This window comes from Tachyglossus aculeatus, chromosome 21 (genome assembly GCF_015852505.1).
Source record: "Tachyglossus aculeatus isolate mTacAcu1 chromosome 21, mTacAcu1.pri, whole genome shotgun sequence".
In the NCBI taxonomy this organism is placed as follows: Eukaryota; Metazoa; Chordata; class Mammalia; order Monotremata; family Tachyglossidae; genus Tachyglossus; species Tachyglossus aculeatus.
The window spans coordinates 26,807,587-26,879,138 of NC_052086.1; the positions used below are offsets into that span (position 1 = coordinate 26,807,587).

At 48.3% G+C, this 71,552-nt stretch overlaps 1 protein-coding gene and 1 non-coding gene across 2 annotated transcripts; both read left to right on the forward strand.

Moving 5' to 3' along the window:
• Positions 1 to 5,939: 5,939 nt before the first annotated feature.
• Positions 5,940 to 37,328, forward strand: RFLNA (refilin A). Its single transcript, XM_038763360.1, has 3 exons — positions 5,940 to 6,257; positions 33,753 to 33,862; positions 35,757 to 37,328. Exons 1-3 carry the CDS (start codon positions 6,045 to 6,047, stop codon positions 36,088 to 36,090), a joined length of 657 nt encoding a protein of 218 aa, XP_038619288.1. The 5' UTR covers positions 5,940 to 6,044; the 3' UTR covers positions 36,091 to 37,328.
• A 20,745-nt stretch (positions 37,329 to 58,073) lies between these two features.
• LOC119943049 lies at positions 58,074 to 58,211 on the forward strand. The gene has a single exon (XR_005455534.1). It is a non-coding gene; the product is annotated as a small nucleolar RNA SNORA7 (small nucleolar RNA).
• The last annotated feature ends 13,341 nt before the right edge of the window (positions 58,212 to 71,552 follow it).

Genomic DNA, 71,552 nt, shown 5'->3' on the forward strand with positions numbered 1-71,552 from the left:
TGCAGGGAGGGGCCTGAAAATACTCTTTAATAATGCTTTCAATTAGGGATTCCTGCACATATTTTCTAACTCAGCACCTAACCCACCTGGTCCGGGCCACTCCCACCCAGTGGCTCTGAGCTGACCCTTTGGCATAAGCAGTTTTTGGGCTTGCCTGAAGTCCTGTAGGCAGCCTGGACTAGACATCAATGAAATGCCTTTTTTCTCCCCCTTTCCCGCCCTTTCAAGAGCTCCTGCTGTCTCCTTCCATCTCCCTCCTTCTGATGTGGAAACCTCCGAAGTCACCCAAGCTGGAAGTCAGAGGGAGGGCCTCAGAGTCCAAGGCCCAGGCTCAACACGTTCATGGATACGAACCCGTGAGGTGGCTTATGGGCTTGGGCTGATTTATGGAAACGGTGGCCTTTCCACCCCTCTTTGACATTTGCCGATTCTCTGGGGACAGAAGAATGAAAGCCCTTACAGTATTTGGCTTTCAATCAAGGCTTTGCCAGTGCAGCTGAGTGGATCAGAGGTAACCGGTCATTGGGGTTATTTGTGGGGGTGGCTTGCTGACTGTTTGACATTTGTAACTCGGAGCTATTTTTCTGCCCTGCTGGGCACATACAAATCATTTAAGCTAATCTGCGCCGGCCAGCCTGTCTCCCTCACAGATGTGGGTGGGCAGAGCCAGCTCTATCTCCCTCGGACCGGAACTGGAAGAAACCTCAACCTCATCGATCCGCTCCTGGAGAGATAGTGCCGGCAGAAGGAGTATTACTCATTTGACCATGAAAAAGAGCCATTAGTTCTTGTCATGGATTTTTCTCCATGGGAGTGAAGCCGCTCACAAAATTAAACCAGGCCTGACTCCCTTTGGGTTGACAAGGCTGTGTTGCTCAGTTATCAGCAGGGTCAGATCCCTGGCCTGGGCAGGGTTTAGGATGGTGTATATATGTATATTTCTCTTTCTTTTTCTTTCTCTCTCTCATTTCAAAATGATTGTCCTGATAAGCAGCTGCAATTCCCCAGGTAATTTGGGGGAAGGATATCTGTCCCTGGCCTGAATAATGCAGATAGAAGTTGAAGAAAAAGAAGGCTCTTTCCTTCTGGAATGATCCAGATTCTTCCTGAAATCTCCACCTGTGACTGGCAGGCCAGACTTGGACTCCAGCCTGGTGGCTCAAGAGTCAAGAATGGCTTCCCTTCATGTGTGGCCTAGTGATGATGTGGTGATGTGCTAAGCACTGGTCTAGATCTAATAATAATTATGGTATTGGTTAAGCGCTTACTATGTGCAAGCACTGTTCTAAGCGCTGTACTATGTGGGGCTTACAGTCTTAATCCCCATTTTACAGATAAGGTAATTGAGGTACAGGGAAGTGAAACGACTTGCCCAGGATCACACAGCAGACAAGCAGCAGAGCCGGGATTAGATCCCATATCCGCTGATTCCCAAGCCCTTGCTCTTGCCACTAGGCCATACAGTCTCTGTCCCACAGGGGTCTCACAGTCCAAGGGGGAAGGAGAACAGGAATTTAATCCCCATTTTACAGATGAAGAAACTGAGGCATAGATAAATTAAGTGACTCACCCAAGGTCTCACAGCAGACAAGTGGCAAACAAGTGAGAAGCAGCATGGGCTAGTGGATAGAGTACTAGATTTGGAGTCAGGAGATCTGGTTTCTCATCCCAGATCTGCCACTTTTTATTTTTTAAATGGTATTTGTGAAGCACTTATTATGTGCCAGTCACTGGTCTAAGTGCTAGGGTAGACACAAGGGTAATCAGGTCAGACACAATCCATGTCCCATTTGGGGTGCCCAGTCTTAATTTCCAATTTACAGATCAGGTAACTGAGGTCCAGAGAAGTTAAGTGATTAGTCCAAGGTTACACAGCAGACAAGTGGCAGAGCCAGGATTGGCACCTAGATCCTCATGACTTCCAAGCCTGTGCTCTATCCATTAGGCCATGATGCTTCTCACTTGTCTGCCACTTGCCTGCTGTGAGATCGAGGGCAAATCACTTAATTTATCTTTCCTCATCTGTAAAATGGGGATTACAGTCCCGTTCTCCTTCCCCCTTGGACTATGAAACACCTGTGGGACAGGGGCTGCATCTGACTGGGGAGAAGCAGCGTGGTTCAGTGGAAAGAGCACGGGCTTTGGAGTCGGAGGTCATGGGTTTAAATCCCGGCTCCGCCACTTGTCAGCTGTGTGACTTTGGGCAAGTCGCTTCACTTCTCTGGGCCTCAGTTACCTCATCTGTTAAATGGGGATTAAGACTGTGAGCCCCCAGTGGGACAACGTGATCATCTTGTAACTTCCCCAGTGCTTAGAACAGTGCTTTGCACATAGTAAGCACTTAATAAATGCTATTATTATTATTATTGTATTGTATCTAGCCCAGTGCTTAGCACATCATCACCATCAACAACAGCATTTATCGAGTGCTTACTATGTGCAGAGCACTTGGGGCGACGGTTTTTTTGGAGCACGTGACTCTCTCCCCCTCGTCCCCCTCTCCATCCCCCCATCTTACCTCCTTCCCTTCCCCACAGCACCTGTATATATGTGTATATGTTTGTACATATTTAGTACTCATTTATTTTACTTGTACATATCTATTCTATTTATTTTATTTTGTTAGTATGTTTGGTTTTGTTCTCTGCCACCCCTTTTTAGACTGTGAGCCCACTGTTGGGTAGGGACTGTCTCTGTATGTTGCCGATTTGTACTTCCCAAGCGCTTAGTACAGTGCTCTGCACATAGTAAGCGCTCAATAAATACGATTGATGATGATGATGATGATGATGATGTACTGAGTGCTTGGAAGAACTTAACAAATGCCGCAGTTATGATTATTCATTGGTGGGGTGGAGGAGATGGAGGAGATAACTTTTGATATGGGTCAGGCGGCCTAGGAGCTGGTGACTCAAGACGGGTTCTTTATCTGGGGGGAGGGGAGGGGCGGGGAGCACGAGGGGAGATGGGGAGGAAAATGAAAACAATCAATCAATCAGTCGTATTTATTGAGCGCTTACTGTGTGCAGAGCACTGTACTAAACGCTTGAGAAGTACAACTTGGCAACAGATAGAGATGGAGACGCCGTCTCCCCTCATCCCACCTCCAGGACATAGTGGGTGGGACTTGTTTTCGGCAGAGCAATTTGACATCCTCTGCTTTCAGAGCGAAGCCTGCTCCATTGGAAGCAGCATGGCTTAGTGACAAGACCACGGGCCTGAGAGTCAGAGGGCGTGGATTCTAATCTCAGATCCGCCACGTGTCTACTGTGTGACCTTGGGCAAGCCACTGAACTTCTCTGTGCCTCAGTTCCCTCATCTGTCAAACGGGGATTAAGACTGTGAGCCCCACGTGGGACAACCTGATTACCTTGTATCTAGAAGCAGCGTGGCTCAGTGGAAAGAGCACGGGCTTTGGAGTCAGAGGTCATGGGTTCAAATCCCGGCTCTGCCAATTGTTGGCAGTGTGACTTTGGGCAAGGCACTTAACTTCTCTGTGCCTCAGTTATGTCATCTGTAAAATGGGGATTAAGAAAGACTGAGAGCCGCCTGTGGGACAACCTGATCACCTTGTAACCTCCCCAGCGTTTAGAGCAGTGCTTTGCACATAGTAAGTGCTTAATAAATGCCATTATTATTATTATTATTATTACCTCAGGGTTTAGAACAGTGCTTGGCACATAGTGAGCGCTTAACAAGTACCAAATAATTAGAGAAGCAGCTTGACATAGTGAATAGAGACTGGGCCTGGGAGTTAGAAGGTCATGGGTTCTAATCCTGGCTCCACCACTTGTCTGCTGTGTGACTTTGTGCCATTCACTTCACTCCTCTGGGCCTCAGTTCCCTCATCTGGAAAATGGGGATGAAGACTGTGAGCCCCACGTGAGACAGAGACTATGTCCAACCTGATTACCTTGCATCTACCCAGAGTTTAGAACATTGCTTAACACATAGTAAATGCTTAACAAATACTATTATCATTATTATGAGAAGCAGTATGGCACAGTGGATAGAGCGTGGGCCTGGGAGTTAGGAGGTCATGGGTTCTAATCCCAGTTTGGCCACTTATCTTCTGTGTGACCTTAGATAAATCACTTCACTTCTGTGTGCCTCAGTTACCTCATCTGGAAAATGGGGATTGAGACTATGAGCCCTATGTGGGACAGGGCCTTGTCCAACCCAATTTGCTTGTATTCACCCCAGCATTTAGTACAGTGCCTGGCACATAGTAAGTGCTTAACAATTACCATAATTATTATTATGATTCTTATCAGTTCCCCTGTTGATAAAGGATTCTGAAGGTCCTTGGGTGTCTGACAGCCTAGAGTAGGCCAGCAGCTCCTGCCCAGTGGAGGAAGGGGCGAGGGGGCTTGAGGGGCTTTGGGGGCTTGGCTGGACAGGATCGGACCAGGGGTGGGGGGGTGGTCCCTTGTCCCGGGCCAGGTGCCGGCTGGCTCCACAGCTCACCCTCATTCATTCATTCAATCGTATTTACTGAGTGCTTACTGTGTGCAGAATACTGTGATAATAATACTAATGTTGCTATTTGTTAAGCACTTACTATGTGCCGAGCACTGTTCTAAGAGCTGGGGTAGATACAGGGTAATCAGGTTGTCCCACGTAGAGCTCACAGTCTTAATCCCTATTTTACAGATGAGGTAACTGAGGCACTGAGAAGTTAAGTGACTTGCTCAAAGTCACACAGCTGACAAGTGGCAGAGCCTAAGCACTTGGTAAGTACAAATCGGCAACATATAGAGAAGCAGTGTGGCTTAGTGGAAAGCCTGGTTTGGGAGTCAGAGGTCATGGGTTGTAATCCCGACTCCGCCGCTTGTCAGCTGTGTGATCTTGGGTAAGTCTCTTCTCTGTGCATCAGTTTCCTCATCTGTAAAACGGGGATGAAGACTGTGAGCCCCACGTGGGACAGCTTGATTACCTTGTATCTACCCCAGCGCTTAGAACAGTGCCTGGCACTTTGTAAGCACTTAACAAATAGGAGCATTATTATTATTAGAGATGGTCCCTACCCAACAACGGGCCCCCCCCCCCGCCCTCCTGCTCTGTCCAGAAAGGACACCCGATCTGAAGCCCTGGCCCAGCCAACAGACAGGCAGAGGTAGGGGGGACCAAGCCTAGAAAGAAGGGGGAAAGAAGAAAGGCGCAGGAAGGCGGAAGAGACCCATCTCCTACCGCACCCCACAGTCTGGCCCTCCAGCCTTGGAGGAGGGGGACGAGGGAGGAGGAAAAAGAAAAGGAGAGGGAGGAGGAGGAGGAAAAAGAAGAGGGGGAAGAGGGAGGAAGAAAATGGGGGGGAGGAGGACTGGGGGAGGAGGAGGGGGAGGAGAGGGGGGAGGAGGAAAAAGAGGAGGCATATGAACTTGTACTTCCCAAGCGCTTAGTACAGTGCTCTGCACATAGTAAGCACTCAATAAATACGATTGAATGAAGCGAGGGGAACGAGGGAAAAGAGGAGGGGGACGAGGGAGGAGGAAAAAGAAAAGGAGAGGGAGTAGGAGGAGGGGGAGGAGGAAAAAGAGGAGGGGGAAGAGGAGGGGAAGAGGGAGGAGGAAAATGAGGAGGGGAGGAGGAAAATGAGGAGGGGGAAGAGGGAGGAGGAAAAAGAGGAGGAGGGGAAGGTGGTAGGAGGAGGGAAGAGAAAAGAGGAGGGAACCCCCCCGTGGTTTGCAGCCTTGTCTCTCCCGCCCCCCTGTCCAGCTGGCGTGGGCGCTCGGGCCCCGGTCGGAGGCAGGGGCGGGGAAATTGGGAGGAGGCGGAGGGCAGGATCTGCACCCTGGACCCTGGACCCGGAAGGGGCTCGGGCCGGTCCGGGGGCTAGCGCGGAGCTCCCTCCCCGCAGCGAGGCCTGGCGGGGGGCTCCCAGCCCGGGGAGCCCCCTCTCCTCTGGCAGCCCGGCTCCCCGCCCCCCCCCTCTTCTCCGCTCGCCCCGCAGGCTCGCCCAGGGCGCCGAGCCTCCGCCTCCGGGACGCCCTCCAGGCCCGCAGCGGGCAGAGAAGGGGGGGCGGCCCTTGCCCTCGGCCCCAGACATGGTGGGTCATCTGCATTTGCAGGGGATGGAGGAGAGCCTGAAGGAGAGGAGCCGGGAGGGCTTGCTGGACAGCCCGGACTCCGGCCTGCCCCCCAGCCCCAGTCCCCCTTTCTACGGCCTGTCCCCGGACGGCCGGGCGGCGGGGGGCAGCGCCATCCCCAACGACCCCTCGGCCGTCGCCCCCCGTGGGGAAGCCCAGGAGGGCAGAGAGGTAAGAGACTGCCAGGCGTGGGACCCGAGAGTGCGACGGGGTTGGGCCGGGTAATATAATAATAATAATGATCTTTGCTAAGCGCTTACTAGGTGCCAAGCACTGGGTACCCCTTCTTCCCGGGCAGAGCCGCCCCTGCCCCAGGCTGGCCAGGGATGCAGCCCCGATCGTGGCTCAGCCGAAAGTCAGAGTCGTGGATTCTAATCCCAGCCTAGTCCCTTAATAATAATAATGATGATGATGGTATTTGTTAAGCGCTTACTAGGTGCCAAGCACTGGGTACCCCTTCTTCCCGGGCAGAGTCGCCCCTACCCCAGGCTGGCCAGGGATGGAGCCCCCATCGTGGCTCAGCGGAAAATCAGAAATCGAGGGTTCTAATCCCAGCCTAGTCCCTTAATAATAATGATGATGATGATGATGGTATTTGTTAAGCGCTTACTAGGTGCCAAGCACTGGGTACCCCTTCTTCCCGGGCAGAGCCGCCCCTGCCCCAGGCTGGCCAGGGATGGAGCCCTGATCGTGGCTCAGCCGAAAGTCAGAAGTCGTGGGTACTAATCCCAGCCTAGTCCCTTAATAATAATAATGATGATGATGATGGTATTTCTTAAGCGCTCACTAGGTGCCAAGCACTGGGTACCCCTTCTTCCCGGGCAGAGCCGCCCCTGCCCCAGGCTGGCCAGGGATGGAGCCCCCATCGTGGCTCAGCGGAAAGAGCCCGGGCTTGGGGGTCAGAAGTCATCCCTTAATAATAATGATGATGGTATTTGTTAAGCGCTTACTATGTGCCAAGCACTGTTCTAAGCGCTGGGGTAGATACAAGGCAATCAGGTTGTCCGGGCTCACAGTCTTCATCCCCATTTTACAGATGAGGGAACTGAGGCCCAGAGAAGTGAAGTGACTTGCCCCAGGTCACACAGGGGACAAGTCGTGGAGTCGGGATTAGAACCCATGACCTCTGACTCCCAAGCCCGGGCTCTTTCCACTCTGTGCCTCAGTGACCTCATCTGTAAAATGGGGATGAAGACTGTGAGCCCCACGTGGGACAATCTAATTACCTTGTGTCTCCACCAGCGCTTAGAACAGTGTTTGGCAACATAGTAAGTGCTTAACAAATACCATCATTCTTCTTCTTATTATTATTATGCCCGTCAGAGTGAGTATCCACCCGGGGCTTGGGGACCAGAGCAGCGGCGCCTCCGACAACCCCCTCCTCCTCCTGCCTCACCTGAGGCTGGCTAAACCCCAGGCCAGCCGAGCGTCATCATCATCACAATAACGATGGCATTCGTTAAGCGCTTACTATGTTCCAGGCACTGTATGAAGCGCTGGGTGGATACAAGCAGATCGGGTTGGACACAATCCCTGTCCCACCTGGGGCTCACAGTCTCAATCCCCATTTTACAGATGAGGGAACTGAGGCACAGAGAAGTGAAGTGACTTGCTCAAGGTCACGCAAGACCCAGGTCCATGTTGGCACCGCGGCCCGGGGACTGGCAGCGGATGGGCTCCTGGAGGGGGGTGGCAGCCCAGTCCTAGGGGCCAAAGAGGGGGCCGGAGCCAGTGGCCTTGGATGTGGGGGGGGGGGACTGGTGGTCGGGTCAGCTGCCTGAGCCCCGGGAGTGACCTCTACCTGCTGCTGACCGGTTGGAAGGGTCTCACCCGCCAAGCTAACTCTCTTCCTCCCTTCAAAGCCCTACTGAAAGCTCACCTCCTCCAAGAGGCCTTCCCAAACCGAGCCGCCTTTTTCCTTTCCTCCTCCCCATCCCCCCGCCCTACCTCCTTCCCCTCCCCACAGCTCCTGTATATACGCTTGTACAGATTTATTACTCTATTTTACTTGTACATATTTACTATTCTATTTATTTTGTGAATGATGTGCATCTAGCTTTAATTCTATTTGTTCTGACGACTTGACACCTGTCCCCATGTTTTGTTTTGTTGTCTGTCTCCCCCTTCTAGACTGTGAGCCCGTTGTTGGGAAGGGACCGTCTCTGTTGCCAACTTGTACTTCCCAAGTGCTTAGTACAGGGCTCTGCACACAGCAAGTGCTCAATAAATACGATTGAATGAATGAATGAAAAGAGTGTATTGCCCCCCCGCGAAAAGGTCAGGGCCAGTCCAAAACGCAGACTTTTGCAGAGAGGTTGACCTGGAGATGGGATGATGCCGTAGGAATCGTTCACGGCTCCAGGTGAGGAAAGTGCCTCTCCCCGCTGGGGAGATCAGTTGAGCTTTGCCGGTAGCTCTATCAGCTAGACGGCACAGGTGGAGGTGGGGGTTCTCCTATGATAATGGCATTTAAGCACTCACTATGTGCAAAGCACTATTCTGAGTGCTGGGGAGGATACAAGGTGATCAGATTGTCCCACGTAGGGCTCGCAGTCTTCATCCCCATTTTACAGGTGAGGGAACTGAGGCCCAGAGAAGTGAAGTGACTTGCCCAAAGTCACACAGCTGACAATTGGCAGAGCGGGGATTTGAACCTATGACCTCCGACTCCAAAGCCCGTGCTCTTTCCACCGAGCCACGCAGCTTCTCATGACACATCTTACTCTTCAGGGCTGGGTTGCTCTACCTGAACTTTCAGGGAAGTTAAATGCAGATAAAAGAGCAAAAGGGGTTCCATCTACCGATAATCTTGAGGTGCAGTTTGCTGGTAAAGGGGGTATTTTCTGTTTTCTGGGCTGGTGAACATTCTTGACATTCAACTTGGGGAAAAAAACGTTTACTGTTCTTTTACCAAAAGGAAAAAAAAAAAAAAACCCAACCCTGCAAGCAAAGCACTTTCACAAGGTCCTGTGGAATGCATGCTTAGCCAATTACAGGTGTTCTCAACTGTGCCCTAATTACCTTTGAGGCATGATTGCTTATAGCTACGTGCAGGACCCTTATCTGGAGGGAAGGTAAATGATAATGGCATATGAATTTCACTTATGCCAGCCATAACCCATTTTTACCCCTAGCCTGAGGGAAGCAGCATGGCTCAGTAGAAAGAGCATGGGCTTTGGAGTCAGAGGTCATGGGTTCAAATCCCAGCTCCTCCACTTATCAGCTGTGTGACTTCAGGCAAGTCACTTAACTTCTCTAGGCTTTAGTTCCCTCACCTGTAAAATGGGGATTAAGACTGTGAGCCCCCTGTGGAACAGCCTGATCACCTTGTAACTTCCCCAGCGCTTAGAACAGTGCTTGGCACATAGTAAGTGCTAAATAAAATGCCATTAATTAATTTCAGGGAAAGTGCACCATGGCGCGCGCGCTCTCTCTCTCTCTCTCTCTCTCTCTCTCTCTCTCTCTCTCTCTCTCTCTCTCTCTCTCTCTTTTTCCAGTGTTTTCACTGAGTGTAATCTTTTACACTCTTGATGTGCCAAACTTTCCTGCAAGAGAAGTGGTGTCCCAGGCTTGTCAAAGTCATCTGGAGGGTGTCTGAGTGTCTAAACAAGTAGTGAGTAAATGTCAGAGCCTTGCGCAACTGAAAAACCTAATAGATGGGAAGAGGCATGAGGGATTTAAAAGACCCACCCAGGTTGGGAAAAGCTTTTTTTTGCGGGGGAGGGTGTCTCTGGAGGGAAAGGCACTTTGAGGGTCTTTCCTTCTCAGTAAAGAGGGCTTGACCTTTACTGGGATCCTGCCACAGCAAAACTTGCAATTTTCTAACCTTAAAATTGCTATCCCTGTTAGAAGAGGGGCTGATGAAGTGAAATGTATAGTTACAAAGGCCATTTTTTCACTCTACAGGCTTGCTTACTTATTCTTCCTAACTCTAGAAGCAATTTCTCAAACTGCCCTTCTATGGCTAAGTTGTACCTCTTCCAATAGAGGGGGCGATTATCTTTAATGGAGGAGAAAAACAAAACCTACCTCTGACTCTGTGTGTGTTCAGGTGCTGCCGTTAACAAAAATAAAAAGAGGAAGGAATCACTTAAACTGTTCATTAACCTTCATGCCTCTCTTCTCCTGCGAACCCAGCCTACCTAGGCACTACCAAACTATGCGCCCTTATCTCACCAAATAGCTTTCAGTGGTCTGATCACTGGCAGCATTCAGAAATGCCTGCCGGGCGGCCCTTCGGCTGGCAGACACTGGAAGAGTGGCCTCAATGTGTGCTGGAGCTGAGCTCTATTAAAAGGTCTCACTTGGCTTTAATAGGGAAAGCTTGGTTTCTAAGACAATGGTCCATTGATTATGGGGTCACCATTCAAGAAACTGCAAAAGGCATCAAAGGGCCAACAGCTGGAATAGACCCAATTCCACTTGCTTTGGCTGTCTTTCCTATGCTCTCCTTGGAGTTGAGGGAAGCATTCAGGCTGCCACCCTGGATCTGAACATATTGAGAGGCCAAGTGGAAAGAGCACAGGAGTGGGACTCAGGAGACCCGAGTTCGAATCCTAGATATGGCAGTAACCTGCTGTGTGACTGGAAAAGTCACTGAACTCCTGGGCCTGTTTCTTCACCTGTTAAATGGAGATGAAATGGACTGGGAGCCTCCCTGGGGCAGGGACTAGGTCTGATTTGATAACCCCAGATCTACCCCAAGATTTAGCACAGTGTAAGCACTTAATAAAAGCCATTCTTGCTATTGATATTCCACAGGGGATTCTCTAGTTCCTGTCCCACTGGTGTCCCTTAAGAGTCATGGCTGCTGGGCTTTGGAATGAGGTCCTTGTCTTCTTCTCCTTGGGTCTTTTCAACTGGATTAGGTTTTTGATGGCATAAACGAACCAAAAGCAACCCAAAGAAAGAAACTTTTCTGCTAAAGCCAACTGAGGACTTTATAAAGGAATTTTGATAGGTGGGTCAAAAAAAAAGGAGTAGCCTTCCCTCTTCAAAAGTCCTCTTTCTTCTCTGTCTTTCTGGCCCAAACTGTTGCTGCTTTAGGATGGTGGGGGGGGGGGGGGCACATGTTCAATGTAAAGGACCCAAGCCAGTCCCAAAGAAGTGGCTCCCATTAGGGCGGGGAAAGAAAGGGGTGGTTGAGGGTAGACCAACAATCTATCCTACTCAAAGAGATCCTGGGAGGCCAGGGCCCCCCGACTTGGAAGGAGGGGCCAATCTCTGAGGGACCCCAATATACCCGCCCTAGGTATCTGTGTATCTATGCAGATACATACATATATGCATACATATACGGCCCAGGAGTCAGAAGGACCTGGCTTCTAATCCCGGCACTGCCACTTGTCTGCTGTGTGACCCTGGGCAAGTCACTTAACTTGGCCTCAGTTACCTCATCTCTAAAATGGGGATGAGGAGCTTGAGCCCCAAATGGACTGTCCAACCTGATTAACTCGTATCTATCCCAAAGCTTAAAACAGTGTTTGGCACATAGTAAGAGCTTAGCAAGTACCATCACCATTATTATTAGATACGTAGATGCATACTTTTTCCCCTAGAGGAAAGAGCCTGAGAGCTGCAGGGACTGGCTATTTTCTGTCCCTTACTGACAGTCCAGGACTCTCTTGTCCCCTAAGCACTTGGATACTAAACCCTACCCCTCCTTCATAGCAGCTATGTACATATCTTTTAACTCTGTTGTTTCAGCAGTATCAGTCAATCAGAGGTATTTGAGTGCTTACTACCCACAAGAAGCTAACAGTCAACAGAGTGGAAGGGGGAGGAGAAGGGGGAACAGACATTCAAATGATAGTAAGGATGTGTACAAAAGTGTTGCGGGGCATATAAGTTGGAGTGAATATCAAGTGCTTAAAGGATACAGATCCAAATACATATGCTATGGCAGAAGAAAGAGTGGGGGAAATGAATGGTTTTAGTCAGGGAAGGCCTTGGGAGGAGATGCAATTTTATTAAGGCTTATTTGTCCTTATTTTTTAGTATTCTGCCTTCGCTCTCAAACTGTAAACTCTTTGAGGGCAGGGTTAGTGTTTACTAATTCTATTGTGCTCTCCAGACACAGGATAAGAGCTCAAAGAATACTACTTATCAATTGCTCCAGCTGTACCATGTCACTTAACCTTTCTGTGCTTGTTTCCTCCTCTGTAAAATAAACATAATAATACTTCCCTCTCCCTACCTCATAGGGGTATTATGAGGACAAAAAGACAGAATTAAGGCATAAAAGTGCTTTACAAAAGTACTTTTGCCACAGACTAAAATTTCAAGATGGCTGTCAAGGGCTGTCAGTTGATCTATGCCATGATATCTTAGTGTGTAGTCAATCGATAAGTGGCATTTAATGAATGCTTACTTTGTGCAGAGCACTACTAAGTGCTTGGGAGAGTACAATACAACAATATTAGTAGACACGTTCCCTGCCCATAACGACCATACAGTGTGTATTCGACGTTTCCTATTGTGCTCTAGTTGTTAGGGTTACTTTAACCAATTGGCTGCTGACCTTGGTGGCTGTAGACTACGCTTGGTTCAGGGAGCATTTTAGGAGGTCGGCCGAGGCCTATCTGGGGGTCAGCTGGCAGCTAATATGCTCTAGACTGTAAGCTCACTGTGGGCAGGAAATGTGTCTGTTGTTCTCTGAAGTGCTTAGTATAGTGTTCTGCACACAGTAAGTACTCAATAAATATGATTGACTAACTGACTAGAGGCTTAGGATGAAAGCAGAATTATGTACCGCACCAGGCATGCCCTTTGTGCTGTGGTGAAAATGCCTTCCAAGCAGGAAGGCAGTTCAAAAAGGGTTTACCTGGAGGCCCCAGCGCCAGAATTATCGCTTTCCCCATTGTAGGACTGAGACAGTGCAATCTCTGTTCCACCGAAAGCCAACCCTGGCTGGGCCATGGACACTCTACCCAGTCCACTTTCAGATGCCCTACATCTCCCTCAGAGGAAAACAATGGGATTTCGTGCATGGAGATTTATGTGAACCACTGGGCCTCAATTTGTTTTTTGTGGGGCCCATCCGGGCCCATTTAGTGAGTCCGGCCAGAGACGAACGATCCCGACCGTCCCACAGGAGGTGGCATTGGTGGCTCCCGGACACATCGGTGCTTCTTCCCCTCAGCTGCACGAGGTTGGTTTGAAGACCATTTGCTTGCTGCCTGGATGAATGGATGAATGGATACATTGCACTTCCTATATCCCCCTTAGGAATTCCAAATGGGAGCATCCTCAGGTGGGGCAGGAAAGGTCTTTTACTGTCCGGCAGGTAGGCAGACCAGCAGGCAGGCCCATCCCGTGTATAAGAAACCCAAAGATCCCAGAGCCTCTTAGTCATGTATGGCCAGAGTGAAGAAGAGGTGGGCTAGCTATGGCTTTGGGTTGGAGCTAGGAGGGTCTTCATAGCTGGGGTGGTAAAAATCAGGCTTTCCTTTCTAATTCCAGTGGCACTTGTCTTTGGATCTAAATCTCACTAGCTTTGGGCAGTGCAACGCCTATCTGTCTCACTTCCATCTGTCTTGGAATTTAGTTCTTGTCTCACTTTAGTCTGCAAAAATAAATCTAACTTTCCAGGTGCTTCTATGCCTGAGAGTGTTAAAAATGCTGTCAGAGAAGAGGGACTTAACCCTTTAGGTGCATTTTCTTTAATCCTTTAATGGGTCCGACTGATCCTTCACAGCAGCGAACGTCTCCCCAACCTTCATTTCTCTGGTTCACTTTTTGGAATAAGTGAGCATTTGTACAGCTTGGCACAAGTGTTTCTAAGGGAATGGCATTATTGTCCTTATCCTCTTGATTGGGAGACTTCCACATCATCCTGAAGCTTTAATTAATGCTACCTTGCAGATAGGCTTGAAAATATATATGTTGGCCTGTAAGATTTTACTAGGATTTTTATTTTCTCGTTAGTGTCTTAAAAATCATGCAAAATCATGCAAAAGAAGTAGATTTTAGTAGACTGAAGGTACATAATACGCTCTTTGGCAAGGACCATATTTATCAGGTGAATTGTATTTTGTTCTCCATAGCGCTTAGTGCAGTGCTCACACACACTTAGGGCTCAATAAATACCACTGATTGATACTGGCACTGTAAATTCTTCCCAGGAAGAAACTGCCTTCTACTTCTAGTCTATGTTCCCAAAGTGACTAGTACAGGGTTCTGCGCACAGAGGGCACTCAATAGTGGTAATGTGGGTGGGTTTTCAATTTTTTTTATGGTATTTAAGTGCTTACTAAGTGCCAGACACCATATTAAATGCTGGGGTATATACAGGGTAATAAGTTTGGAGGGTTTACCTGTAGGGGTCCCACATGGGGCTCACATTCTTAATCCCCATTTTACTCATCTGTAACTGAGGCACAGAGAAGTTAAATGACTTGCCCACGGTCACTCAGCAGGCAAGTGGCAGAACTGGGATTAGAACTCAGTTCCTTCTGACTGCCAGGTCTGTGCTTTATCTACAAGGCGATGCTGCTTCTCATTAAAAGCTTTCACTTCTCCACAGCCAGTCATCCTAACTGGTGGGCCCGTAGTTCAGTTTGCATGACTGCGTGACTGGGGCTTGGCTTCCCAGCCCCACTGGGGAAGAACATCATCCGGTGTCTAGCTGGGATGAAGCAGATGATTTACCCCAGATCCGTGAGAGCTCACCACTTCTAGTGTATTCTGGAGTTCCCTTGGCCATTGGAAGATGGTGTTACCAATAGATGAGCTTCAGTTATTGCAGTAATTGTGGTATTGTTTTGGTCCTCCTTTATTTCAGTTCTTGGCACGTAGTAAATACATAACAAATACCATCACTTACTGTGTGCCAATCAATCAACAGTATTTATTGAGCACTTACTGTATGCAGAACACTGTTAAGCACTTGGGAGAGAACAATAGGGGAGGTAAGCAGGATCTCTGCTTTTGGTGACCATATAATCTAGTGGAGGCGGCAGACACTAAAATGAATTACAGGTAAGAGAAGATACAGTAAATAATATGTAAAATTAGTGCTGGGGGGGCGTGGGGGCTGGGGGAGGTGGGGAGTGGGTTGGGGTGAGTACCAAGGTGTATAGCTGCCACAGAAGGGAGGGGATATAAGGTGGGGAAATCTGACAGCCATAAAAGGAGACTTCAATCAATGGTATTTATTGTGCACTTACTGTGTGCAGAGCACTGTGCTAAGCACTTTGGGAGAGTTCAGTATAATAGAGTTGGTAGACACATTCTCTGCTCATAAGGAGCTGACAGTCTAGAGGAAGAGGCAGACATTAATAGAGATAAATAAACAATGACATATGGACGTAAAGTGCTGTGGGGTTGAGGGTGAGGTGAATAAAAGATGCAAATCCTAGTGCAAGAATTGTTGTATTGTACTCTCCCAAGTGTTTAGTACAGTGCTCTGCACACAGTAAGTGCTCAGTAAATACACATGAATGAAAGACACATATCAATCTGTGGGGTCTGCTGCTGCTGTCTCTAGGAATTCAGCTTGAAGCCACTGCATGGCAGGTGGTTGTTCCATATGAATGTGTTTTGATGCCTTCTGTGTGTTCCTTCAGTTCCCACAGCTTAGTTTTGCAGTTGCTGAAGTGTAAGCTCCCTGTGGAGCTTACAGGTATGTCTACTTTTATTCTCTCTGTGCTTAATACAGTGCTTTGCAGATAGTAGATGCTCAATAAATACCAGCAATCATTAGTACTAATGGTATTTATTGTGTTCTCACTGGGCGCGGTGCATTTCAGTTCACCAAATTCTAGCTGCTTTGCAGCCTTGTAGCCCTGAATCCTAAAACTCCTGTTCAGCAGATGGGACTTCAAGGTGGCTATAAACTGCCTAAGTTCCTTAGTAGGTAACTATGCCAGTCCTCTTCGGCCCTGCTGCTTCTGCCAAAGGGGGTGGCCTGCTGAAGCAGCTTTGGAGAGGGGCAGTGGCAGGTCAGGCCTGGATTTCCCATAGTGGCTGCCCCACCACCCATCTTCCAAGCTCAGCCCTTCTGCCAGGGCAGACCTAGGTGGGAGCCAGAGACTGCCAAAGGTGTCTGGTTCCAGAGACGTCCATTGTGCCAAGCTAAGATAAGGACTTGGGTTCCCCAACAGATGGGTGGAGCCCTCCCCTTCACACCGCCCAGCATAGCCCTCCTGCTCTGTATTCAAGAACATAGCTGGGTCTTCCCCACTCTGCATTCGTGGAGACCCCCCGTCCAGCCCAAGCTCTTAGAGCGGGCCCACGGTGGCTCCGGTGCTGGGGAATCGGAGCTGTGCTTCTGGCTTCTCATGCTTTATGTTCTGAAGCACAGCCAGGGCCCGGGAGGAGCTCTCCAAATAGTCGCCGTGTATTTTTATTTCCAGCCAGCGAGTATTTATACTCGGTCCGGCTGTTCCCCAGGCCAGCGGCATGAATCACAGGGTGAGGCGGGTGTGGTCTCGTGGCCTAGTGCTGGGGCCAAGGTCTCCACGCTCAGTTCCCAGCTCCCCTTCAGGGCCTGGACCAAGTCATGGGCTGCTTTGCTCTGTCTTCTTGGATCTGTACCTCAGCCCTTCCTTGACAACGGCAGTCACCTGCCACTGAGTGATGGGGTGCCCCTCTCTCTACCCCAGTGCCTGACATGAAGTGACTGGGCCCTGTACCCCTTTGAGAGCTCTGGTCACTTTAGGGGGTTAAGAACCAGGTAGACCAGTTTACCCACGTGGAAATTATATATCTGTACATTTTTTAACTTCACTGTTGTCCCACTCCATCCCTGCTTAAGGCCTCTGTGTGAGACAAGCTGTATTCTACCAGGGCTTTCCCCCACCTCACCTCTGAGCCACTGTTGAGACCTCTTCTCCCCTGTCTGGTCCCCTCCCGCTCTGCTCCTTCCTCTTTCAAGATGCCATGCCAGTCTCTTGGCCCCTCTAGGCTAACCCAACTTACTTCAGGATCTCCAGTTGCTCCAGAAACACATCCTCAATGATAAAAATAACAGCTGTGGTATTTGTTAGGTACTCACTAGTACTGAGCACTGAAATGAGCCCTAGAGTAGATATGAAATAGACCAGACTCTCTTCCAAATGGAGAATACAGGCTAAGTGGGGGAGGTATTCAACCCCTATTTTAGAAATGAGGAAATGGGGGTACAGAGCAGTTAAAGTGACTTTCCCAAAGTCACAAGGCAGGCAGGTGAGGGAACTGAAAACAGAATCCAGGTCTCCCGATTCCAAGGCCAGGCTGCTTCCACTACACCGCACTGCTCCCCTCTCACACCCCACCCCCAGCTGTTCAGAGAGACATGCAGGCATTGATTGTGTATTGGACACTGGGTTTGTTGGCTTTGTTTACAGACGTCTGTGTATCCGACCTTCCTCTCCCATTAGACCATGAGCTCCATGAGGGAGCTTTCTTGTCACTTTTTTATGGTATCTGTTAAGTGCTTACTATGTGCCAAGCACTGGGGTAATATACAAATTAATCAGGATGGACACAGTTCTTATCCCAAATAGGGCTCACAGTCTAAGTAGGAGGGAATAGGATTTAATCCCTGTTTTACAGGTGAGGAGATTGAGGCCCAGGGAAGTGAAGTGACTTGCCCAAGGTCACACAGCAGACAAGGGAGGGACAGAAAGCTGGGGAATTGGGACTACAGACAGTGACAGAGTGCTGGCTGGCCCTCCCTAGGGGGCTTCAAAGGAGGAACTTCCATGCTTAAATTGTTGCTCATGCCTCCCCTTTCCCCCACTGTAAGAGTGTCATGACCCTGCTGAGGCTGCATGATGTGTTGGTGGGGTGGAGGGATGAAAAAGTGCCGTTTCCTCCCCTTCCTCCTGTCTGACAGGGCCCCAGACAGCCTCCAGCCCCATCCTTCCTGGAGCAGGGTGTCGCTAAGCTGGACGGAAAGTGGTGGGGTGTGAGGGAATGCCAGGGATCTGGGCTCAGGCATAATAATAATAATAATTGTGGTATTTGTTAAGTGCTTACTATGTGCCAGGCACTGTTTTAAGCGCTGAGGTAGATACAGGTAGTCAGATTGTCCCATGTGGGGCTCACAGTCTTAATCCCAATTTTACAGATGAAGTAACTAAGGCCTAGAGAAAAATGAAGCGACTTGCTCAAGGTCATATAGCACACAAATGGCGGAGCCCAGGATTAGAACCCATGACCTTCTGACTCCCAGGACCATGCTCTATCCACTCCCATCCCCTCCCTGCTCAGTTCCCACACACCCTTAGGGGCCTCTGGTGTCCAAGGCCCATTGGCCAGGAGGGCCAGAGTCTGGCCCCAGGGACAGTTCTGGGTTTGTTGTCCAGTGACCTGTAGGTACTTGGGGTTGCCGAGGGATGGCCTGTTGCTTCTGAACCACAGCTGGGGTTGAAGAAGTGGAAGGAACTAGGGCTTTCTCAGCCAGGCAAAGTCAGCCTAATGGTGCTGGCTTGCATTTCATCGGCCTGTCCCACGGCAGCCTGTTAGAGTCCTCCCCGCTCAGCCTGAGCGGAGGAATTTCCGGTCCTTTCCCGTGCTGCTTGGCAGTGACCACCTGCTCCAGGGCCTGCCTGCACTCAAGCTTACTATGACTCTGAGAGGGGGGAAAGCAGGAATATTCAGGATGCTTTTGCTGAGTGTCCCGATCTCCAGGATTCCCCTCTTGGCTTGCATCCCGTCTGGTTGAGCTGAACGATCCCATCGGGGCTTGTGTGCCCTCCCTTTTCAAAGTTTAAGTGGGGAGAAGGGATTGGAGACAGACACAAGAGGAGTGTTGAAACATTAAAACATAACACAAACAGATAAAATAAGCTCCAAGTCTCAGTTGTGATGGAGTCCGATTGCATGCAGGAGCAAGCCAGGACCAGTAACCCTTAGTGATGGGAGGGAAGACGGGGCTAACATGGTGCTTTTCTCAGAGGCTATGGAAGTGTCCAAGAGCATGTGGAATAATAATAATAATAATAATGGCATTAAGCGTTTACTACGTGCAAAGCACTGTTCTAAGAGCTGGGATCAGCTTTTATGCCCGGTCTGGGGTGTACAGAGCAGGCTGGGAGTGGGGAGTGGCAGGAGGGAAGGCAGTGGTTCCAGTGTTTTTCTCAGTGCCGATGGAAGAAACCAAGAGCATAAGGGAGCAGCTTTTATTCCCAGTACCAAGAAATATGCCAGGAGGGCGTACCTTCAGTGGCAGGAGTGAAGGCGATGGTTACACCAACAGAGCCATGTAATAACCTCTTGGGAGAGTACAATAGAGTTGGTAGACATAAATCTGAGGGCACTTAGGTCTGTTGAGCGCTAAATTGTAATAACAAAGCAAAAATGAAGCTGAGGACTAAGTTAACTGCCGGGCCAGAGCCCCCGGAGGGGACAGACAGTAGAGTCAGTCTGCCCATTGGAAATTAAGGCCTTATTTGGCTTAATTTGGGGTTTGGCTCTTCAGTGTGGGCCTTGGAAGAGCTGCACAAGAGAGAATTCATGCTGTGTTTGAGTCTCATTAAGTACTTAGGCTTAGCCTGGTTTCCTCTAGTACAGCAAAGCCAGCCAGGGTCACCCACCTTCTGAACCCCCCTACATGGAAGTGCAAGCATTGCATATTTCCTACTGTCTCGTGGGCATTGGAGGTTCCCATATAAGGACCAGGCAGCAAGTAGGGGAAATCCCCTGCCTTTGTTTTTGGCTTTTATTTGTTGGTTCTTCCCTCCTTCATATCCTATCCTTGGCTTAGCCCGGGAAAGGGGCTCCTTTGGGGAAGTCCTGGCTAGTGTAGAGTGGAGTCTGGGATAACTGGATTGTCATCTCTGGGTTAACTGTGATTCCCCAGAGGGCTCTCAGTGGGGTGGGAGGTGGAGAGGGGAGCCTGGCTATAGGAGGGAAGAAAGCCTTCTCTGGTTCTAGACGAAAGAAGACAGCAAACAGGATAGTCAGTCAGTGGTATTTACCTAGCTCTTACTGTATGAAGAGTTTGGGACAGTAAAACACAACAGAGTTGATAGGCACATTCCCTGTCCACAAGGACCTTGCAGTCTAGAGGGTAAACCACCCATGTATTCCTGGGTCTTTTTCTTTCTTTTTCTTTTCTTTCTTTCAATTGTATTTATTGAGCGCTTACTGTGTGCAGAGCACTGTACTAAGTGCTAAACTTTTCTAAACTTAACTAAACTTACTAAACTTTTCTTCTTTCACCTCCATGTCCTTCCACCACCCTAGCCCAGGAGAAAAGGACACCTTGGGTGGTGTAATTCCCATCCTCTCCATGCTTCCTGCCAACAGGAAATAGGCTTTTTTTCTTTCCCTTCCCCCCTGTTCCACCCCACTTTCAGTCTCTGTAAACTGTCACTTCTATGCCCAACCCCTTCCTACTGCAAAGTATGAGTTTGAAACTTTTTCTCCCCCCTCCCTTCACTATCTACAATTTCCACTTCCAGATTATGCTCCACTTTGGGTCGGGAAGCTGCGTAATAAGGATTCCTCCATAGGCTGTAAGCTATTGTTGGCATGGAATGTGTCTACTAACTCTGTTATATTGTACTCTCCCAAGCGCTTACAACATTGCTCTGCACACAGTAAGTGCTCAATAAATAACATTCATTCATTCATTCAATCATATTTATTGAGTGCTTACTGTGTGCAGAGCACTGTACTAAGCGCTTGGGAAGTACAAGTTGGCAACATATAGAGACGGTCCCTACCCAACAGCGGGCTCACAGTCTAGAAGGGGGAGACAGACAACAAAACAAAACATATTAACAAAATAAAATAAATACAATAGTAAATATGTACATGTAAAATAGAGTAATAAATATGTACAAACATATATACAGGTGCTGTGGGGAGGGGAAGGAGGTAAGGCGGGGGGGTTGATTGATTGATTGCTTGATTGTATGATGATGCAAATAATCACCATCCAGAAGGCTGTCGGCTCTGGCAGCACATCAATCAATCATTCAAACGTACTGAGCGCCTACTGGTATGGAGTGCTGTACAAAGTGCTTGGGAACATATGCTAGAGGTGGTAAGCCTGGCCCCCGCCTTCAAAGAGCTGACACCCTGGCAGTTGGGCTGGCTGGGAATAGCACTACTGTCCCTGTACTGGGTGACACGGGAGTGGATGCCCCTGGTCTCGGCAAACTCTCTGCTTCCCAGAGCGGTGGCCACTGGGGTGGTTGTACAATTGGGCAGTTGCCAAGGTCAAGCCTTCCAAATCTTCCCAGAGACATAAATGAGTGTCCAGTGGCCCTTTTACAGCCATCAGAATAACTGCCCTGGCCTGCTTGTGCCATGCTGAGGGTGCAAAGGACAGCTGTATTTTTGTTGTTAATTATTTTGCTGTATTGTTTTCGCAAGAAAGGGGTAAAAGCTCACCCTTCCCTGTCCCTTCTGAGATCACTCACTAGTCTGGCCTGGGAAGAGGGGATGACTCAGATTTTCGGCTCTGTGGCCCTCTGGCAAGATGAGTTGCTGGGGGCACCAATCAATCAATCATATTTATTGAGCGCTTACTGTGTGCAGAGCACTTTACTAAAGTGAAAGAGTGTGCCATCGCCACTATTGTAAAAGCAGCTGGAACCCAGAGCATGCCATCACCACCCAACGTGCCCTTGAGCAAGACTTGCCCCAACTGGGGGCCAGAAGAGGGCACAGTGTGTTTTTGTGGACTGACTGTGCATGAGATTCTCTAACCAATGACCTTCATGGGCACAATCTCACCATCAGCAGCTTTGTCCTTGAATCAGAAGAGCATGCTACCTGGAGGGGCTGGGGGAGATTGCATTTACCTGGCTGGGCTTTGTCTCATCCACCGAATGTTGCTCATTAGGGCTGTCTGATCTCATAGAGGTTGCCAGTCCAGGGCCCGTGGCATACAATCTCCTGGACTCTGGCCGACCACAACTATGGGCTGGGTTTCTCAGCCTCTAAACTGTGACTCCAGGAGTGAAGGTCTTGAGTTCATGTGGGAGATCATCCCTCCCTAGGCTTAAGGAGGAGAAGGGAGGTACATATCATCATCATCATCATCATCATCATCATCAATCGTATTTATTGAGCGCTTACTATGTGCAGAGCACTGTACTAAGCGCTTAGGAAGTACAAATTGGCAACATATAGAGACAGTCCCTACCCATCAGTGGGCTCACAGTCTAAAAGGGGGAGACAGAGAACAAAACCAAACATATTAACAAAATAAAATAAATAGAATAGATATGTACAAGTAAAATAAATAAATAAATAAATAGAGTAATAAATATGTACAAAACCAGCCTGTACACCCCACCTGGAAGCATTAACCCACTGTTGCCTGGCTGGATCAGGGACCTCAAAATAAAAGGCTGGGAGTGCAGCCAGTAGGCCCAAGAGGTAGGGTGGCATATAATAGTAATGATGGTATTTCTTAAGCACTTACTATGTTCCAAGCACTGTTCTAAGCGCTGGGGTAGATACAAGGTCATCAGGTCATCCCAAGCGGGGCTCACAGTCTTAATCCCCATTTTCCAGAAGAGGTAACTGAGGCACAGAGAAGTTAAGTGACTTGCCCAAGGTCACACAGCTGACAAGTGGCAGAGTTGGGATTAGAACCCATAACCTCTGACTCCCAAGCCCGTGCTCTTTCGTCTAAGCCACGCGGCTTCTCATCATCTTCATCAGTGATATTTATTGAACACTAATTATGGTATTTGTTAAACACTTTTTATGTGTTATGCACTGTGCTAGGTGTTGGGGCTGTCACAATGCAATCAGAGCAGTCACATTTCCTGTCACAGGTGGGACTCACTGCCCAAGGGGGAAGGAGAACAGGTTCAAGGTCACACAACATTCATTCATTCAATCGTATTTATTGAGCGCTTACTGTGTGCACAGCACTGTACTAAGTGCTTGGGAAGTACAAGTTGGCAACATATAAAGATGATCCCTACCCAACAACGGGCTCACAGACTAGAAGGGGCAACAACAAGCAAGTGGCAGAGCTAGGATTTCATTCATTCATTCAATCGTATTTATTGAGCACTTACTGTGCACAGAGCACTGTACTAAGTGCTTGGGAAGTACAAGTTGGCAACAAATAGAGATGGTCCCTTCCCAACACCGGGCTCACAGTCTAGAAGGGGGAGACAGACAACAAAACAAAACATGTGGACAGGTGTCAAGTTGTCAGAACAAATAGAATTAAAGCTAGATGCACATCATTAACAAAATAAATAGAATAGCAAATATGTACAAGTAAAATAGAGTAATAAATCTGTACAAACATATATACAGGTGCTGTGGGGAGGGGAAGGAGGTAGGGTGGGGGGAAGGGGAAGAGGAGAGGAAAAAGGGGGCTCAGTGTGGGAAGGCCTCTTGAAGGAGGTGAGCTTTCAGTAGGGCTTTGAAGGGAGGAAGACAGCTAGCTTGGGTGAGACCCTTCCAGCTGGTCAGCAGCAGGTAGAATTAATAATAAAATAATAATGATGGTATTTGCTGCTGGGATAGATACAAGGTTATCAGGTTGTCCCATGTGGGGCTCACAATCTTAATCCCCATTTTACAGATGAGGTGACTGAGGCACAGAGAAGTTAATTAACTTGCCCAAAGTCACACAGCTGACAAGTGGCGAAGCCGGGATTAGAACCTATGACCTCTGACTCCCAAACACGTACTCTTTCCACTCAGCCATGGTGCTTCTCATCTGCTTCATAATCTCATGCACTGGGCTAATTGGTAGGGCAGTCACAATAATAATAATAATAATAATGGTATTTGTTAAGCGCTTACTATGTGCAGAGCACTGTTCTAAGCACTGGTACAGTCAGAGCAGTCACAGTTCCCGTCACTTGGGGCTATCTGCCCAAGGGGGAAGGAGAACAGGTTTACGGTCACACAACAGACAAGTGGCAGAGCCAGGATTAGAACCCAGGTCCTCTTTTCACTAGGCCAGTCTCCTGCTGTGTCCCGTGATTGGGCAGGCGAACTAAAAAAGCAACTGATAAGCATGATCTTACACATAATTCCTAGTCCAGGAATGCCACGAGGGAAAATGAGCTCTCAGGGTAGCTGTATCTCTGGCCTTTGTATCTTCTGCCAAGAGCAGATGCAGTTTTACCTAGTTTTACCTCCACGGGCCTAGGAGTCAGAAGGACCTGCATTCTAATCCTGGCTCCTCCATTTGTCTGCAGTATGACCTTAGGCAAGTCACCTTACTTCCCTGTGTCTCAGTTACCTCATCTGTAAAGTGGGGATTAAGACTATGAGCTCCAAGTGGGATTCATTCATTAATTCATTCAATTGTATTTATTGAGCACTTACTATGTGCAGAGCACTGTACTAAGCGCTTGGGAAGTACAAGTTGGCAACATATAGAGATGGCCCCTACCCAACAATGGGCTCACAGTCTAGAAGGGGGAGACAGACAACAAAACATGTGGACAGGTGTCAAGTCAGAACAAATAGAATTAAAGCTAAATGCATATAGCTACTATGTTCAACCCGATTATCTTGTATTTTTTTCACCGGTATTTGTTGAGTGCTTACTATATTCTAGGCGCAGTTCTAAGCGCGGGGGTAGATTTAAAATAATCAGGTGGGACCCAGTCCATGTCCCACATGGAGCTCACAGTTTTAATCTCTTTTTTTCACCGATGAGGTAACTGAAGCACAGGGAAGTGAAGTGACTTGCCCAAGGTCACACAGCAGATGAGTGGCAGAGCTGGGATTAGAACCCAGGCCCTTCCAACTCTCAGGCCTTTGCTCTATCCACTAGGCCATGGTCTTCTGTACCCAGCATTCAGTACAGTACCTGGCACATAGTAAGTGCTTAACAAATACCAAAAAAAAAGCTGTCAGCTCTAGGCCCCCCAGGCAGCCAACTGAGATGAAGTGGGGGAAGCCCACAACTACTCCTGTCATTGGAGCTGGTAGGATGGGGTAACAGGATCGGGTTATTCCCGCTAAATCCCTTATAAACCCCCACCTTCACTTCTCTGCTACTGGGCTCCAGACACAGCCTCCTGGGGGATGGTCTGGGGGTGTCTGTTGCAGGATGGGGAAAGACAGGCTTTTCTTCCCAGCCTGGTGGCTCCAGCAGAAATGCCACTGACTCTTTTTAAAGTGCTCGGTTCCACTGTGGTTGGAAAGTTGCTGTCTCGTGCCAAATTGTGTGCTCTTGGCTGTGACAGATGCTTTCCTCACCCACTGGAGAAGCTGGCTAGGGCTCATGGCATCAATCAGCCAATTTTAACTTTAAATAACCGTGTAACTATAGACCGCGCCTGAGTCTCTTTTGAGCAACTGTTCCATGGACCCCACTGAACGGTGTGGGGAGAAACAACCACCTCTGACTTGTCACTTTGTGCTGTTTCTAGCCTTCTCCCTTAGAGGCAGGAGATTTGGATCCCAATCCCGGCTCTGACGCTTGCCTGTTGTGAGACCTTGGGCAAGTCATAGACCTTTTCTGGGCCTCAGTTTTCTTGAAATGGTGATTCAGTGCCTGCTCTCCCTGCTCCTCAGACTGTGAGTCCCATATGGGACAGGGATAGAAGCAGGGTGGCTTAATGGATAGAGCACAGGCCTGTGAGTCACAGGACCCACGCTTTAATTACCTCATCTGTAAAATGGGGATTAGGATTGTGAGTCCCATAAACTGTGTCCAACCCAATTATCTTGTCTACCCCAGCACATAGTAAGTGTTGCAAGCTGTGTGAGTTTGGGCAAGTCACTTAACTTCTCTGGGCCTCAGGTACCTCATCTGTAAAATGGGGATTAAGACTGAGAGCCCCACGTGGGACAACCTGATCACCTTATAACCTCCCCAGCCCTTAGAACAGTGGTTTTGCACATAGTAAGCACTTAATAAATGCCATTATTATTATTTTAACAAATATCATTAAAAAAAAAGACTATGACCTACCTGGTTTATCTTGCCTGCAGAGAAGCAGCATGGTTCAATGGAAAGAGCACGGGCTTGGGAGTCAGAGGTCATGGGTTCAAATCCCTGCTCTGCCAATTGTCAGCTGCATGACTTTGGGCAAGTCACTTAGCTTATCTGTGCCTCAGTTACCTCATCTGTATAATGGGGATGAAGACTGAGCCCCACATGGGACAATCTGATCACCCCATATCCTCCCCAGCACTTAGAATAGTGCTTTGCACATAGTAAGCACTTAACAAATGCCATCATTATTGTCTTATATCTACACTATCGATAAGTGTGGTTTTTGGCACTTAATAAGTGCTTAAGAAATATAACCATTATTATTATTCTCCGGTCCTCTCTGCAATATTTTTGTGTCTTTCTGGCCATGCCAATGGGACTGTAGCCCTTCTTTTGCCCACTTCCCCACCAACTCCCAGCAAAACCAGTTTGGCAATTCTGTAGACCTGCCTGAGGAGGCTTTAGTCTCAGAATAAGACTCTCTGTCTCCATTTCCTCATCAGTAAAATGGGCACGGTGACATCTGTCTCTCTCCCTTTGGGGTTGTTGTAGTGAAGTTGAGAGAAAAGGGATGTGGGAAAGAAGTTTTGGGCATAGTCAAGAGAATACAAAACATGCAGAAATGACAATGGAGGCTGAAGCTGTGCATGTCATCACAAAGGAGGCTGGGCTGGGCCAATTTCAGGCATGTCACCCAGCTTGTGGGGCTTGGAGGGAGACTGGGCTCCTCTTGGCACTTTGGGGTCAGAGGAGCCACTCTTGGTTGGATGCTCTGGGCAGGCATGGCACTTAGCCTAATCCCAAAGCTGAGAAAGCCCCATGCTGACAGGACACAGTGGTCAGATAAAGAAAGCAGCCTTACGTGGATGGAGAAGCACCTCAAGTGACACCTCTGATTTCTTTTTTAATCTCCAAGACACCACACACCTTCCCTTCATCATCTGCCACCCCTTGCTTTCACCAAGTGCCAGGAAGAGCAGTGCAGAAAGTGGAGTGAGACCTGGTGTGGAGAAGCTCTCGCGGGCAGCTGTGGGGTCCGAGGGGCCCTAGACTCACCTCCAGTGTCTGTGTAAAATCCCAGTGTTGTTTATGTTGTTTAGTTTGTGGTGTTTATGGAGCCTTGAGGCCCGAAGTCCAAGGGGGTCCAGACCCCCACCTCTCTGTCTGATCGAGGGACCTCAAGCCAGGCGCTGCTGGCAGGACTGCCCTCAGGCCTCAGAGATGCCACCTTGGCACAGCAAGCTTGGAGGGGAGGGGGCTTGGCACAGAGATGGGGCAGCCTTGTGGCTGAAGAGAAGGAGGGAGAATCATCTCGCTGGTTCTTCTCAACGAGCATTTTCTGCACTCCCGCAAGGGGAAAGAGCTTGGCCTGTTTTCCCTGAGTAAAATTCCTCTATCTGACTGAAAGTGAGGGCCTGGGTTTCATCCATCAGATTTTCTAGCAGCAGAGAGGAGAAAATTTCCCTCTGGGAGTTTCCCAGAACAATGAGCAGAAGAAACTGAGCCAGCCAACAGGGAAACTGCACCTGAAAGAAGCCACCTTCTCAGCCTCTTCCTCTTCTTCTTCTTCTTCTTCCTCCTCACCATTCCCTGGCCCATGGTGAGCAGGCGGGACATTCGGAAGTGGGTGAGCAATAAATTTCTTGAGGCAGAGGTCTGAAGCCAAGAAACTTCATACTTCCTAGTTCTTTCTCTCCGCTGCTTTGAACTTCTTCCCACCTGTGGCCTCCAGGTCATACCCAATAGGGTATGGAGGGCGTTAGCATGTTGGTGGGAGAGCTGGGGTGGGCAAGGCCGTGACTGGAGTCAGAGCAGCAGGCTAGGGAAGTAAGTTCCATTGCTAAGGCCCTATAAAGCTAGCTTTGCGGGGGGAAGGGACTCCTGTCGACACCCTGCCTTCAAATAGGCAGCCTGCCCCTCCATGCAGGCTGTATATATGTATATATGTTTGTACATATTTATTACTCTATTTATTTATTTTACTTGTACATATCTATTCTATTTATTTTATTTTGTTAGTATGTTTGGTTTTGTTCTCTATCTCCCCCTTTTAGACTGTGAGCCCACTGTTGGGTAGGGACTGTCTCTATATGTTGCCAATTTGTACTTCCCAAGCGCTTAGTACAGTGCTCTGCACATAGTAAGCGCTCAGTAAATATGATTGATGATGATGATGCAACACTGCCCTTGGACAAGATGGCAGTGGTGTCACTGTGCTGCAGATGTGGCCACTCGGGATGATGGTCTCAGCGAAAAGGGCAGTGGTTGAGGGAGAGGATATGAGAAGGCCCCCTGAAAGTTTCTCATCCTCTTGTCCCAGATGCTGGGGCCTCGTTCCCTGACTCTCCAGACTCCCATTGTGTTTCAGAGAATTCTAAGCTCCTGAGTGGGACGGCAAAGGGAAATGCACATAACTTGCTTCCAGATCTCTTGGCTGCCTCAGCTCAGAAATAATGCAATGTTAATTGTCATCAATCCCAGAATAAATGACTTCCACTCCTCCCGTTGGAAGGAGTGCCCAGGCTCATCCTCTGGGAGGTTGCTGGGTTGGTTGCCTGGGGTTCCCATGGCATGGTTTGGGTAGCTGTTTGGGTTGAAATAATCCACAGTAATTTAGCACCTGCTATATGTATTGCTTACTATACTAACTACTTAGGAGAGTACAAAAGAGTGAGGAGACACAATTCCTGCCCTCAAGGAGCTAACCATTTAGTAGGGAGCACAGACACCAGAAAATAGATCTTAGGCTGCAGCATGCCCCTCCCCTGCCCCCATAGTACCTGTGTATATACATACATATTTATAATTCTATTTATTTATGTTAATTATGTGTATATATCTGTAATTCTGTTTATCTGTATTGATGCTATTGATCCCTGTTTACTTGTTTTGATGCCTCTCTCCCCCCTTCTAGACTGTGAGCCTGTTGTGGGCAGGGATTGCCTCTCTCTGTTGCTGAATTGTACTTTCCAAGCACTTAGTACAGTGCTCTGCACACAGTAAGAACTCAAATACTATTGAATGAATGAATGACATAGTGGAGAGAGCATGGCGTCTGGGAATTAGGAGGATCTGAGTTCTAATCCCCACTCCACCACTTGTTGGCTGTGTGACCTTGGACAAGTTACTTAACTTCTCTGTGCCTCAGTTACCTTATCTGTAAAATGGGGATTAAGTCTGTGAGCCCAATGTGGGACAGGGACTGTGTCCAACCTGATTAGCTTGTATCTACCTCAGTACTTAGTACAGTACTTGGCACATAGTGCTTAACAAATATCATAAAAATATATATTCAGGAGAAAAGAGAATGGAAATGTGGAGCTATGATTAACTCCATCAGGTCTGAGCTCCCCAAAGTCACTCCTCTCCCTTCTCCAAGCCCCCTGCTCTCAACCCTCTCTGCTACTCTCCCATCCTTCCCAGCAGTATCTTCAGATGAGATCTCCTCCCTCCTCTCAAGTGCCACCCCCTCCACCTGTGTTTTGGACCCCACTCCCTCTCATCTTATGAAAACTCTCGCCCCTTCCCTCCTTCCCTCCTTAACTTCCATCTTCAACCTCTCACTCTCCACTGGTTCCTTTCCCTCTGCCTTCAAACATGCCCACGTCTCCCCCATCCTAAAAAAACCCTCTCTTGACCCCACCTCCCCTTCTAGTTATCGCCCTATCTCCCTCCTACCATTCCTTTTCAAACTCCTTGAACGAGTCATCTACACCCGCTGCCTCGAATTCCTCAACACCAACTCTCTCCTCGACCCCCTCTAATCTGGCTTCCATCCCCTACATTCCATGGAAACTGCCCTCTCAAAGGTCACCAATGACCTCCTGCTTGCCAAATTCAATGGCTCCTACTCTATCCTAATCCCCCTCGACCTCTCAGCTGCCCTCGACACTGTGGACCACCCCCTTCTCCTGAACACGCAATCCAACCTTGGCTTCACAGACTCCATCCTCTTCTGTTTCTCCTCTTATCTCTCCGGCCATTCATTCTCAGTCTCCTTTGTGGGCTCCTCCTCCCCCTCCCATCCCCTTTCTATAGGGGATCCTCAAGGGTCTGTTCTTGGTCCCCTTCTGTTCTCTATCTACACTCACTCCCTTGATGAACCCATTTGCTCCCATGGCTTCAACTATCCTCTCTACGCTGATGACACCCACATCTCTGCCCCTGCTCTCTCTCCCTCCCTTCAGGCTCGGGTCTCCTCCTGCTTTCAGGACATCTCCATCAGGATATCTGCCAGCCATCTAAAACTCAACATGTCCAAGACTGAACTCCTTATCTTCCCTCCCAAACCCTGCCCTCTCCCTGACTTTCCCATCACTGTTGATGGCACTACCATCCTTCCCGTTTCACAAGCCCGCAACTTTGGTGTCATCCTCGACTCCGCTCTCTTGTTCACCCCTCACATCCAAGCCATCACCAAAACCTGCCGGTGTCATCTCCGCAACATCGCCAAGATCCGCCCTTTCCTCTCCTTCCAAACCGCTACCCTGCTGGTTCAATCTCTCATCCTATCCCATCCGGATTACTGCATCAGCCTCCTCTCTGATCTCCCATCTTCCTGTCTCTCCCCACTTCAGTCTATACTTCACGCTGCTGCCCAGATCATCTCTGTGCAGAAACACTCTGGGCATTTTACTCCCCTCCTCAAAAATCTCCAGTGACTACAGTCAACCTACGCATCAGGCAAAAACTCCTCACTCTCGGCTTCAAGGCTCTCCATCACCTCGGCCCCTCCCACCTCACCTCTCTTCTTTCCTTCTACAGCCCAGCCTGCACCCTCCGCTCCTCTGCCGCTAACCTCCTCACTGTGCCTCATTCTCGCCTGTCCCGCCGTCGACCCCCGGCCCACATCCTCCCTCTGGCCTGGAATGTCCTCCCTCCACACATCCGCCAAGCTAGCTCTCTTCCTCCCTTCAAAGCCCTACCGAAAGCTCACCTCCTCCAGGAGGCCTTTCCAGACTGAGCCCCCTCCTTCCTCTCCTCCTCTCCATTCCCCCCTGCCCTACCTCCTTCCCCTCCCCACAGCACCTGTATATATGTTTGCACAGTTTTGTTACTCTATTTATTTACTTGTACATATTTACTATTCTATTTATTTTGTTAATGATGTGCATCTAGCTTTACTTCTATTTATTCTGAAGACTTGACACCTGTCCACATGTTTTGTTTTGAAGTCTGTCTCCCCATTCTAGACTGTGAACCCGTTTTTGGGGAGGGACCGTCTCTATATGTTGCCCTTTGTACTTCCCAAGTGCTTAGTACAGTGCTCTGCACACAGTAAGCGCTCAATAAATACGATTGAATGAATGAATGGGCAAGGATCTAGAGAGTGGGCAAGTGAGTCCAACTTGATTATCTTGTAGCTACACCAATATTTAGACCAATCTTGGCACACAATAAGTACTTAGATATTGTAATAATAATAATAATGTCAAGGTAACTTCCCATTTTCCACTTCCTTATGCCTCATAGATCTAACCAATGTGCTTTCCTTTTTTCCCCTGCCTATGTAGGTATTTAGCTCCTTGGGAGTTTCACTGGTTCTTGCTTGTATCTCTCGAGCCCCTAGTACAGTGCTCTGCACACCAGAGCTCAATAAGTACTCTTGATTAGCCATCTCCAGAGGGTGTGACTGACTCTCCCATTAGAGTTGGCAACTATATCTCATTAAGAGGAGAGGTGAGGCAGCCCCTTTATACAGTTGGGTGAAGGACAGTTTCCTCTTGGAATGCTTTGTTGTTACTGTTGGAGCCAGAATCTTAGGACCATAGGTTGGAGTTGGGATGGCATTTCTCACGTTACCTGTAAGAAATGAGCTGCTCTGTTCTTTCCATGAACTTCCTGGAAGGCAGCCCCCTCAGAGAGCTGGGCTTTTTCTGCAACCCAGAGCGTCTTCAGAATCCCATTCTGACTGGTCTCCCCAACTGAGTGGAAAGGGGAGGAAGCATTAGATCGAGGAGCAGGTTTGGGGATTTGGCATGAATTGGGAGCAGGAAGGGCCTGGGGACAAATGTTTGGGGTTTTGGGATTAGAGTAAGATGCTCTTGAAGGAAAATTCTTCAGTGGCATCTTTTCCCAGCAATTGTGTCCCCCTCTGGGGCACTCTTGATCCGGCCTCTTGTTGGACCTCGGGACCTGGGTTCAGTTTCTTCTCTAAATGAGGAAACAGACAAAGACTTTGTGGGCCTAAACTCGTGACCCATCCTGCTCCACCGTTGTTTGTACACCAAGTCAATCAGGGTAAACAGGCAACATGTTGTCCCCTGCTGCCACAGTTCTGCGGCTTTGGCCCGAGGGGATGGGTTGGTGAGCGGGTCTGGCTTCCAGAGCTTGGGAAGACGACCTGGGGATTTGGCTCCGGTCAGGCCATGGTCTGGCTCCGGCTACTGCCGAGCAAGCACCTGTGGCCTTCAGAAAGGCACGTGAACCATCCCGGCTCCTCATGGTTCTGTTTACTCCACATCTTGGGACTGGCAGGAGGGAGGGGGTGAAAAACAAGATTGCCATTTCTGCTCCCAGCAAACCCTGCTTTAGCTGCTGCCATCTGATCACTCCACCTCCCGCCCCCAGTCCCAACAAGGGACGGCCCCTTGTCAATGCCCAAGGGCATCTAGCCTGCTGGCCCTGCCCTGGGTTCTGTGATGGGGAATAAGATGTCAGGGTGGGGGTGTTTCAAGGCAGTGGGGTTGGGAAAGCGTGGTGATGAAAACTGAGGAAGAAAGGTTGCTTCACTCTCTTGACCCAGCAGTTTTGGAATCAGGCCATTTAGAAAAAGGCCGGTCCCTGAAAGTAGGCAAAATGTATTCATAATAGTGGTGGTGTTTAAGTGCAAGCACTGTGCTGAGCATTGGGATAAATACAAGATAGAGTAGATGAAGTTCTTCTTGTCCCACATAGGGCTCACAGTATAAGGGAGAGGAAGAACAGGTATTTTATCACCATGCAATAGATGAGGACCCGAGAACCAGAGAAGAGACTTACCAAAGGACAAGCAGCAGGATTAAGCCTCAGGTCTCCTGTCTTCCAGGCCTGTGTTCTTTCCATTAGGCTGCACTGCTTCTCCAACTTTGTCCTGAAGCAGGGGATGTAGATAAAAGTCTGAGTTCTCTAGGTCTCCATTCTGAGTCTGGGCTCTGGCTAGAAGGACATTTCCTCGATGGCACAGGCTCGGCCCCTGTCGGAAAGTGGCCGAGAGCCAGTATGCTCTGCTCTCTTGGACTGGAAAGTCAGAGGCCCCTTTCCCCACCAACCTCCCCAGCGCCAAGTTTCAGGAACTACCAAGGGGTGTCGTCAGCCCATGGTCCAGGGATTCAGGAAACTCCCCAAAAGCCAGAGTGACCCCCAGGTTCCCCAGATCTCCCTCCATGTTCCATTTTTGGTCAGCATCCAACAACAGCTACTGTGACCACTGCATCCAGGCCCCAGGAATGATAGTTCCCAGGGGCCTCTGAGCTGAGAAAGCAGGTATATCTGTGAGGCCAGGGTGGGGGCCGGCCCACTGAACTTAGAAGCTGGGAAGATTGGGGACTTTCTGCTCTGCTTTCCTGTCCTATCACCCGGCCCCTCCTGCAGAAGCAGCTGCAGCGGCTGGTGCCCGCTGACTGCTGGCCACCCTGGGAGTCCAGTCCAGTCTCCCCTGGAGTCCAATCCAGAACCTTGGAATGCTTGTCTCTGCCTGGTTCAGCAGGCAGACCTGGAACTCCCACCCTGACCGGGGACTGTGGGGACACGATGGAGGTATAGGCAGGTGAAGGGGTCCAGTTTTATAATTCTGCTCTCACTCTGTCACTCTGCAGGTCCCCTGTGCCTTCCCCTGTCCCCTGGCTCCTGAGATGAGGCCCCGGATGTACCCGGTGTTCTTCGGGGAAAGCATCGAAGTCAACCCCCAGCCTGGGCATGAAATCCGGTATGGTTTGTTAGATCCCTCCAATGGCTCAGACCCACACCTGTGATGTGGGCAGGTGGGCAGGTGGCTTCCTCTACATTCAGCAAGCATGGGGACGGGTTGGAATCTCTACCTCCTCTGGGCCTGGGTTCAAATCCAGCCTGGTGGATGCTGGGATGACAAGCATCTAGCCAAAGAGACGCTCAGCCGGGGGTTAGCTGAGTCAGAAGCCATTTCCTCCCTCAGGCCTTCCTAGCACCTTGAGGGAAAGGATCATGTCTTTTGATTCTGCTGTGCTCTCCCAAAGACTCAGTTCTCTATCCACGGTAGGCACTCAATAGTAATAATAGCAGTAGTCTGGGTCTCCACTGCCAAGCTCAGTCCCAGTCACTGCACCATATCCACCTTCACAGCTCTCTGGACTGGCCTTGGTACAAAGCAGCTGGCATTCATTCATTCATTCAGTTGTATTTATTGAGCACTTACTGTGTGCAGAGCACTGTACCAAGTGCTTGGGAAGTACAAACGGGCAACATATAGAGACGGTCCCTACCCAACAACGGGCTCACAATCTAGAAGGGGGAGACAGACAAAAAAACAACCAAGTAGACAGGTGACAATACCAACAGAATAAATAGAATTATGGCAATATACACAGGAAATTGGCAGGAACTTGGGTTCTTCCAGGCACGAGACAGGATGAAGAATAGTACTTGCAGGGGCCTGGAAGAAGACATCCTCCCTCCACCCCACCAAATGGGTACCCCATGGCAAACTGAGTTAATGCTTGCCCAAGGCCGCGCAAGCAGAGGGCTGGAGGCTTTACTTCTGGCCGGAGCTTGGCCAGAACCCTGTGGGGCAGTCATGATCTTCCCGCCGAATGAAGAATTGCCCAGCCCTGAATGCCTCTGCCCCCACCCCCAGTCCCTTCCAGGGCACATCAGGCCTTTTGTCTGTGGCTTGCGGTCAACCCGTGGCCCAGCTTTGATGCATTTGGCCAGTGGTGGCGGGGGGGGGGTGAGGGAAAGAGGGAGAAAATTGTGTTTGGGAGTGGGATGTAGTGCATGCTCTCAGGCCGTAGCAGATCCTTCCCTTCCTTGCTTTTCCTGACTGAGCACCCCCAGCAGGCAGCACCCTGTACCTGGAACCCCCCCTTCAATACCTTGGTTTTGTAGAGCACTCTCGCATTACCTCATTTTGGCCGTCACAAAAACCCAGGGAGGTCGGTCGGAAAGGCGGGTATTATTATCACTATTTTGCAGATGAGGAAACAGGTACAGAGATGACACGCAAATTCGTGAAGCATTCCAGATTTTTAGACTGAGCCCCCTTTTTCCTCTCCTCCTCCCCATCCCCCCCGCCCTACCTCCTTCCCCTCCCCACAGCACCTGTATTTATGTTTGTACAGATTTATTGCTGTATTTATTTGACTTGTACAGATTTACTATTCTATTTTATTAATGATGTGTATATAGCTATAATTCTATTTATTCTGATGGTATTGACACCTGTCTACTTGTTTTGTTTTCTGTCTCCCCCATCTAGCCTGTGAGCCCGTTGTTGGGTAGGGACCGTCTCTATATGTTGCCAACTTGTACTTCCCAAGCGCTTAGTACAGTGTTCTGCACACAATAAGCGCTCAATAAATATGATTGAATGAATGAATGAATACAGAGAGGCCAAGAGGTCTGCCTGTGGTCCCATAGCAGAGCAGTGGCAGAGGTCAAAATCGAACCTGGTGCCCCTGGCTTCCAGAACAATCCTCCTCCAGTCCCCAACCCTTCCTCCCCTAACGGCTGAATGGAGATCCAGGGTTAGGCTGGCACCTTCCCCAGCTCGGTTCACTGGGCTGGGGCAGGAGGAGGGCTCAGGTTTTATGCTCGGTCCTGACTGTTTTCGCCCCCAATTGCTGCAGGTGGAACTCTGAGGTGAAGTACGACTCCGAGAAACACTACCGCGACGATATCTTCTACGCCCCCGTCCCCACGGTCACCTCCTTCAGCGAGACCATCATCGCCACCCCCAACTGCACCTGGCGAAACTACAAGTCACAGCTGCTCCTGGAGCCCCGCCCCCGGCCCCTGCGTTTCCAGACCACCACCATCATCTACCCCAAGCACGCAAAGAACACTTTCCGCACCACGCTGCGCTGCAGCCTGGGCTGCCCCAAGCGCTGGTTCGCCTCCAGTGTGCGGCTGGAGCTGTGGGAGGAGCCTGGTGGCTGCCCCTTCTACCCCGAGGACCTCTAACCTGCCTGCTGCTGGGCTGGGGGGCCTTGACAGACTTGGCTGAGACCTGAGGTTAAGGGCTCGGGGGGAGGGAGGCCTGAGTTGCGAGGACTGGCCTTTCCCTGAGGGGCGTGGGGACCCAAGCCCCGGCTCTGTCTCTCATCAGCCATCACCAGCCCTCCAGTGGGCGAGGTTGTCTTTTGATATATGGGATCCCGTTTCGCTTGCAGAGGATTAAATAAATGTATCTATTTTATTAGCCTTTTAAACGGAGTCAGACCATCCTGGAATCCAAACCCCGCGGAGGCTGGCAGCCAGGGCCGGCACTGCCCTCCCTTGCTCACCAGCCAGCCCGCTCAGAGGACAGGCGGCTTCCTTCGGGAGAAAAGTTTGGTTGCTCAGAGGATGGGTCTTGGGTCAGCAGGGACCTGTCACATCCCATTTCCCAGCAGGCGCCAAAATGGAGGCACTCTTTGTTGGACACCGAGCCTACTGTGTTGAGGTTGGGCAGCTCAGACACTGTCCACCCTGAGGAGATAAAATCTAGCTGGACAGAAAGTTTCATGGTTTCGAGAGGCCGGAGGCTGTGAATTTCTGGACAGAGCCGTTCCGGATGTGGTATGGGTGGTGGCAGCCTCTTTGTGGGGAGCTCCTATGGGGGGCTCCGAGGCATGGGAGCCAAGATCCCAGCTCTTCAGGAAGGAATCTCCTGGGGGTAGGGGAGAGTTCTCCAGTGAGGATGGGAAGGGGAGAATTAGATATTTGGTTTTTGCCCACTATAGGGCTGAGGAGCAGCAGAGGGCGGAAAGTGGCAGCCAGCATCTCAAATCTGTCTCATAAAGCCTCTGCCGAAGCAGAGCTGGCTTTGTGTGTATATGTTTCTGAAGAGGGGCTGCAGGATGGGGAGGGACATGTTTCAGAAAAGAGGACCCGATGGCTTTTTGGAAACACGAACAAGATGGAAAAGAGAAAGTGATAAAATGATAGACTTCAGGATTGCGGAAAATTCATGGTTAGGCAAAGGCATTCTGGGAAATGCAGAAAACCTTAGCAATTGGCTGTGAATTCTGGATTTCTGGAGAATCCAGTCACCAAAATCCGCCTTTTCAAACAAAAGGGGATTAGAGGTGAGGGGGGTTTGTTTTGGAGGAAGCCTATTTTTGGAGGTGAATGATGTGTAGGCAAGCAGTGAGGATCAGTGGAAAGAGCACGGACTTGGGAGTCAGAGGTCATGGGTTCTAATCCCGGCTCCACCGCTTGTCAGCCGTGTGACTTTGGGCAAGTCACTTAACTTCTGTGAGCCTCAGTTCCCTCATCTGTAAAATGGGGATTAAGATTGTGAGCCCCATGGGGGACAACCTGATCACCTTATATCCTGCCCAGCGCTTAGAACAGTGCTTTGCACATAGTAAGCACTTAACAAATGCTATTGTTATTATTATTTTGTTCTTTTTGTTTTTTCCCCATGGTATTTGTTAAGCACTTACTATGTGTCAAACACTATTCTAAGCGTTGGGGTAGGTACAAGTTAATTAGGTTGGACACTTATTGTTCCTGTCCTGCATGGGGCTCACAGTCTAAGTAGGAGGGAAAGCAGGTAACCCCATTTTACAGTTGAGGAAACTGAGGGCTGAGAAGTTGGGTGATTTGCACAAGGTTGCACAATAAGCAACTGGCAGAGTTAGGATTAGAATCGAGATCCTTCTGGCTCCCAGGCTCAAGCTCTCTCACTAGGCCAGGCTGCATAACTGTACTCTGTTTCTGCAGTACTCTAGTGCAGAACACTAGAGCTTCACACCCAGGCAACTCAGTAAATGCCTGGGTACAAACTTATGTTCGTAACTTATGTTCGCAAATTTATGTTGCCAATTTGTACTTCCCAAGCACTTAGTACAGTGCTCTGCACACAGTAAGCGCTCAATAAATACGATTGAATTGAATGAAAAATGCCTGGCTTTTGGGCAGTGGAGGTGGGCATGGCTATCTCAGGCCAACCAGCTAGCCATAGTGCAGAGAGGGGTCTGTTCTTCAGACTGGACATTTTGGCCTGGAAGCACTATCCCTGCCCAATCCCCTAACCCTAAGGTGACTTGCTTCTCCAGGTAACTGTTAGCTATTTTATAGCTCAGGAGGAAGAGATTGAGCCCAAGGACCCAGGGGCCTTCATGGGGCTACTGGGTGTGGGCATTTTTGGACCAGGGTCAACTGCGGCCAGAATACAAGGGTGTGTTTATTCTGAGCTGCAGATGTTCCCAGGATTGGGGGCAGGAGGTGGGAGTTTCCAACTCACTTGGCCTTCCCATCTCCTGGAGTCTGGGAAAGTCTCTGGAGGGGGCGGAGCCTGGCTGGTGGTCTCAGAAGGTACAGGCTGTAGCTGGATGACGGAGGTGCCCTTTCCACAGGATGTTGGTGAACCTGAGGCTCGTGGTACTGGGTTGTTTCTTAGTCTAAGGATCCTTACCCTCCACAACTCCTTTCTCCCAGCAGGAGGGGGAAACTGAGTACGCTGGAGGCCCCTGGGGCCTCCTGGAGGCTCAAAACTTTGCAAGGAAAGCCCAGGTGGAGTTAGTGCACAGACTTTCCGGGCTGGAGTGCAAGGGCATCCCTGGCAGGGTGGGTCACCCTGGTGTGGCCTTGGCCCATGCTTCGCTGGGATCACAGCCTAAGGGTGTTCACCACCAGCTGCCTCGGTGCTCTGAGCAGGGACTTGTTTGGTGGGGAGCCGCTGCCACTGGCCTCCTGACTGGCTCCACAGAGGGAGCAGATGACCCAGGTCAGAGGAAGCCATTTCAGGGCCAAGCTTGTGAGTTTATAAGCCTGCACAGATGACACTAAACTCTGTCATTGTTTCAAGGAAAACCACCTCTCATGGGGTCTTTCTGGACTTTTTTTCCTTTTTAAAGTGATGCCCACAGTTGCAGCCTGGCGCTTCTCATTCCGAGATCACCTTTTTCATCCCTTTTAAAGGCTAGATCCATGTCTTATGTTTGGCCTGCATTTCTTGGTGGGCGCCTGTAGCAACTCTGCCCTCCCAGGCTCCCCTATCATTTACAGAATGGGGACCAGTGATGGCTCGCTCTCACCTGACCTCAGATGCCAGGAGCAGGTTTGTAGAGGGGACTGATCCTCTGCCACCCACCCTCAGTTCCAGGAAAAAGGGGTCGGGGCACTGGGTGTGGTGGGGCCCAGGCTAGGTTGGGTAAGAGGGGCTCACTTCTGGTTCCCACGTTCCCCTGCTGCCTCTCTTTGGTGCACCTCCTCCCCATTTTCCTCCCATGTCTCGATGGGGAAAAAAGTCTGGATTTTCTGCCCCAGCTGTCTGACATATGCAGGGTGGGGCTGGGGTTGGACAGAGCGCTCCCCCTCTGGGGAAGGAGGGGGCAATGAGTGGGAAGAGGTGGAATCTGCCCCTCTCAGCATGAGAAAATGCCTCTGGAAAGTTGACCAGGAGGTAAAGGTCAGCGTGGGCTCTTGCAGAGCAAGATTAAACTGTGAGGGAACCTGGAAAAGTTGAAATCACCCTGGGCTGGTCTGTGCCTCAGGGGGCCCTCTTGCCTCCCGGACATGGGGGGGGGCAGCTGTGTTGGAAATATGGGGATGCTTGTGTGTGAATGTGTGGAGGGGGAAGGCTACAGAAAGATGCCAGAGGTCATGGGAGAAGGGATGTAAGTGGCGCTTGATGTCTAATATTTTTATTTTATTTTTATAAGTCTAATCAGCTAAGTGCTTGTGAAGTACTTTACTATTGTATATGTGGGGAATCTAGTACTTTACAATCTGCTTTTATTTTTATAGATTTTTTTCTCCACAATAATGCCTTCCTGTTAACAAATAGAAAAATAATTTAAAAACACAAATTATCCTAATAAAATGCACAAACTGTGACAAATTTCTCCAGCTGTTTTTACTGGGAAGGTAAGGGCTGGAGTGTGCCCTGACCTGCGTGGGAAATGGGGATGCTGTGGGCTTTTATAACAACCTTCTTTTCTCACATCCCTGCTGTCACAAGCTCCTCAAAGACTTCCAGTAGTTGCTCATTCTTCTCCCCATCAAGCAGAAACTCCTGACCGGTGGGTGTAAATCATTCAGTTCTCTCCCTGATACTTACCTAGTCTCTTCTCCTACCAGTCAGCTTTCACTTTTTGATGGTATTTAAGTGCTTACTATATGCCAGATACGGTACTAAGAGCTGGAGTAGAAACCAGTTAATCAGGTTGGACACAGTCCATGTCCCATAAGGGGCTCACAGTCTTAATCCCCATTTTACAGATGAGGTAACTGAGGCAAAGAGAAGTTAAGTGACTTACCCAGGGTCACACAGCAAAGTGTCAGAGGCAGAATTAGAACGCAGATCCTTTTGACTCCCACACCTGTGCTCTACTTACAAGCCCACATTCTTGATTCATCTTAATCTAAGCTATTCAGTGTGCCTTATTCTCACCTCTCCAGCTGCCAACCTCTGGTTCATCCCCTCCCCACTCTGGTACTTCCTTCACCCTCCACATTTTTTTAATGGCATTTAACATTTATTATATGGCAAGCACTGTTCTTAGAACTGGGACAAATACAAGTTATTCAGAATGGGCTCAGTCTCTGCTCCACCTGGGGGGTTCACAGTTCATTCATTCATTCAATCATTTATTGAGCGTTTACTGCATGCAGAGCACTGTACTAAGCACTTGGGAAGTACAAGTTGGCAACTTATAGAGATGGTCCCTACCCAACAACGGGCTCACAGTCTAGAAGGGGGAGACAGACAACAAAACAAAACATGGGGACAGCTGTCATATCATCAGAATAAATAGAAGTAAAGCCAGATGTACATCATTAACAAAATAAATAGAATAGTAAATATGTACAAGTAAAATAGAGTAATAAATCTGTACAAACATATACAGGTGCTGTGGGGAGGGGAAGGAGGTAGGGTCGGGGGGATGGGGAGGAGGAGAGGAAAAAGGGGGCTCAGTCTGGGAAGGCCTCCTGGAGGAGGTGAGCTCTCAGTAGGGCTTTGAAGGGAGGAAGAGAGCTAGCTTGGCGGATGTGCAGAGGGAGGGCATTCCAGGTCAGGGGGAGGACGTGGGCCAGGGGTCGATGGCGGGACACGCGAGAACGAGATACAGTGAGGAGGTTAGCGGCAGAGGAGCAGAGGATGCGGGCTGGGCTGTAGAAGGAGAGAAGGGAGGTGAGGTAGGAGGGGGCTAGGTGATGGACAGCCTTGAAGCCAAGAGTGAGGGCCGGGGGTCGACAGTGGGACAGGCGACCTGGGAGGGAGAACAAGTATCGTGGCTCAGTGGAAAGAGCGCAGGCTTTGGAGTCAGAGGTCATTGGTTCAAATCCCAGCTCTGCCCATTGTCAGCTATGTGACTTTGGGCAAATCACTTAACTTCTCTGTGCCTCAGTTACCTCAGCTGTAAAATGGGGATTGACTGTGAGCCCCCTGTGGGACAACCTGATCACTTTGTAACTTCCCCAGCACTTAGAACAGTGCTTTGCACATAGTACGCGCTTAATAAATGCCATCATTATTATTATAAGTATCGAATCCCCATTTTAGAGATAAGGAAATTGAGGCACAGAGAAGTTCAGTGACTTCCTTATATCAAACAGCAGGGAAGTGACAGAGCCTGGAATATAACTTAGGTCCTCTGACTCCCACGCCTAGTCTTTCTATTAGGTCAGACTGCTTTACTTTTACCAGCTCACTTCCCTTTCCATCTTCAAAGCCCTTTTGAAATACCACTTCATTCAGGATGCTTTCTCCAATTAATTTTTCTTCTTCCCAGGTCCTATCCATCTCCACAGGAGATGCCCCCTCCTTCCTCTCCCCCTCCTCCCCCTCCCCATTCCCCCCCCCAGCCTTACCTCCTTCCCCTCCCCACAGCACCTGTATATATGTTTGTATGTATTTATTACTCCATTTATTTATTTCATTTGTACATATTTATTCTATTTATTTTATTTTGTTAATATGTTTTGTCATGTTGTCTGTCTCCCCTTTCTAGACTGTGAGCCCACTGTTGCATAGGGACCGTCTCTATCTGTTGCCTACTTGTACTTCCCAAGTGCTTAGTACAGTGCTCTGCACACAGTAAGTGCTCAATAAATACAATTGAATGAATGAGAAGCAGCGTGGCTCAGTGGAAAGAGCATGGGCTTGGGAGCCAGAGGTCATGGGTTCTAATCCTGGCTCCACCACTTTTCAGGTGTGTGACTTTGGGCAGTGTGGTGCAGTGGAAAGAGCACAGGCTTTGGAGTCAGAGGTCATGGGTTCAAATCCCAGAACAGTCAACTCTGTGACTTTGGACAAGTCACTTAAATTCTCTGGGCCTCAGTTACCTCATCTGTAAAATGGGGATTAAAACTGTGAGCCCCCCGTGGGACAACCCGATCACCTTGTAACCTCCCCAGTGCTTAGAACAGTGCTTTGCACATTGTAAGCACTTAAATACCATTATTATTATTAACTTCTCTGTGGCTCAATTTCCTCATCTGTAAAATGGGGATTAAGACTGTGAGCCCCACGTGGGACAACCTTGTTTACTAGAGAAGCAGTGGGGCTTAATGGAAAGAACACAGGTTTGGGAGTCAGAGGTCATGGGTTCTAGTCCCAGCTCTGCCGCTTGTCAGCTGTGTGACCTTGGGCAAGTCACTTCAATCAATCATATTTATTGAGCGCTTACTGTGTGCAGAGCACTGTACTAAGTGCTTGGGAAGTACAAGTTGGCAACATATAGCGGAAGTCCCTACCCAACAATGGGCTCACATAGTCTTAACTTCTCTGGGCCTCAGTGACCTCATCTGTAAAATGGGGATGAAGACTGTGAGCCCCACATGGCACAACCTGATTACCTTGTACCTCCCCCAGCACTTAGAACAGTGCTTGGCACATAGTAAGCGCTTAACAAATGTCAACATTACTATTATTATTATAATATCCTCCCCAGTGCTTAGAACAGTGCTTGGCGCATAGTAAGTGCTTAACCAATACCAACATTATTATTATCTTTCTAACTCCCTCAGGAGAAAGGAAGAGGAGCTTCAGTCCCTCCCTCTACCTCCTGCCCCATTCCACCCCACGTTCCTAGTCACCAAAATTGTCCCCACTGTTGGGTAGGGACTGTCTCTATATGTTGCTAACTTGTACTTCCCAAGCGCTTAGTACAGTGCTCTGCACACAGTAAGTGCTCAATAAATACGATTGATTGATTGATCCATGTGCCAGGAGCTGAGCATATCAGGTCTGGGGCTTGGACACCACTTAGAGAGGGGTTTGAACCCAGCCAGCTCAGCCCCAGCAGCCCATTATCACCAACTTTAACAAGCCCACGGTTGACTGAGCTAGTTAAGCATCATGGGATACAGCCTTACACAGATTTGAGCCCTGGAGTCAGTGTGGCTACTGATTAAAACCCCTCAGGGACAGGAGGAAGGCTGAGAACAGGGGAATTGTGTAAAAAAACTTCCAGGGGGCTCAGGAGGAGGGTGTGGTATTTAGCCAAGTCACCCAAGCAAAGCCAGAGCTCCTCGCATCCCAAGCCCTCTATGTAGGGGAAGGGGAGGGAGAAAAAAAAAACAAAAAGAAGAAAATTTAAGAGGCCAAAGATAGTTTGCCTTGGGCCTGTAGAGATTTTTTTGTTGGGGAGAAGTGGGAATTGGTGGGGAGGGGTAAGGCTATGGGAAAGGAGAAGAAAAGTAATTGCAGTAAAAATTTATAGATCTAAGGAGAAGTCTCAACTTTCAAGCAGACTTACGAGGGCTTCTCCTTGGAATTTAATTCACTGCCAAAGAACTCCCTGCAGCTCTTTTTAATATGCCCTGCCTGGCAAACACAAATGCGCTTGCTTTGGGATAAGGTAATTTTTTTTTTCCTAAGAAGTAGGGTGAGCTGAATGTTGGGTGATAACTTAGATTTCCTGAGGTCAGAGACCAGAGGTGACCCAGAGGGGCTGCTGGAGAGAAAACTACTTCAAAGTGAAAGAGTGATTGCGGAGAGCACAAGGGAGATATTGGAGATGGGAGCCAATGGAGATGGAAAAGACTCACTCTCTCTCTCTCTCTCTCCTATAGAAAGCTTATCTTCCCCTTGGAAGTGAAATGACCTGCCTATGCTTAGGTTGGTAAGATACATCCATAGCTCATTTGTCATTTTTCAACATAAATAGGAAGGACAAAAGCCAAACCTGCCACTGCAAATGAGTTTTTTGTCCATTTCCTTTTTATTCTGCCCCGCTCACTGATCACCAACAACTCTCTTTTTCATTCATTCATTCAATTGTATTTATTGAGCACTTACTGTGTGCAGAGCACTGTACTAAGCGCTTGGGAAGTACAAGTTGGCAAAATTGTACTTCCCAAGCGCTTAGTACAGTGCTCTGCACACAGTAAGTGCTCAATAAATGCGATTGATTGAATGAATGAATGAATATAGAGCCAGTCCCTACCCAACAACGGGCTCACAGCGCAGAAGGGGGAGACAGACAACAAAACAAAACATGTAGACAAGTATCAAAATTGTCAGAACAAATAGAATTAAAGCTAGATGCACATCATTAACAAAATAAATAGAATAGTAAATATGTACAAGTAAAATAAGTAGAGTAATAAATCTACAAATATATAAAAGTGCTGTGGGGAGGGGAAGGAGGTAGGGCAGGGGGGATGGGGAGGAGGAGAGAAAAAAGGGGGCTCAGTCTGGGAAGGCCTCCTGGAGGAGGTGAGCTCTCAGTAGGGCTTTGAAGGGAGGAAGAGAGCTACCTTGGCGGAAGTGCGGAGGGAGGCCGTTCCAGGCCAGGGGAAGGACGTGGGCTGTGGGTCGACGGCGGGACAGGTGAGAACGGGGTATAGTGAGGAGGTTAGCAGCAGAGGAGCAGAGGGTGCAGGCTGGGCTGTAGGAGGAGAGAAGGAAGGTGAGGTAGGAGTGGGGCGAAGTGATGCAGAGCCTTGAAGCCGAGAGTTACGAGTTTTTTTCCCTTGTGTTATTTCTGTTTGAAGCCACAGATGAAACATACTCCATCCAACGAGAGACTTGGGCCCCGGAGTGTGTGGAGGGGATGCTGCTCTCTCCGTCTGCCATTCCAGTGGCTTGCCGAGGCCAGGGGTGAGTGAACAAAGGCTAGGCTCTAAGACTTTGACCACAGGGAACTGAGCGACGTGGGCCTGGCTTGGTGCAGGTTACGGGTGGGGAGGGAATATATCTGTTATACTGAACTCTCAGAAGGGCTTAGTACAATACTCTGCACACAGTAAGCACTCAAATAGGATTGACTGGCTGACTGCAGTTCCCAGTGCTGGGAACCAGTTTACTGGCCTGTAGTCGTCTTCCGCTCCTCCTTCCTCCCTCACCGTCCCTTACCAGCTCCAGAAAGAGAAGGTCCCCCCTACACACTGAACATGACCTGCCTCTTTGCTGAGTGATGAAATGACCCCTGACCCCATGCTAAAGACACATCGAGGGAGCACATCTTTGTTGGTGGCACCTGGGACTTTGCCCTATGTGTTTGCAGATGATGCAGCATGGACTAGTGGAAAGAGCACAGTCCTGGGAGTCAGAAGACCCGGATTCTAATCCCGACTCTACCACTTGTCTGCTATGTGATCTTGGGTAAGTCATTTCACTTATCTGGGGATTAAGAAAGCAACCCCACGTGGGTCTCGGACTGTATCCAGCCTGACTAGCTTGTATCTACCCTGGTGTTTAATGCAGTTCCTGGTACATAGGGGAGCAGCATGGCATAGTGGATAGAGCATGGGCCTCGGAGTCAGAAGGTGCTAAATTCTAATCCCAGATCTGCCACTTGTCTGCGGTGTGACCTTAGGCAAGTCACTTCACTTCTCTGTGCCTCAGTTACTTCATCTGCAAAATGGGGAATAAGACTGTGAGCCCTATGCGGGACAGGGACTGTATCCAACCCGATTTGCTTATATCCACCCCAGCACTTAGTAAGCCCTTAACAAATGCCATTATTATTATTACATAGTAAATACTTAATAAATACCATTTTACCTAACTTTCTTTCAAGGTACAAGCTGGCTGTTGCTCTGCTCACTAAAGCAAGGAGGTGGTCAGTGTCCAGAGATGGTAATGGTCACCATGGGGTGCTCCTTTCTCCCTCTGCCTTACAATCAATCAATCGATCATATTTATTGAGTGCTTACTGTGTGCAGAACACTGTACTAAGCACTTGGTACAGTAATAATAATGGCATTTATTAAGCACTTACTATGTGTAAAGCACTGTTCTAAGCACTGGGGAGGTTACGAGGTGATCAGGTTGTCCCACAGGGGGCTCACAGTCTTCATCCCTATTTTCCAGATGAGGTTATTGAGGCCCAGATAAGTTAAGTGACTTGCCCAAAGTCACACCGCTGACAATTGGCGGAGCAGGGATTAGAACCCATGACCTCTGACTCCCAAGCCCGGGCTCTTTCCACTGAGCCAAGCTGCTTCTCATACAACATAACAGAGCAAGCACTTAGTACAGTGCTCTGCACACAGTAAGCACTCAATAAATACAATTGAATGAATAACAGAGTACAACATAACAGAGTTGGTAGACAAGTTTGCTGCCCATAACGAGCTTAAAACTGTGAGACCCATACAGGACAGAGACCGTGTCCTGCCAGATGATCCTATATCTGTCGTATCACTTCTGGGAAACCTTCCGACAACCCCAGATCTCCCCACCCTCTCCTCCCTTCCTTCTACGTGGTCTATGCACTTAGAAGTTTATACCCTAAAGTACTTTGCTATTTACCTCACCCCCATAGCTTCCCCTACCTGTAATTTTATGTTAATGTCTGTCTCCCTCAATAGATTGTAAACTCTTTATTCATTCATTCATTCATTCAATCGTATTTATTGAGTGCTTACTGTGTGCAGAGCACTGTACTAAGCACTTGGAAAGTCCAAGTTGGCAACATATAGAGACGGTCTCTACCCAACAGCAGGCTCACAGTCTAGAAGGGGGAGACAGACAACAAAACAAAACATATTAACAAAATAAAATAAATACAATAAGTATGTATAAGTAAAATAAATAAATAGAGTTTACCGGCAGAGACTCCCTACTAGCTCTATTGTACTTACTCAAGTGCTGGTGCAGTGCTCTGCACAAAGTAAGCACTTGATAAATACCATTGATTGATTGCTTGATTACCACAGAATAAGTGCTTAACAAATACCACAATTGCTATTATTACTGAAGCTTATTTTCTTTATTTCTGGTTTTGATGGCTCATTCTGATTTAACTTGTGAACTTTAGCAGGGCATTTTCAGCAAAAGGTTTCAAATTCCAGCGGCTGACCACGAGCCCAGCATGACCCAGCGGAAAATCACCACAGCTTTGCCCCAAACAGGAAAATTGGCCTTGGATTAAAAACTAAAATCCCCAGAGCAAAACTAGCCCCCATCCCTGCCCCCCAGGGATCATTTGGAGGAGTTCAATTGCAAATCTCTGACTTGAGAATTTCGTTTGAAGACTTAGAACAGTTCACTCATCTGGAGAAATTAGGATGAAGCAAGCAGCCCAGGGCCTTAATGGGCTGCTCTGGTTCAATCAATCAATCAATCGTATTTATTGAGCGCTTACTGTGTGCAGAGCACTGTACTAAGCGCTTGGGAAGTACAACTTGGCAACATATAGAGACAGTCCCTACCCAAGAGTGGGCTCACAGTCTAGAAGGGGGAGACAGAGAACAAAACCAAACATATTAACAAAATAAAATAAATAGAATAGATATGTACAAGTAAAATAAATAAATAAATAGAGTAATAAATATGTACAAACATATACATATATACAGGTGCTGGGGGATGGGAAGGAGGTAAGAGGAGGTTCAAAAATTATTGTGATATTTTTAAGCACTTATGTGCTAAGTATCGTGCAAAGCTTTGGGGTGGATACAATGCAATCAAATTGAACTCAATCCCTCTCTTACATGTGACTCAAAGGAGGAGGGAGAGCAGGTATTTAAGCCTCACTTTACTCAAGAGGAAACTGAGGCACAGAAAAATTATCTGATTTATCCAAGGTCACGCAGTGGGAAAAGGGTAGGGCCAGGATTAAAAACAGGTGCCTGCTCTTTCTTCTAGGACATGCTGCTTTCTTATTTGGAACTCAGAGCAAGCAAGGAGCTGCTTGGAAACAATTTATGCCTGCCTGTTTTCTCCACTAGATTATAATCTCAATCAGTCTTATTTATTAAGAGCTTACTGTGTGCAGATCACTGTACTAAGTGCTTGGGAGAACACAGTATCCTATCCATCCCACCTTCACAACATCGCTAAAATTCGCTCTTTCCTCTCCATCCAAACTGCTACCACATTAATACAGTCACTCATCCTATCCCACCTAGATTACTGCATTAGCCTCCTTGCTGATATCCCGACTTCTTGCCTTTCCTCACTCCAGTCCATACGTCACTTGGCTGCCCGGATAATTTTTCTACAGAAACGTTCAGGACATGTCACTCCCCTCCTCAAAAATCTCCAGTGGTTGCCCATCCACCCCCATATCGAACAAAAACTCCTCACCCTTGACTATAAGGCACTCCATCATTTTGACCTCACCCTCCACACCTCGTTTCTCTCCTTCTACAACCCAGCCAGAATACTTCGCTCCTCTGGTACTAACCTTCTCACTGTGCCTCACCCTTGCCTGTCTCACTGCAGACCCCTGGCAGACCCCTCCTTCCTCACATCTGCCAGACAATTACTTTCCTCCCCCTTTCAAAGCCTTATTGAAGTCACATCTCCTCCAAGAGGCCTTCCCAGATTAAGCCCCACTCTCCTACTACCTTCTGCATCGCTCTGCCTTGCTCTGTTTGCTCTTCCCCCTTCTCCCAGGCCCATAGCATTTATTCATTCATTCATTCAATCGTACTTATTGAGCGCTTACTGTGTGCAGAGCAGTGTACTAAGTACTTGGAAAGTACAATTCGGCAACAAATAGAGAAAATCCCTACCCGATGGCTCACAGTCTAGGAGGGGGGGAGACAGAAAACAAAACAAGTGGATAGGCATCAATAGCATCAATGTAAATAAATAGAATTATAGATATATACACAATATTAATAAAAGAAATAGAATAATAAATATGTAAATAAATACACAAGTGCTGGGGGGGGGGGAGAGCAGAGGGAGAGGGTAGGGGTGACGGGGAGAGAAGGAGAAGCAGAGGAAAAGGGGGGCTCAGTCTATATCTGTAATTTTATTCATTTGTATTGCTCTGTTTATTAGTATTGATGTCTGTCTTCCCCCCCACCCCCCCCAGACTGTGAGCTCATTGTGGACAGGGATTGTCTCTCTTCGTTGTTGTATTGTACTTTACCAGGCACTTAGTACAGTGATTTGCACACAGTAAGTGCTTAATAAATACAATTGAATGAATGAATGAATGTAACAGACACATTCCCTGCCCACAACAAGCTTACAGTCTAGAGGGAGAGACAGACATTAATATGAATAAATTATAAATATGTACATTAGTGCTGTGGGGCTGGGAGGGAAGGATGAATAAAGGAAGCAGATTAGGGTGATGCAGAAGGGAGTGGAAGAAAAGGTAAAAAGGGCTTAGGGAAGGCCTCTTGGAGGAGAAGTGCCTTCAGTAAGGCTTTGAAGACAGGGGAGCGTAATTATCTGTCAGTTATGAGGAGGGAGGGCATTCCAGGACAGAGGCAGGACGTGGGGGAGAGGTCAGTGGCGAGATAGACGAGATCGAGGTACAGTGAGAAGGTTAGCATTAGAGGAGCGAAGTATGTGGACTGGGTTGTAGTAGAAGAGTAGTTTGGATGGAGAGGAAAGGGAGGATTTTCACAATGTTGTGAAGGTTGAACTGACAGGATTTAGTGATAGACTGAATATGTGGGTTGAATGAGAGAGAGTAGTCAAGGATAATGCCAAGGTTACGGGCTTGTGAGGCAGGAAGCATGGTGGTACTGTCTACAGTGATGGGGAAGGACAGGGTTTGTGTGGGGAGATGAGTCCTGTTTTTGACATATTAAGTCCTCCTTGAGGGCAGCAAAGGTGCTTGATTTCTACTGAATTTTTCCAATGTCTTAGTTCAGTGCTGTGTCCACATTAGGCTTTCAATAAGAATGAGGGAGTGAACAAGCAGCAGTTGGAGAGATAAATTGCTCTCCACACTCCCAGCCATGCATCCCCTGGCCAGCATGGCTGTAATGTTGGCAACCCCACACCTCATCTATAACCCAAACTCATCTATGGCCCAAACTCAATATCAAGTGCAAATGGCAAAGCAAGATAGATCACAAAGTTCTGGGCTGTAGTCATTCTTCTAGAACCAAAGCTTACCTTAACTGCTCCACTGGGTGGGATTCATGGAATGAATGAGTGACAGACATCTGGAGACCCAAACTGTAGCTGTGTGGAGAACTGAAGTCAGGAAACTGAAGACAAGGAGACGGTTTAAGGAGATGGTCAAATGAACACTCACACAGTATTGTAACCCGGCTGAAAAATGGGAATCAATGCTTTTCTGTGGATGCATAGGTGTCTCCTTTCAATTCTATAAGTGTTTGATAAATAATAATAATAATGATGGCATTTGTTAAGCGCTTACTATGTGCAAAGCACTGTTCTAAGTGCTGGGGAGGATACAAAGTGATCAGATTGTCCCACGTGGGGCTCACAGTCTTCATCCCTCATTTTACAGATGAGGTAATTGAGGCCCAGAGAAGTGATGTGACTTGCCCATAGTCATACAGCTGACAGGTGGCGGAGCTGGGATTTGAACCCATGACCTCTGACTCCAAAGCCTGTGCTCTTTCCACTGAGCCACGCTGATTCCTTTGACGACAAGGAAAGAACATGGGCCTGAGAGTTGGAGTTCCTGGGTTCTAATCCCCGGTCTGCTTTTTGCCAGCTGTGTGACCTCAGGCAAAGTCATTGAACTTCTCCCATCTGTAAATTGGTGATTAAATACCTATTCCTCTCCTGTTTAGATTGAGGACCACATGAGAAACAGGGACCATGTAAATTCAACATATTCTGTATCTACCCCAGCACTTAGTATAGTGCTTAGCATTAATAAGCTTTTTAACACATTAATATTACTATCATTAATGATAATTATAGTAATAAAAATTATTGTTACTATTAAGGGAAGAGGAAGGCAGGGCCAGCTGTCCTGCCCTCCCACATTCTGTTTAGTCTTATTTCCCCAACAGTTCCCTGCAGGCAGGCTCTAATAATAATAATGATGGCATTTGTTAAGCATATACTATGTGCAAAGCACTGTTCTAAGCACTGGGGGGATATAAGGTGATCAGGTTGTCCCATGTGGGGCTCACAGTCTTAATCCTCATTTTACAGATGAGGTAACTGAGGCTCAGAGAAGCTAAGTGACTTGCCCAAGGTCACACAGCAGACATGTGGCAGAGCTGGGATTAGAACCCACGACTTCTGACTCCCAAGCCCGGGCTCTTTCCACCAAGCCATGTTGCTTCTCTCAAGACTGTAAGCTTCCTGTGGGCAGGGAACAGGTCTACCAACTCTCCCCACTTCAGTCTATACTTCACACTGCTGCCCGGATCATCTCTGTGTGGAAACACTCTGGGCATGTTACTCCCCTCCTCAAAAATCTCCAGTGGCTGCCAGTCAACCTACGCATCAAGCAAAAACTCCTCACTCTCGGCTTCAAGGCTCTCCTTCACCTTGCCCCCTCCTACCTCACCTCCCTTCTCTCCTTCTCCAGCCCAGCCCACACCCTCCGCTTCTCTGCCGCTAACCTCCTCACTGTACCTCATTCTCGCCTGTCCCCCCGTCGACCCCCCAGCCCACGTCCTTCCCCTGGCCTGGAATGCCCTCCCTCTGCACATCTGCCAAGCTAGCTCTCTTCCTCTCTTCAAAGCCCTACTGAGAGCTCACCTCCTCCAGGAGGCCTTCCCAGACTGAGCCCCCTTTTTCCTCTCCTCCTCCCCATCCCCTTGACCCTACCTCCTTCCCCTCCCCACAGCACCTGTATATATGTTTGTACAGATTTATTACTCTATTTTACTTGTACATATTTACTATTCTATTCATTTCATTAATGATGTGCATCTAGCTTTATTTCTATTTATTCTGATGACTTGACAACTGTCCACATATTTTGTTTTGTTGTCTGTCTCCCCCTTCTAGACTGTGTGCCCGTTGTTGGGTAGGGACCGTCTATATATGTTGCCAACTTGTACTTCCCAAGCGCTTAGTACAGTGCTCTGCACACAGTAAGCGCTCAATAAATACAATTGAATGAATGAATGAACTCAGATTGCTTTATTGTACTCTCTCAAACAGTACAGTGCTCGGAACACAGTACGTGCTTAATAAATATGATTGATTGATTGATGAGGCAGGAGTCTCACTGTGGCCACCTGCTCAACCTCTACCCATCAAAACTTTTTCCCAGAGATTGTCTCTCATCTCTTTGCCCTCACCCTCCCTGTGCATCCATGCTGACCAGAGTAGAGAGTCAGAGTGGGAGGGAGCGAGATAACCAGACCCTCCATCGTGGAGAGTAGATTAATCAGCCAATCAATTAATCATACTTATTGAGCACTTACTGTGTGCGGAACACAGTAGTACTATTACTACTAATAATAATAATAATGATGATGGCATTTATTAAGCACTTACTATGTGCAAAGCACTGTTCTAAGCACTGGGGAGGTTACAAGGTGATCAGGTTGTCCCATGGGAGGCTCACAGTTTTTAATCCCCATTTTGCAGATGAGGTAACTGAGGCACAGAGAAGTTAAGTGACTTGCCCAGTCACACAGCTGACAATTGGCGGAGCTGGGATTTGAACCCATGACCTCTGACTCCAAAGCCCATGCTCTTTCCACTGAGCCATGCAGCTTAGTGTAATATAACAGAGTGGGCAGACATGTTCCTCACCCACAATGAGCTTATGGTCTAGAGTGGATGAACCTAGAAGTTTAGGATCATCAGGGAAGAGGAGCTCTGGGTCACTCAGTCCAGCCCACCTCTGTACCCACTTTCTCCGGCAGACACACCTCTGGGAAAAAGGGGTCTCCGGGGAAGACGATGCCACATAAAGGGTCATCTTCCATCCCAGGTTGGCCAAGCCCAAGAATGTCCACCTGCGCTGAGCAGCAACCCTCCTCCCGGAGTCATGTAGGGTGGCAGATTTTGGGATATTTAAGCTGCACAATGCAGGCAATCCCCCTGTGCCTTACCCTCTCTCTGTTACCTTTCCCAGCCCCTGAGCCAGATCGCCTGACAGCCAGAGGATGGCTAAGCCTCTCACCCAGTGGCCTTAGCCTGGAAGCAGCTGTGTGACTTTGGGCAAGTCACTTCACTTCTCTGGGCCTCAGTTACCTTATTTGTAAAATGGGGATTAAGACTGTGAGCCCCATGTGGGACAACCTGATTACCTTGTACGCCCCCCCAAGCACTTAGAACAGTGCTTGGCACATAGTAAGTGCTTAACAAATGCCATCATCACCATCATCATCATGGCCGTAATGACCATGCTCTGGGCAGTTTGACCTGCCTGGGACTCATCTTGTTTGCGGTGGGTAGGTGGCTGGGTGGGCTTGGAGTAACCAGATCTTGGGGCTCCGCTTCCCAAGACAGCAGGACCCAACTGTGGAAGAAAAACTTTACAGACTCTGCATTGTGTTCAGAAAAAGGTATGTCAGAAACAAATTTTATTTCTACTAGCGCTTCATCCGGCACTAATAGAGAGAGGCATTGAGCGGCAGAGATTCCCCTGCTAGTCAAGGCCAGCTCAACTTCAAGCAATACAGAGCTTCTTTATATACCATTAGTACAGCATTCATAATGATCAGAACAATACCATAGGAGAAATACTGTAGGATAGAAAACAGTGAGTCCCTGGGGCGTTTTCTGTTTAGTCCTGGACCGCCTTTGATAAGGTGATAAGTAGGACCAGGGACTTGATTGGGCTTGATTGAGATCGAGCTTGGCTACCCATCAGGCACATCCAAAGTGGTCAAGAGGGCCTAGGCAGAGGGAAAGTTCAGAGAGAAAGATGGACAAATACAGAACCTTGACCACTGTGCTTCCACACAACCAACCACGCAATAAATACCATTGATTAATTGATTCTGGAAGAACCGATTTAGAATCTGCCTCCCCAGGTGGGTTCTCCTTCCTGTCTTTCTGTTTCCTTCAGGAGCTTTTAACTCTAGCTGTGAACTCAGTTCCTCTCCATGTTCCTGGGGCTCCCACTGGCCTCTCACACCCTTCCTTGGAGGATGTGATGCTGTAGGATGGGGGCAAGGTGCTGTGGCTGGGCTGGGCCCCTCTCCTAAAGGGTGATTCCCCAGGGGGTCTTTGCAACACTTGTATTTCCTTTCAGGAGAGTTCCTTCTGATTTCATGCTTTCTGTAAATTCATTCATTCATTCATTCAATTGTATGCAGAGCACTGTACTAAGTGCTTGGGAAGTACAAATTGGCAACATATAGAGACGGTCCCTACCCAACAACGGGCTCACAGTCTAAAAGGGGGAGGCAGAGAACAAAACAAAACACATTAATAAAATAAACAGAATAAATATGTACAAATAAAATAAATAGAGTAATAAATACGTACAAACATATATACATATATACAGGTGCTGTGGGGAGGGGAAAGAGGTAAGGCGGGGGTGAGGGGGAGGAGGAGAGAGGAAGGAGGGGGCTCAGTCTGGGAAGGCCTCCTGGAGGAGGTGAGCACTCAGTAGGGGCTTGAAGGGAGGAAGAGAGCTAGCTTAGTGGGTGTGCGGAGGGAGGGCATTCCAGGCCAAGGGGAGGACGTGGGCCGGGGGTCGATAGCGGGACAGGCGAGAACGAGGCACAGTGAGGAGATTAGCGGCAGAGGAGCGGAGGGTTCGGGCTGGGCTGGAGAAGGAGAGAAGGGAGGTGAGGTAGGAGGGGGCGAGGTGATGGACAGCCTTGAAGCTGAGGGTGAGGAGTTTTTGTCTGATGCATAGGTTAATTGGTAGCCACTGGAGATTTTTGAGGAGGGGAGTAACGTGCCCGGAGCGTTTCTGGACAAAGACAATCCAGGCAGCGGCGTGAAGTATGGATTGAAGTGGGGAGAGACAGGAGGACGGGAGATCAGAGAGGAGGCTTATACAGTAATCCAGATGGGATAGGATGAGAGCTTGAATGAGCAGGGTAGCGGTTTGGGTGGAGAGGAAAGGGTGGATCTTGCCGATGTTGCAGAGGTGAGACCGGCAGGTTTTGGTGACGGCTTGGATGTGAGGGGTGAACGAGAGAGCTGAGTCGAGGATGACACCAAGGTTGCGGGCTTGTGAGACGGGAAGGATGGTAGTGCCGTCAACAGTGATGGGAAGGTCAGGGAGAGGGCAGGGTTTGGAAGGGAAGACAAGAAGTTCAGTCCAATTGACATCCATTGGTGGTGGCTGGGCCAGCTTTCAGTCTGCAGCCAGTGATTTATGGCCCCTCTGCTGGCCACTGGCCCCAGCCACGCTTGTTCCAAGGATTGTAAGCTACCAGAGCTGTGGGGCCGAGCCCAGCGGGGAGGTGTGGTGACTGAGCGTGTGCCTACAGCTGGTCGGTGGCCCTGCCTCCCTCTCCGTCCTAGGCCTTCCTTCCCACAGGCTGAGCTGCCCTGCCTCTGCCTGTCCCATCTGGCCCAGGCACGCTGCAGCAGAGCCTGAACGAGGAAAGCCAAAGCCCAGGATTCTGGGCAGCCCAGCTCTCCCTCCATCCTCAGGGACATGGCAGCCAGAAATGCTGACTAGAATTCCTTGTCCTTAAGGACCTTCCAGGAAGACTGTAACTGCTACTTCTTTGAGGCATCCGTTTTAATGTCAAATTAGAAAACAGAGGGAGGAGGGGCAAAAAGCTACAAAGGCTTTAAGAGGTTGGTGAGAAAGGCTGAGGGGAATGTTGGGGAGGCACACCGGTGGCATGTAGGGTGGGGAGGCTAGAGACAGGGCGTCGGGGAAATACTACAGTAGGCTGGTAGTTTGGAGACCCTCTCCCCTGTGCCGCTCGTGCCAGGAGGCCTTCCCAGACTGAGCCCCCTCCTTTCTCTCCCCCCCCCATACCCCACACCTTATCTCCTTCCCCTCCCCACAGCACCTGTATATATGTTTGTACATATTTATTACTCTATTTTACTTGTACATATTTGCTATTCTATTTATTTTATTTTGTTAACATGTTTTGTTTTGTTATCTGTTTCCCCCTTCTAGACTGTGAGCCCGCTGTTGGGTAGGGACCATATGTTGCCAACTTGTACTTCCCAAGCACTTAGTACAGTGCTCTGCACACAGTAAGCGCTCAATAAATACGATTGAATGAATGAATGAATGAATGAATGGGAACTCCCAATGGAAACTCCCATAGCCTTCCTGGGGTAGGCACCATGAGAAGACCTCAGCCATATCATCATCATCATCACCATGATACCTGTTAAGCACTTATTATGTGCCCAGCACATGAGGCTGACAGCCTAAGTTGGAAGGAGTTGGATTTGTCCCATTTAACAGATGAGGAAACTGAGGCACAGAGAAGATAATAATGATGATGACGAGAATTATGATAATAGTGATAATAATTATGGTATTTGTTAAGAGCTTACTGTGTGCAAAGCACTGCACTAAACACTGGGGTAGATACAAGATCATTAAGTCCGACGTGGGGCTCACAGATTAAATAGGAGGGAGAACAGGTATTAAATCCCCATCATTTGCAGATGAAGCAACTGAGGCACAGAGAAGTTAACTGATTTGTCAAAGGCCACATAGCAGATATGTGGTAGAGCTGTGATTAGAACTCAGGTCCTCTGATTCCCAGGCCCAAGCTCTTTCCACTAGGCCTCACTGCCTCAACATATGTACCCTTCCCACCCTGGACACTGGAGTGATGCTCCCCAAGTCATCCCTCAACCCAGAGTGTAGTCATTGGCCAGACTCAAGTGGCTTCTCTAGCAAGGCCATCCGTGACCCATTCTCCTGCTTAGAGAACCAGCGTGGCTCAGTGGAAAGAGCCCGGGCTTTGGAGTTAGAGGTTATGGGTTCAAATCCCAGCTCCACCACTTGTCAGCTGTGTGACTTTGGGCAAGTCACTTCTCTGAGCCTCATTTACCTCATCTGTAAAATGGGGATTAAGGGTGTGAGCCCCACGTGGGACAACCTGATCACCTTGTAACCTCCCCAGAGCTTAGAACAGTGCTTTGCGCATAGTACATGCTTAATAAATGCCATTATTATTTTATTATTATTATTACAAACTCTACTTCCCTGGCCAGCTCCTCGAGGGCAGAGAATGTGTTTACCAACTGTACTGTGCTTTCCCAAGCATTTAGTAGAGAAGCAGCATGGCTCAGTGGAAAGAGCATGGGCTTGGGATTCACAGGTCATGGGTTCAAATCCTGGCTCCGCCACTTGTCCGCTGTGTGACTTTGGGCAAGTCACTTAACTTCTCTGTGCCTCAGTTACCTCATCTGTAAAACGGGGATTAAGATTGTGAGCCCCACATGGGACAACCTGATCACCTTGTAACCTCCTCAGCGCTTAGAACAGTGCTTGGCACATAGTAAGCATTTAACAAATACCAAACTTCTTCTTATTATTATTATTTAGTACCATCCTCAACTAATTGAATTTATTAAGCATTTACAATGCACAGAGCACTGTACTAAGTGCTTGAGAGAGTACAACAGAATTAGCAGATGTATTCCCTGCCCAAAACGAGCTTACTGTCTACAGCTTAGAGTCCAGAGCTATGCATAAAGTAAGAACTTAATTTAATAAAAATCTCAGACCTCCTCCCGTTCCCCATCTGCCCTTCCAGATGATCTGCCCATGAGAGCCTGGATTCACATCATCCCTTAATTATGGTCATTGACAGTATTTAATGAGTTCCTACTGTGGGAAGAATGCTGCACTAGGGGCTTGGGAACGTACAACAGAAATAAAAGACACAGTCGTGCCCAGGTCCACCATCTACTGGGAGTGAAACAGATTAAGTTGCCAAATATATGGAACCTACAACGTCAACTTGCCCTCTCAGGGTGGCACCTGGTGAGTTTCCAATCCTCTACCAGTCTCGACTTTGAGAAGGAGAGTCAAGCAGAGGCCTACCCATTCCATTCCTAGCTTGGGCAGTGGCTAGCGAGTGGAAGGAAATCTGCTACAAGTCAAAACTCACCTGTGCTGGGCGGACACCCAAGTTTACTGTGTGGAACAAGGCAATGGTCAACCACTTCTGTATTTTTACCAAGAAAACTCTATGGATACACTACCTGAACAAGTGCAGATGGAGGTGGGGTGCTCTGGGAGAGAAGTGTCCAAGAAGCTGCTATGGGACAGAGACAACTCGACAGCATAAGACAAGACAAGACCATCAACGATCATTATGTGGAGGGCCCAGGCCTCTATCCTGGGGGATCTTCTAGCCCTGAGCCCCACCCAGAGTCCTGAAACGCTGCCTGGCATTGGAAGTACCAGTGGAAATGTCCACACCAATTGTGAAAGGAGGAAGGCTTCTTGTACCGTACTCTCCCAAGTGCTTAGTACACTGCTTTGAGAAGCCGCATGGCCTAATGGACAGAGCCCCAGCCTGGGTGTCAGAAGGACCTGGGTTCTAATTCCAGCTCTGGCGATTGCTTTGGGTAAGTCACTTGACTTCTCTGTGCCTCAGTTTCTTCAACTGTAACATGGGGATACCTGTTCTCCCTCCTCCTTAATAATAATAATGATGGCATTTATTAAGCGCTTACTATGTGCAAAGCACTGTTCTAAGCGCTGGGGGGATACGAGGTGATAAGGTTGTCCCATGTGGGGCTCACAGTCTTCATCCCCATTTTACAGATGAGGGAACTGAGGCCCAGAGAAGTTAAGTGACTTGCCCAAAGTCACACAGCTAAGTGGCAGAGCCTGGATTTGCACCCATGACCTCTGACTCCAAAGCCCGTGCTCTTTCCCACTGAGCCACGCTGTTTCTCTAGACACTGTGCCCCATGTGGGACAGGGACTGTGTCCAACCTAATTAATGTATACCTACCCAAGCACTTACAATGGTGCTTTATACATAGTAAGCACTTAAATACCTAAAAAAAAATGTAAAGGCTCAGTAAATCGAGTGATTGATTGCTGGATCTGTGAATCAATCAATCGCATTCCTTGAACACTTACTGTGTGCAGAGCACTCCAGTAACCTCTTGGGAGAGTACAAAATAACAGAGTTGGTAGACACATTCCCTGCCCACATTGAGCTTACAGGCTAGAGGGAAGTACCACTATGGTGCATCCCAGTGTCCTAACAAATATCCCAGAAAGAGAATTCAACCCAGGGCCACCCAGAAGCAGCATGGCTTAGTGAAAAGAGGCTGGGCTTGGGAGTCAGAGGTCGTGGGTTCTAATCCAGATCTGCCACTTCTCTGCTGTGTGACTGTGGGCAAGTCATTTAACTTATCTGTGCCCAGGTACCTCATCTGTAATATAGGGATTAAGACTGTGAGCCCCACATGGGGACAACTTGATTACCTTGTATCTACCCCGGTGCTTAGGACAGTGCTCGGCACATAGTAAGCGCTTAACAAATACCATCATCATTCATTCAATCGTAATTATTGAGAACTTACTGTGTGCAGAGGACTGTACTAAGCACTTGGAAAGTACAATTCGGAAACAGATAGAGACAATCCCTACCCAACAATGGGCTCACAGTCTAGAAGAGGGAGACAGACCAAACAAAATGAGTAGACAGGCATCAGTAGCACCAAAATAGATAAATAGAAGTATAGATATATACACATCATTAATAAAATAGAGTAATAAATATGTGCAAATATACACAAGTGCTGTGGGGCAGGGAAGGGGTTAGAGCAGAGGGGATGGGGAAGGGAGGAGGAGCAGAGGAAAGGGGGTGCTTAGTCTGGGAAGTCCTCCTGGAGGAGGTGAGCTCTCAGTAGGGCTTTGAAGGGGGGAAGAGAGCTAGTTTGGAGGATATGAGGAGGGAGGGCATTCCGGGCCAGAGGTAGGACATGGGCCAGGGCTCGATGGTGGGACAGGCGAGTATGAGGCACAGTGAGGAGGAGCGGCAGAGGAGCAGAATGTGCAGGCTGGGCTGTAGGAGAGAAGGGAGGTGAGGTAGGAGCGGGCAAGGTGATGGAAAGCTTTGAAGCCATCATCCTTGGGCCAGGTGACTCTCTTTTGGGCTGGAACCTAGAATTGCCAACACCCCTATATGGGTCACTCCCACTCACCTGAACAACTCCCAACTCAGTGATTCTACTTCCTTCCTTCTAAAAGCTCCCAGTGAACCAAACCCAGGATGCTTGAGGTAACTTCCTCTGCTTTCCACAATAAAGGCCTCCGGCTTCTGGGCCTAGAGTGCCACGAGGGACAGGAGCCGTGTCTAATTCACATCTGTGTAGCTTCTCCCAGTGCTTAGTACAATGCTCCGCACAGATCAAGAGCTTAATAAATACTATTAATAATAATAATAATAATATAATGTTGGCATTTGTTAAGCACTTACTATGTGCAAGGCACTGTTCTAAGCACTGGGGGGGATACATGGTGATCAGGTTGTCCCACATGGGGCTCACAGTCATAATCCTCATTTTCCAGATGAGGGAACTGAGGCTCAGAGAAGTGAAGTGACTTGCCCACAGTCACACAGCAGACATGTGGTGGAGCAGGGATTCGAACCCATGACCTCTGACTCCAAAGCCCGTGCTCTTTCCACTGAGCCATGCTGCTTCTCAACTACTACTACTACTACTAGGGCCCTGACTTGATGGGGCTCCAATGGAGCACACTGACCCTCAACTCAGTAATAATAATAATAATGATGGCATTTGTTAAGCGCTTACTATGTGCAAAGCACTGTTCTAAGCGCTGGGGGGGGATACAAGGTGATCAGGTTGTCCCACGTGGGGCTCACAGTCTTAATCCCCATTTTACAGATGAGGTAACTGAGGCACATAGAATTGAAGTGACTTGCCCAAAGTCACACAGCTGACAAGTGGCAGAGCCGGGATTAGAACCCATGACCTCTGGCTCCCAAGCCCGGGCTCTTGCCACTGAGCCTGGAGGCTGCGGTGGAATTGGTAGGTGGGACTGGGGAGCCAAGAGCAACATGGTACAAGCGCTTAGTACAGTGCTTTGCACATAGTAAGCGCTCAATAAATACGATTGAATGAATAAACATGGGAGTCAAAGGAGGCCTCTGTTCAGTCACTAGGTGGCAGCAAAAACCCCTCTACAAAAGGTAAATAATAAATAAATAATGATGGTATTTGTTAAGCGCTTACTATGTGCAAAGCACTGTTCTAAGCGCTGGGGTAGATATAAGGTTATCAGGTTGTCCCACGTGGGGCTCACAGTCTCAGTCACCATTTTACAGATGAGGTAACTGAGGCACAGCAAAGTTAAGTGACTTGCCCAAAGTCACCCAGCTGACAAGTGGCAGTCGGGAATCGAACCCATGACCTCTGACTCCAAAGCCCGGGCTCTTTCCATTAAGCCACGCTGCTTCTAGGTAGAATAATAAGAGAGAGGAGTTAACAAATGATGAAAACCTACAACTAAGCAAATTGAGACATTGAGATCCCTGTAGGTGCCAAGGTGGCTGACAGGATGGTAAAGTCCGGGAAGGTGGCCGACTTGTCAGGAAAAGCCTCTTTGAGGGGGTGGCTTTTTCAGAGAGCTGTGAAGGAAAGGAACGAGATCCTCTAGATCTTAAGCTCGTTGCAGACAGGGAATGGCCCAGTACCAGTATTGTACTCTCCCAAGTGATTACTACAGGGCTCTGAATGCAGTAAGCACTCAATAAATACCATTGACTGATTGGTTCAGGGGAGTAGAGTGAGGAAGGTGAGCCTGGTCATGGGCTGAAGACCGAAAAGTTGTGAGGGAATGTGAAAACTAGAAAAGCAGGAGTGAAATGAAGGAGGTGGGGCAGAGTGGGGAAAGAGAATGCATCAGGAACAGGTATCAGTGCTTAGAACAGTGCTTGGCATATAGTAAGTGCTTAACAAATACTATTATTATTATTATTATTATTATGATCTTTCTGGAGGGCAGACTAGGATGTGCATTTTCCAAAGCCTTCAGGTAGACCAACTCTCCTAATCAATCAATCATTCAATCAATTGCAATTATTGAGCGCTTACTGTATGCAGAGCACTGTACTAAGCACTTGGGAGAGTACAATATAACAGAGTTGGTAGACCCAATCTCTCCCCACATTGAGCTTACAGTCTTCTAGAGGGGGAGAGAGACATTAATATAAATACATTTTGGACTGTACATATGTGCCATGGGGCTGTGGGAGGGGGTGAATAAAGGGTGCAAATCCAAATGCAATTATGACGCAAAAGAGAGGCGGAGAAGAGGAAATGAGGGCCTAGTAGGGGAAGACCTCCTGGGGGAGTGGGGAAACACAGATTGAATGCTTTTGTAGAAAAATAATCTGGTAGCATAGTGAAGTTTGGACTGGAGTAGGGAGAGAGAGGAGGCAGGGAGGTCAAGAAGGCTGATGCAGTAATCAAGGTGGGATAGGATAAGTGCTTGGATTAACATGGTAGTAATAATAACAATAATAGTGGTATTAGTAGTAGTTGTTTGGACGGAGAGGAATGGACAGATTTTAGTGATATTGTGAAGATTGAACTGACAGGATTTAATGACAGATTGAATATGTGGGTTGAATGAGAGAGAGGAGTCGAGGATAAGGCCAAGGTTACGGGCTTATAAGACCATTAAGTTCCTTCAAGAGCCCATGCTCTGACACTCCCCTGCCTTGGGAGAAAAGGACGTGGGCTCCTACTCCCAGAATGCGCCTAACCTTCTTTATGGTTTTCAGCCCCTTGGGTGTAGGGTGCTTTGGCTTCTAGAACACAGGGTCCTTGGGTAAGTCTTCTCCCCACTTCAAGTCTCACTCTCCCCACTTGTAAATGAGGAAAATTTATGCTCTCCTGCCACCTCCTCCTGCTCCCCTCCCCCATGCCTCAAAGGTTTGTGAGGCTAATAAATGGCCTCACATCTGGGATGGCTTCTGAGTCCATGGGAGATAATTCATAGTAGTGGTTGGACACAGCATACCCCGTGTCACTTCACATTCCCAGTTTCCCTCAGATCTGTACTCTCCCATCTCTTGCTAGTCCTTCAGCCGGTAGAATAAGAGCGAAGGAACCCGGAGTGGGGATGGTTCACTGCTCCCCCTTCCATCTTTCTTCTCTCTGCCGCATTCCACCCATCCAGCCTCCACAAGCAAAAACAGGGATTGATTCTTTTGATTGAAAAGAGCACTAACTGTGTGCAGAGCATTATACTAAGTGCTTGGGAGAATATGATGTAACAGAGTTGGTAGACATACGCCCTCTCCAAAAGGAGTTTAGAGCCTAGTGAGGGAGACAGACATTAAAATAAATTATGGATATATAATAATAATAATGATGGTATTTGTTAAGTGCTTACTCTGTGCAAAGCACTGTTCTAAGCACTGGGGAGGTTACAAGGTGATCAGGTTGTCCCACGGGGGGCTCACAGTCTTCATCCCCATTTTACAGATGAGGTAACTGAGGCCCAGAGAAGTGAAGTGACTTGCCCAAAGTCACACAACTGACAGTTGGTGGAGCTGGGATTTGAACCCATGACCCCTGACTCCAAAGCCCGGGCTCTTTCCACTGAGCCACACTGCTTCTCCATGTACATAAGTGCTGTGGGGCTGAGGGTGAGGTAAATAAAGTGTAATAATAATAATAATGACAATAATATTTGTTAAGCACTTGCTATGTGCCAGGCACTCTACTAATTGTTGGGGTGGATACAAGCAAATCGGGTTGGACACAGTCCCTGTCCCATTTGGGCTCACCGTCTCAAATACAAAATTCAAAGTTCAAATTCAAATTCATATCCAAGTTCAAGGGCGATGCAGAAGGGATAGGGAATAAGGGAAATGAAGGTTTAGCCAGGGAAGGCCTCTTTTTATGGTATTTGTTAAGAACTTACTCTGTGTCTAGGACTGATCTAAGCACTGGGTTGGATACAAGTTAATCAGGTTGGACACAATTCCTGTCCACGTGGGGCTCACAGTCTAAGAAGGAGGGAGAACAGGTATTGAATCCCCATTTTACAGTTGAGGAAGTAGGTACAGGGAAGATAACATTACCCTCTCCACTGAAATCAACTCACTCACTCCCCTATCCCTTTGCTGATCTCATACCTCTAACGCATGGCCCTGGATCAACTCCACAGTCCGTTTCCTTAGCTCCTGTGCACAAACTGCAGAGTGCCACAAACTGCAGAGCGCTGCTGGGAAAATCCAGATATCAGTAGGACCTCATTCTCTTTAAGTGCATCCTTGTGTGCTTTAACTCTGCCCTCTCCTCTGGCCAGCATCATTATCTCTCTATCCTTATTGATTCCCCTGCCCATCACCCTTGACAGTTATTTCAGATGTTTAACTTCCTCCCCAAATCCTCTGTCCCCCTGCCTCTCCCATCTCTTGTCCCTATTGACCTGGCCACATATTTTTTGAGAAAATTACAACCATCAGTTGTGATTTCCTTGAAATCACCCCTGCTCCTCTCCAATCCCTCCCTGCTCCTACCCCTTCTTCAACTCTCCCTTCTTTCCCAGCAGTATCTCAAGATAATAATAATAATTTTGGTATTTGTTAAGTGCTTACTATGTGCCAAACACTGTTCTAAGTGCTAGGGTAGATACAAGGTATTCAGGCTGTCCCACGTGGGGCTCACAGTATTAATCCCTATTTTACAGATGAAGGAACTGAGGTACAGAGAAGTTAAGTGACTTGCCCAAAGTCACACAGCTGACATGGGAGGGAGCCAGGATTAGAACCCATGACCTCTGACTCCCAAGCCCGGGCTCTTACCACTAAGTCATGCTTGCTCTCCAATAATAATAATTACAGTACTTGTTAAATGCTTATTATGTGCCAAGTGCTGTTTTAAGCACTGGGGTAGATACAAGTTGGACACAGTCGCTGCCCTACATGGGGCTCACACTCTTAATCACCTTTTTAAAGATGAGGGAACTGAGGCCCAGAGAAGGGAAGTAATTTGCTCAAGGTCACACAGCAGACAAGTGGTGGAGCTGGGATTCGAACCCAGGACCTTCTAACTCCAGGCCTGTGCTCTATCCACTAAGCCACGCTGCTTCTAACCCCTCCACCTGTGCCCCTGACTCCATCCTTTGGCACCTAATCACAGCACTTCCTTTTAAACCACCATCTTCAATGGTTTACTCTCCAATGGCTTTTCCCCACTGCTTTCAAACATGCTCATATCTCTCCTAACCTAAAAGAAATCCCTCCAGTTATCACCCCATCTCCTTCCTATCATTCCTCTCCAAACCCTTAAGCAAGTTGTCTATGCCCACTGTCTCCACTTCTTTTCCTCGAATTCTGTCCTTAACTACCCTCAATTTGGAGTCAGCCCACTTCACTCCACAGAAACTAACTTCTTGAAGATTGCCAATGATCTCCTCTTGTCAAAGTCAATGACCTCCACCCCATCCTAATCCTTCTCAACTTCTCAGCTGCCTTTGACACTGTTCACTACCCCCTCCTCCTGGCTTCACTGACATGGTCCTCTTCTGGTTCGCCTCCTGCCTCTCTGGCCACCAATTCTCAGTCTCTTTCATGGGCTCCTCCTCTGACTCCCACCCCCTAAATGTGGGAGTCCTTCAAGGCTCCAATGTGGGTCCCCTTCTATTCTCCATCTACACCTACTCCCTTGGAGAACTCATTCACTTCCTGGCTTCAACTTCCATCTCTATGCCAATGATTCCCAAGCCTACAGCTCCAGACCAGATTTCTTTCCTCTTCTGCAGTCTCATTAACTTCTGCCTTCAGGACATCTCTACTTGGGTGTTCCACTGACACCTCAAACTTCAGATGTCCAAAACAGAATTCCTTAATTTCCCACCCAAGCCCTGTCCTCCCTGTGACTTTTCATCACTGTAAATAGCATAACCATTCCCCCATCTCATAAGCCCCATAACCTTGGTGTTATCCTCTATTCAACTCTTTCACTCAACCCACATATTCAATCTGTCACCAAATCCTTTTAGTTCAACCTTCACAACATTGCTAAAATCTTCCCTTTCCTTTCCTCCCAATCTGCTAGCATGTTAATCCAAGTATTTATACTAACCCACCTTGAACATTGCATCAGCCTCCTTGTTGACCTCCCTGCATCCTATTTCTCCCTACTCCAATCCATACTTCACTCTGCTGCCTGGATCATTTTTCTACAAAACCGTTCAGTCAGTCCGTGATTCCCCACTCCTCGAAAACATCCAATGGTTGCTTATCCACCTTCACATCAAACAGGAACTCCTTACCATCTGCTTTAAAGCACTCAATCAATTCCCCCGCCCCCCACCACTTTACCTTCCTGATTTCCCACTACAAGTCAGCCCGCACACTTTGCTCCTCCAATTTCAACCTATTCACTGTAACTTGATCTCATCTATCTCACCACTGACCTCTCACCCATGTCCTGTCTCTGGTCTGGAACCCTGGAACACTCTCCCTCTTTATATCTGACAGATGATCACTCTCCCCACTTTCAAAACCTTATTAAAATCACATTTCCTCTAAGAGGCTTTCCCCAACTAAACTCTCATTTCCTCTTCTCCCACTCCCTTCTGTATCACCCTTGCACTTGTATTTGCACCCTTTATTCACCACTCCCTCAGCCTCGCAGCATTTACATATATATATATATATATGTATATATATATGTATAATTTATTTATCTATATTAATGTCCGTTTCCCCATCTAAACGGTAAGCTGCTTGTGGACAGGGAACATGTCTACCGACTGTTATACTGTACTCTCCCAAGTGCCAGGTACAGTGCTCTGCACACAGTAAGCGCTCAATAAATACAATTGATGATGACATATCCAAGGTCACACAGCAGGCAAGTGGTGGAGACGGGATTAGAATCCAGGTCCTTTGGCACCCAGGACTGTGCTTTATCATCTAGGCTAAGCTGCTTCCCACAACTCTCGGAAATGTAATTTCAATAAGAATTTGAAGGTAAGGAGAGTGATCGTCTATCGGTTCTAACGAGGGGAGGGACAACTTCAATCAGTCTCCTTCTTCCCACCTGGGAGAGCCCAACCTCTCAGACAGAGTAAGACCACTGTAACCACAACCATCTTTGTTGTCTTTCTTCTGAAGGATCTTGGATAGGTCCCTTCCCCATGGCTCCTGTCCTTCCTGGGACACAGCACCCAGATTGCCTTGTGTTATTTCAGGAATAGGTTTTGACAAAGGGAATTTTGGTTTTATGGCTATCCCTTCCCGAGAGGGACATAGATCCCCATTGATCCCCATGTTTCAGGGAGCATAGGCCAGGTCCCTGGAAACACTACTCCATCTTGGCTTTTATCCCAGGCTCTTCCCGGGCGTGTCCTCTGAGCTGGCCCTCCCCCAACAGGGTTCTCCTCTGTGAAAAAGAATCCTGCTGCATCTTTAAGAAAAAGGTCAGCAGGCAGGCTGAGAAAGTTTGTCTTCCTGATGACCCTGGGGCCGGATTTGGCTAGCTGCCTCCAGACACAGGGCTTTGGGCCAATAGACACTGGCAGTGTCATTATACAGATGATATTTGCAGTCCTCTGTGGGTCAGCCGCCAGTTTGGCCCAAACTTTCTGGATGTGGAGAGGAGCCTAGCTGGTGTTTCCCATCCCCTCACTCTCTCCTGCTCCCAGCAGTAGGGAGCACCGCTGCCTGACTGCTTCAGGAAGAAGAAGTGTTTGCCTTTTTTTATCTCTTAAATGGTATCTGTTAAGTGCTCACTATGTACCAGTCACTGTACAAAGTGCTGGGGTAGATAGAGGCTATTCATTTTGGTCACAGTCCATGTCCCACATGGGGCTCACAGTCTTAATTCCCATGGCATAGTGGATAGAGTATGGGCCTGGAAGTTGGAAGGTCATGGGTTCTAAGCCTGCTCTGCCTCTTGTCTGCTGTATGATCTCTATGCCTCAGTTATCCAGCTTTTAAATTATTATTATTATATTTATTAAGCTCTTACTATGTTCCAAGCACTACACCAAGCACTAGGGTAGGTACAAGATAATTATATTGTACACAATCCCTGTCCCATATGGGGATCACAGTCTAAATAGGAAGGAGTAGGATTTAATCCCCATTTTACAGGTGAGGAAACTGAGGCCCAGAGACGTTAAGTGACTTGTCCAAGGTCACACAGCAACACATAGCAGAGCTGGGATTAGAATCTAGGTCCTCTGCCCCCCAGGCCAGTTAATGTCTATCTCCCCCATAGACTGAAAGTTCTTTGGGGACAGGGATTGTGTCTACCAACTCTGTTGTACTGTACTCTCCCAAGCACTTAGCACAGTGCTCAATAAATACTTTTGATTGATGGATGGATCTCTTTCTTAGACTGTAAGCCCCATATGGAACAGGGACTAGGTCCAGTCTAATTATATCTTTTTCAGTGCTTAGGACAACATTTGGCATATATAAGTGCTTAATAAATACCATTATTAAGGAATCATTTAATTCAAAAAGATCTCCTTCTCTGCACATTGAAGACCCAAAGAGTGAAATGTAGGAACACTGGGATGTCCTCCCAGCCCCAGTGCAGGATCTGAGCAAGGGTGGGGACAGGTGGGGAGGTGATGAAATGGAGTTAAAGAAGAGGGGAGGTGGGAAACCAGAAAGGGGAGAGAAACAAAGGAAGCATTGTGGCATAGTGAAAACAGTCCAGTTTTGGGAGCCAGAGGGCCTGGGGTTTTTTTTATGACATTTATTAAGTGCTTACAATGTGCAAAGCACTGTTCTAAGCACTGGAGAGGTTACAAGGTGATAAGGTTGTCCCATGGGGGGCTCACAGTCAATCCCCATTTTACAGGTGAGGTAACTGAGGCACAGAGAAGTGAAGTGACTTGCCCAAAGTCACACAGCTGACAATTGGCAGAGATGGGATTTGAACCCATGACCTCTGACTCCAAAGCCCATGCTCTTTCCACTGAGCCATGCCACTTCTCTAATTCTAATTAGAGAATTAATTAATTCTAATTCTAATCTCAGCTCTGCCACTTGCCTGCTGGGTGATCTTGGTTAAGTCACTGTAACTTCTCTGTGCCTCAGTTTCCTCAGCTATGAAACTGGGGTGCAACACCTGTTCATTCAATCGTATTTTCATTCATTCATTCAATCGTATTTATTGAGCGCTTACTGTGCGCAGAGCCCTGTACTAAGCACTTGGGAAGTACAAGTTGGCAACATAGAGACAGTCCCTACCTAACAAGGGGCTCACAGTCTAGAAGGGGGAGACAGACGACAAAACAAAACGTATTAACAAAATAAAATAAATAGAATAGTAAATATGTACATGTAAAATAGAGTAATAAATCTGTACAAACATATATACAGGTGCTGTGGGGAGGGGAAGGAGGTAGGGTGGGGGAGGGAGGGGAGGGGGAGAGGAAGGAGGGGGCTCAGTCTGGGAAGGCCTCCTGGAGGAGGTGAGTGTATTTTATGAGCGCTTACTGTATTCAGAGCACTGTACTAAGTGTTTGGGAGAGTACAAAACAACAATAAACAGACACATTCCCTGAGCTTCCAATGATCTTACAGCCTAGTTCACCACAATTTGCTCTCTCAGAGGCCCAGGCGACAGGCCCGAGCAGACACTGGGTCTAGGCCCAGGTGGCCCATCATCATCATCATCAATCGTATTTATTGAGCGCTTACTATGTGCAGAGCACTGTACTAAGCGGCCCATGTGGGGAAGGTCCAGCTGGAATTGCTGAGGGTGCTCCAATCTCTTGGGTGTTTGTGTATCCTGTCTCCTCAGGGACAGACACTGGGCTTCCTTGTCTCTGACTCCCTGCCAGACCCCCGCAGTGGCCTGAAGAAATTTGGTTGGAGCCTCCTTCACATGCAATGGATGGACTGAGGGCAGGGGCCCAGGCAGCTGTTGGAAGGAAGGCCAGCTAGGTTGCAGATAATGGCTAGCCGGCATAGTCCAGCCCTCTCAAACTATTCCCTGGTTTTGCATATTTGTTTGTTTTAGAGTATTTGTTAAGCACTATGTGCCAGCACTGTTCTAGATTCAAATTTTATCAGGTTGGACACAGTCCCTGTCCCATATGGGGTTCACAGTATAAGTAGGAGGGACTAGGATTTAAGCAGCGTGGCTCAGTGGAAAGAGCACGGGCTTTGGAATCAGAAGTCTATGTGTTCAAATCCCATCTCCGCCAATTGTCAGCTGTGTGACTTTGGGCAAGTCACAACTTCTCTGGGCCCCAGTTACCTCATCTGTAAAATGGGGATTAAGACTGTGAGCCCCCAGTGGGACAACCTGATCACTTTGTAACCTCCCCAGTGCTTAGAACAGTGCTTTGCACATAGTAAGTGCCTAATAAATGCCATCATTATTATTGTTATTGATTCCCATTTTACAGTTGAGGAAAGTGAGACAGAAAGAAGTGAAATGAGTTGCCCAAGGTCACACTGCAAGCAATCAGCAGAGACGGGTTTAGAATCCAGGTCATCTGACTCTCAGGCCTGTGGTCTTTCCACTAGGCATGTTGCTTCTCCTGCCAGCCACGACAGGCGTGGCTCAGTGGAAAGAGCCCGGTCTTTGGAGTCAGAAGTCATGGGTTCAAATCCTGGCTCTGCCACTTGTCAGCTGTGTGACTTTGGGCAAGTCACTTCACTTCTCTGGGCCTCAGTTCCCTCATCTGTAAAATGGGGATGAAGACTGTGAGCCCCTCGTGGGATAACCTGATTACCTTGTATCTACCCCAGCACTTAGAACAGTGCTTTGCACATAGTAAGTTCTTAACAAATACCAACATTATTATTATTAATTGCCCCACCCCCTGACCCAATCCACTGTCCAACCGAGGAGGACAAGGGGCCCACTCTGTGTTCAGGGTTGGTTGGGGAAAGTCAGAAGTTGCTAGCCTCTCAGGTGCGTGACGGATAACCCAAGACCCCTCCGTGACACTAGAGCTCCGCTTTGGGCCCCTGACTAGGAAGCTGGTAGGAGGGGAGGCCAGGGTGGGGTAGAAGCCCTCGGAGAAGAGTGAGCAGAAATCTCCATACCTAATTTCTCCCCAAACCACCAAGCCCTGCTTCCCGTGCCCACCCCTTTCCTGAGACCAGAGAGGCAGGAAGCGTCAGGCCTCGAAGCCAGGGTGTCCTTGAAGTACAATCTCCCCTAAGAGATGTAGGCTTTAGTTCCAGACTCTAGTGCTCAGAGGGAGTGGGGGATTTTCTCCAGGAGATATTCAGAGAATTCCATCATCATGACAGGTTCATTCATTTTTGCTCAGGGGTAAGAGGAATGAGCTGCTGTGGGATTTATTCCAGAGCTGCTGGCAGCTTTGAAGTTCAGAAAGTGGCCAGTTTAAAAAAAAAAAGGGATTTTTTTTAAGCACTTACTATGTGCCAGACACTATACTAAGTGCTGGAGTAGATCAGTTGATAATGATATTTATCGAATGCTTACTGTG

What these genes read in the sequence shown, in the direction of transcription:
- RFLNA (XM_038763360.1), top strand. Translation starts at nt 6,045, where the DNA reads ATGGTGGGTCATCTGCATTTGCAGGGGATGGAGGAGAGCCTGAAGGAG. An exon ending in AAGCCCAGGAGGGCAGAGAG is followed by an intron (nt 6,258 to 33,752) that starts GTAAGAGACTGC and finishes GTCACTCTGCAG; the next exon opens with GTCCCCTGTGCCTTCCCCTG. An exon ending in CAGCCTGGGCATGAAATCCG is followed by an intron (nt 33,863 to 35,756) that starts GTATGGTTTGTT and finishes CAATTGCTGCAG; the next exon opens with GTGGAACTCTGAGGTGAAGT.